The sequence below is a fragment of the Paramisgurnus dabryanus genome, chromosome 6 (genome assembly GCF_030506205.2).
Source record: "Paramisgurnus dabryanus chromosome 6, PD_genome_1.1, whole genome shotgun sequence".
In the NCBI taxonomy this organism is placed as follows: Eukaryota; Metazoa; Chordata; class Actinopteri; order Cypriniformes; family Cobitidae; genus Paramisgurnus; species Paramisgurnus dabryanus.
Genome location: NC_133342.1, coordinates 43,020,096 through 43,092,184, shown reverse-complemented (window position 1 = coordinate 43,092,184; position 72,089 = coordinate 43,020,096). Strand labels below are relative to the sequence as shown.

General features: G+C 38.5%; 1 protein-coding gene and 1 long non-coding RNA gene across 2 annotated transcripts; both read right to left on the bottom strand.

Moving 5' to 3' along the window:
• Window positions 1-18,006: 18,006 nt before the first annotated feature.
• LOC135767186 (uncharacterized) lies at window positions 18,007-33,387 on the bottom strand. Its single transcript, XM_065276841.2, has 9 exons — window positions 33,314-33,387; window positions 32,997-33,051; window positions 32,531-32,634; window positions 31,210-31,271; window positions 28,001-29,852; window positions 25,040-25,132; window positions 20,585-20,644; window positions 20,396-20,467; window positions 18,007-18,401 (listed from the first exon to the last, which is right to left on the bottom strand). The coding sequence occupies exons 3-9, from the start codon at window positions 32,583-32,585 to the stop codon at window positions 18,166-18,168; spliced, it is 2,430 nt and encodes an 809-aa protein (XP_065132913.1). The 5' UTR covers window positions 32,586-32,634; window positions 32,997-33,051; window positions 33,314-33,387; the 3' UTR covers window positions 18,007-18,165.
• A 37,020-nt stretch (window positions 33,388-70,407) lies between these two features.
• On the bottom strand, window positions 70,408-71,889 carry LOC135767193 (uncharacterized). Its single transcript, XR_010541951.2, has 3 exons — window positions 71,777-71,889; window positions 71,621-71,703; window positions 70,408-70,603 (listed from the first exon to the last, which is right to left on the bottom strand). It is a non-coding gene; the product is annotated as an uncharacterized lncRNA (long non-coding RNA).
• Window positions 71,890-72,089: the final 200 nt, after the last annotated feature.

The window sequence follows — 72,089 nt, the reverse complement described above, 5'->3', positions numbered from 1 at the left end:
AAGCACAGGTGTTTCCAATTGACTGCCAATTTAAGTAATCAGTGGCAAGGATTCCAAACAGCAAAGAGGCCCAGCAGCAATTCCCAAACCCAACAGCAGAGGTTGTCACATCCCTCCCCATAAGACAGGGATTCCCACAAGATCCCTGTAACAAAGCAAAACTCAGTTAACGATCACCATATAGTACATACATGCTCAGGACCAAGGACAGCTCCTAAGAACACAAAAAAAGAATACATAGGATTCTATATATTAACATGCATCGGGAGCGCGTGACAACGCATCAGCTACCACATTTTCTGATCCTCGAATGTGTCGAATATCCAGGCAGAAAGATTGTTGAAACAAAGACCACCGAACCAACCTCTGATTTGGACACTGCAAAGAATTCAGAAAAGTTAATGGATTATGATCCGTATATATAACAATTGGTGCACTGGAATTCAAATAAACAGCAAAATGCTGTAAAGCCCAAATAAGGGCTAACGCTTCCTTTTCGACCACAGAATAGTTAAGCTGATAGGAGTTAAATTTTCTTGAAAAAAAACTAACTGGATGGTCTACTCGGTCCACATCAGACTGCTGAAGGACAGCTCCAGCCCCCACGTTACTAGCATCCACGTACAACGTAAAACGATCCTCAAAACACGGAGCCTTAAGCACGGGCCCTGTGCACAACAAAGACTTCACATTCCCAAAAGCCAATTCACAGCTGTGAGACCAGACAAACTTTGCCTTGCCCTTTAACAAATCTGTAAGCGGTGCTACGACGGTAGAAAAATTCCGACAAAAAGATTGATAATATCCAACCAATCCTAGAAACCTCATAAGCTCTTTCTTTGTTGATGGGGAAGGAAAATAAGTAACAAAAGTGAAATGATAAAATTTTAATAAGGGAATCCAAAAGAAACCCCAAAGCAAACAAACAAAAACAAAAGTCTCTCCAATCCAAAATCCAGGCCTCTCTGGTTCAGTGGTTGATCTTTTAAAAGAGTGTAAGCACAAGCACAGGTGTTTCCAATTGACTGCCAATTTAAGTAATCAGTGGCAAGAAGGATTCCAAACAGCAAAGAGGCCCAGCAGCAATTCCCAATCCCAACAGCAGAGGTTGTCACATGAGTTTCAGCGATTTTGATCCTTTTGGCTTTCCATAATCGCAACAACCTGTGAGGGACGCGTCTGTTGTCAGCGTCACACATCGACAATGCGCACCCAACACAGGACCTTGGGACAGAAGCCATGGCTTTCTTCCTGTTACCAGAGCACGCAAACAACGGTGCGTGACTTTGATCATGCGAGACGGGTTTCCCCTCTGGGAAAACCCTCCCGTGTTGAATGGAGACATAAGCTCGATGTAAGGAATCAGTCCTCGGATCCGATTGCATCACAATCGGTTTCAGTAACAGCATAGAACTGAGCCGCATCACTGAACGATTCCCCTCCTTTTGGAACAATAAAGTAAAGGCTGTAAGCTGTCATTTCTCTCATGTGGAGGTTCTACAGCCTCTTGCACAAGAATGTAGCCATGCTCTACTACTAGAGCCAGCTGTATGCAGGTGAAGGTTAATGGCGGCTGCCTGTCGTACTACGCACCAAAGGGAAGCAGGCACCATAAATGAGGTGTTAGCTGCTTTGCTTCAATAAGAAAGTGAGTGCCACGAACGAAGACGTCACCCGCCTCAGCAGATGAGGGTCTCGAATTGTAACACACAAAATCATTATCTGAATTTATTTATTTATGTTAATGCTGCTATGATGATCAAAAACATACCATTAATAAATAAGACAACAGTCTGATGGGTAGTCATCTCCTTTTGTAAGCTACTTGTAGTAGACCATTATTATGGCTACAACATTACGTAATGTATTCTGTGTTGTTATTTATCTCTAATTATTAATTAGAATGATGTCAAATTCAAAAAAAAAAAAAACAATACTAGTGACATCTGCTAGGGAAATACTACTAGAGCCAGCTGTATGCAGGTGAAGGTTAATGGCGGCTGCCTGTCGTACTACGCACCAAAGGGAAGCAGGCACCATAAATGAGGTGTTAGCTGCTTTGCTTCAATAAGAAAGTGAGTGCCACGAACGAAGACGTCACCCGCCTCAGCAGATGAGGGTCTCGAATTGTAACACACAAAATCATTATCTGAATTTATTTATTTATGTTAATGCTGCTATGATGATCAAAAACATACCATTAATAAATAAGACAACAGTCTGATGGGTAGTCATCTCCTTTTGTAAGCTACTTGTAGTAGACCATTATTATGGCTACAACATTACGTAATGTATTCTGTGTTGTTATTTATCTCTAATTATTAATTAGAATGATGTCAAATTCAAAAAAAAAAAAAAAACAATACTAGTGACATCTGCTAGGGAAAATAATTCAATAGACCTAATATTAGAATACCAAATTCAGTAAACCTTATAAATTATTTATACTATGTGTAGGCAAGCATACGAACACACGCAGTGTGTTAAATTACACGCTAACATTAAGTGTTTTCGTTTTATAAAGCCATTATAAAGAAAACGTTTTTTTGATTGGTTAAACTATATATATATATATATATATATATATATATATATATATATATATATATAAACTATATTAAGCATTTTATAATGTCCCTTCAGAACATAACAAGAGTATGCTTAGCATTTAGTTTTACAAACATGTTCAACGTATGGTTCAAGGAACAATATTTGAGCGTATATATTTGTGCTGTGTGATGATAACAGTGGCCAATCAGGAAAAGTGAATATGTTAACATAAAAGCTAAAGCCTCATTTGCATGAAAGAAAGTTTTAAAATTTGTTTTGAATTAATTTACTCCTGAGGCCAAGGTAGGTGTATTGCAAATATTGACCTCAATCAGAAAACCACGTCCCACTGTGGGTGCAGTGATTCAAGTACATCTACACTAGTCAACATTTGAAGTGGATCAAAACAATTCATAAAAGTTGCCTTAAAACCAATACACAATACCCATTATTGTTTAAGGGCAACTTGATGAACTTTTTTGATTCACTTCAAACGTTGACTAGAATACTTTGGTAATCATTTCAAAACAGTATTTACTAAAAAAAATTGTTTAACATCAGGTATTAAATGTGTTTTCCAATTTTCCTTATTTTGATACTTAAAATAAGTTATACATTTTTGGCAGAACAGTTGCTTTAATTAACCTAATGAAAGATGATGTTCAGTGACTCTGTGTTGTTAACAGTGCCACCTGCAGGCTGGAACAGGTATTGTACTGATATCAGTTTTAAAGAGGTAATTTACCAAAACATTTTAAATTCTGTCATAATTTTCTCATCCCCTTGTTGTCATAAACTTGTATGAATATCTTTTTTTCTGATGAACACAAAAGAAGATATTTTGATAAATGGTGGTAAGCACACAGCTGGTCGCATATGCGACCTTTTGAAATGCCATTGCGACCCTAATTTTTAATAGGTCACAAATGCATCCCTGATCATTTTTGTACCTATATGTTTTAGGCAATATGCTATGATTTACTTTAAGCATTTATTAAAACAGAAATGTGTATTTTAAGAATACGTTTTATAACATGCTCTGAGCCTTCAACACGGTGAGCTTTCACATGCTTTCTGTTTCTCAATGAGGTCTGTGTCTGAACTTGAGCAGAGGTCTTCACGGAATACCCGAGACCCGTGCGGTTCCGGGTTTATATTTTGAATGGTCAGTCGCATCGGGGTCGGTCCTAGTTTAATTACTTCGGGTTCCAAGTAATTCATATTTTGTGTAAAACCCGAGTCGATCGGAAAACGGCCGCGAGCGCTATCGCGTTAAAGCTCGAGGGCAGTTTCAGCGTGCCTCCGGTTTCTATGACGATCACCTCTGGCTCTTGTTACGACCACACGCAGCATTTTCTTTCATTTTTTAAATCTGAAATAATGAGTGAATTAAGCTTTTTTAATCGGTAAGAGAGAAATAGAAAGACAGAGCAGAAACAGTTAAAGTGCCTATCTGATAGAAATTATACCATCATAACACCAGTTACATTTATAATCTATAGACCTGCACTGTCTATTAATATACTATACATAGTAGAGCTGTAATCGGGCCTTAAAAGTTAGACAGAATTCAACAGAATTCGTCCGGAACCCGAAAGTACATTTTGATTGACAGCTTTTTTAAAGCCCGAACCCGTTTACAGCCCGACATTATTTAAATGTGCGCACATACACAGCTTTCGTCAAGAATGAGTAATTTACACAGGTTTTAACATTATTTATTTATGACTAACTAGGCTGCACGCCACTTGGAAGTTAAAACAAAGAAATAAAATAAGTCATCTGTAACATCGTAACATCTCACTCTAAATAGGCCTATGCAATACACTATAAATAGGCCAACATGCAAATACAAATAATTATTTCTTAACGAATTAAATTAAGATAATACATTCTGAATTAAGATGGGTATTTGGCAATAACAAAATTAAGATAAAGGCTCCGCGGGATTTGCTTCGGCACTTCTCTCCATTAATATCCTCTGTCTAAATTATGTATTTAAGACTCAATTAATATTTAGTTATAAATTGAAAAACCTTTACTCACCAAGATTAGGCTACATGTTTTTGTTGAGGAAAATTATTAAATCCACTGCGCTGAGGCGCGCGGTCCTGCGCTTACTGATAGTACATCAAGCAGCATTGAACTTGACCGCTCATTTACTACGCAAAGCCAGAGCGCAAGCCCGGCCCGAGTCCATGTAAAATGTTAGAAATGAAGCTCGAACCCGACCGAACCCAAATAAAGTTTGGGGTGGTTAGATTAACAAACTATAATGTGAAATTAATATTAATGTTCAATAAATCAAAGTGTCACACCCAGGGGCTGGCTATGGTTTGGCTAGAGCCATGCCCCTTTTCAACTTCCACCTTGAGGAGGTCCCCAAAGCCAACCCAATGACCAGACAACAACGAGGATAGGTAAGTATAAAAATAATCTTTATTTATTTAACCCCCTGGGGTCCAAAAATGCGGGGCCGCGTTTTGACGCATTTTTTCCTGTTTCCTGTGACATCCACTTAAAATACTCCGTCATTCATAATCATACACATACATGTAATACATCATTAGAAACTGTGAAGTGTCTACTTTAATGTGAGTGCCTTCAAAATAACAACAAAACCGTGTGCTTTTGGCAAATAAAGAAAATAAACAGGGAGTGCATTTCGACATCTCTGTCTCCTTGACCATCTTCCTCAAACACGTTACAAAAATGAACTGATAACTCCGCCAATACTTGTCACACAAACATGATACATGTGTCTAAAGAAAGCCTGAAATGTCTTCTTTTACATGATGTAATTAAAATCTGAAGAACTCATTGTCTGTTTGTGTAATCGACATGTAAGTAAAGAGAGGTACAGTTTTTCTTGCTCGACCTCATTAGCACTAATGTGATCCCACCTACCCGCGTGCGCGCCATTCATATGGAAATTACCTGATGCAGGCTATGCAAACAAGATCAACGCCCCCAAACAATGCTTTGAGAAGCAGCAAGTTTTGACAGTTTCATTCACTTATCGATGCGCTGGGAAAATGACACGCTTTGCAGGTGAGGAAGCTCTACAGATGCTCCTGGACAGCGAGGAAGAGTTCACAGTTTCTTCAGACGAAGAGCAGGACTCCGACGATGAACGTTTGTATTTTGAAGAGCGACTTGATCCAGCTGAGGATATAATTTCTGAAGAGTAAGTTTTACCTACATTTGTTGAAATGTGATGTGTGATGTAAACTTTTATATACTGTATACTGACTATTTGCAAGCAGATATTCATAATGACTTTATATAAATGTCTCGTAACTTGTATTTACATTAAAATGATAGTTCTTACATTAAACCGTATGCTGATTAGTGTAATGGGAATATGTAAAGCAATATCACTACTATAACTATAGTGTTCATGCCGACTTATCAATAAGGCTTCTTTACGTGATTATTTGCTCAGGTGTAATGATGTGCTGTAAATGCGCCCGGAGATATGTCATGCGTTAAACAGTATGATTGTATAGTGTAATGTAAATATACAATATGTCATAAAACAATCACTATTTAGAATATATTTTGACTAGCGTTTATGCCTCAACAAGTCTTGTTTACGCGACTATCTGTTCGGGTGTAAATGTATCGATGCAGTATCGATGTGCTGTAAATGTGTCCTGAGATATGTTATGTGTTAATGTTTAGCCATAAATATGTCCGGTAATGGCCCGTTAACAAAGATATACAGCGCATCTATGTACCCAATTATCTTATCTCAACTATGCTTTACCGCCTTAGTATTGCTTTATAAGTTTGGTACTGTGGAGAATACATTATATTAATTATTAAAAACTTGTAGGAATGTGGCAGCATCACTCTCCTCTTCAGCGGGCATTTGCAGAAATGCGACGGACATTCATACAGGGTAAGTCACATTTGCGGGATTTTCTGTTTTATTAGTAGACTATTACTGATATTTTGCTTAGTAATTTGGAAAATACAAGACGCACGGGGGCATGCAGAAACGAACCCGAAATTCTTAAAGTGTAAGTTACATTTCGCCCCCTTGGAATTAAAAGGTTCTATTAGGGCTGCACGATTACAGGAAAAATGATGATCACGATTCTTTTGCTCAAACTTTTGATCACGATTAAAAATACGATCATTCTTTTAGTGAAAAACTTCTATTTACTTCAGTTTTTTATTACACTTTACAGCCATTTATATAATATTATTAACATATTTTATAGGCCTATATTATAAAATATTTTATTGTTTTGTAATATCCACAGCTCCCATTCTCTTAGATCTTTTTAAAACATTTAAAATAATTCTGCAAAATTCCGCATAGATTTTGCAAAAGAAATCCGCAGAAAAAAACAAAATAACTCCTTACACAGATTCCTAACAGCTGTATGACTATTGCAGCAATTATAGCAGTTCAGTTTTAACTGTCAAAATTATAAAATATCTTTTATTTATTTTAGAGCCTTTTTTGTTTGTTAAATTAAGGTTTTTGATAATGACCAAGCGGATAGCGGCCGACAGCTAACGTCGATGACTTGTTTGATCAAATGAGCCTCTCAAATCAACAATCCACTTGCCTACAATAACGTCTATATAATATATATATTTTCAGCATATAACAATGTTAGTTTAAATGTTTATTATCAACACACTAATTTTTAAAAAGCGGAGGGGGGCTGCTCTGTTGCTCGCAGTCACGGCGGGGTGCAGAAAAATAATAAATCAAAACGAAATAAACATGCAGGTTGCCTTACCTTGCACATATTCGCTATGCATCCATTAAAATTCAAGGCTTTACACCGCATTTTTTACATGACTACCAAAAGAAGTCTTTTATAGATTATGCACAGTATTTAAGGTTTTTATTCAGTTCTCCATATTCCCCGATGCGCTGGTCCTGCTGCTGGCGGAGACGCTAAACACCGTTGCAACAGGTGCATTGTAAATGTGCGTGGTGGACTCGTGCGATAGGTTAAACGTCTTTCTTTTATAATTTATCAATGTCTCAACGTTTCTTTTAATTAAATTATTATATATAAAGGTGGAGAAGCCTAAAAAATCCAGAGACCTGGCCGCATATCAACTGTGATGTTAATTGGTCCAAAACCATTTATTTACCGAAACTATTTATTTATTTATTAACAGATTTACCACTGACAGTGATAAGGCACCTGTTGCAAAAAGAGTCAAGACCAACATCCAGGCAAGCAGCAGCAGGTCCATTCTGTCATGGAAACCCGTTCTGTGGTTCCACACACTTTGCGTTTCTTTCCTGCAAGGGAACCTGGACATCAGCTGAGTCATGCAGACGCACACACACCCGAGTCTCTTCAAAATGTTTTTTTCCGGAGGATGCAGTTTCAAATCTAAGCCATAACACCAAGGCTCAGGCTGCCAGGGTAACAGCAAATGGTTGCAAGTATAAATGGAAAGATCTCTTTAAGTCTCCCCGCATTCATTCTTTTGTCCCAACATTCCTCACTGAGCCATTAGGGGGTTGGGTCTCTGGTGTGAAACACATCAATATTCATGACCATTGACCCGCCCTTGCATATTGCCTTTACACAGCAAAAGGTGTCTTACAAAAGTTAAATCAATGTATTGTTTCATGTGAGTGAGTGGGTTAAATGGTTTTTACATCTTTTTGTAGCAAATTCTCTACTCTACAAGAGTAGATAACTTTTTTGCTTGTTTACAAATGTTTAGGATGTGTTCCTTGGCCTTATTTCAGCAACTTTTTTTTTTCTTTTTTTTTACTAACCACGCATAAACATCATTTACTTAAAAATACAAACATGTACATACATTAATCTTACATATTATTATAGCACAGTTTGTGCTGAATACAGTGTTATGTGATATTAGCCATTAATGTGTTTTAGAGCAACTGAAAAAAGACCAAACGTGAGAGCATGTCAGAACCTCTGACAGTGTCCCAAAAGGGTCGGACCCCAGAGGGTTAAATATTTAAAATGACTTGGGGAAATGGGGAAAGGGTAATTAAAACTAAGATCTCCGGCTCTGCCCTCCAGGTAGGCTGCGGCCAAGGGAGTGACAGAAAGAGGGGGGGGGCAACGGGGGTCCAGGGCACTTTAGACCAAGGGGGGGGTAGAAATCAGGCTCCTGCCTGTCCCTTCTATCCGTGGCGCCCTCCTTTTCTTTCCTGGAGGCAGAGTTAAAAGCAGTATGAGTGTCGAAGTTATTTTCCTGTCTGCGTACCTGGATTTCTCCTCGCGGGGACTTCACCGCACGTGCTTTTACAGTTCCCTATCGTGTCGTTCACTCTTCTTTTCTCTTTCTCCACAGGCAGCGGCTGGGACACAAAGACACAGTTATCTGACTGGGATGGCTCTCACCTCTTCGCTGGCTACAGCTCCCGGTAAGTACAGGTTTCACACAGTTCGTTCTCTTGGTGCTTACTCTCTTCTTCCACAGGCAGCGGCTGGGACACAAAGACACAGTTAATCTGACTTGGATGGCTCTCACCTCTTCGCTGGCTACAGCTCCCGGTAAGTACAGGTTTCACACAATTTGTACTCTTGGTGCTTACTCTCTTTCTCTTTCTCCACAGGCAGCGGCTGGGACACAAAGACACAGTTAATCTGACTTGGATGGCTCTCACCTCTCTGCTAGGTGCAACGTACAGTAAGTACGGAATTAGCAATAGTGGTTCCTCTCGTGGTGCTCCTCACGTGCCAGTCGTGTACAGCGCGTTCTCTGTCTCTGTCAATCAACGGCTTAAAGGGGTTAGTATACGAATTTTCAAGGTGGCGGACTTATAACAATTGGTCTTTATGATGTGTCAGATGGGGCAGCAGTTCCTTTGTTGCGCCGGGGCGATCTCTCTCGGCGAGCTCGATGGTTGCAGAGGGGCGGACGTCACAACGTCTCACCGGGTCGAGTGCTGCCCTCTCCTCGCTACCCGTTGGGTGATCGAACACTGGACAGGGGCGCCCCTTTGTAGAGACCTCGGGACGGCGGAGTTCCTACACCTCTCTCTCTGCAACAGTAAATACGACACAGATAAAGCATCAACAATAGTGGCCCCTGCTCGTACTCACACAACTGCCAATTTTCCTGTTCTTCACCGCCACTCTCCAATCTGCCCAATGTTCTGACGGGAAGTCGTTCCGGGGCACCACACCGTTACTTTAGGGCCTGAAGCACGTTCACAACATATATGTACTGGTTTCTCTAGGACAGATAGCCTCTTCGTCCTTCCTCGACGAAGTGAGTGAAGGCGGGGGTTCGTCTGACAAGACACACAGCAATCCACAGCAATACACAGCACCACGTCAAAGTGAAAGTTACTACAGCACAAGAACTCACCCACCACACTCAGGTGTACACAAAGGACGCCCGTCTTCCTCCACTTCGCTCGGATGGATCTGGCGATGAATAATACGGCCCAGTTGATCGTTTCGTCACCGTGACTGCTTCAGTAAATGCTCCTTCGGCTCACCCACCACACTATCTTAGGGGTAGGGCCGCCCTCCCTCTCCTGGAGGTATCCGGTATAAATGCAAGTTAGTATACAATACGTTTTCAATAGAATATTGGTACTCACGACTTATTTCAATTTCTTCGTCCCACTATTCTCTGCTTCAGTTCACGCTGTAACACGCCAACCACACTGACAGGGCGACTCTTTCCCCGACCGTGTTATACTGCAACTTCCGGTAACTCACAATCTTTCCACAGGTATGTACTCACATCGACGCCGTTTTCTTCTCCTTTGTTTTGTCTCAGTGTACAACGTGTTCCGATCGTTCCTCAACCTTTAAGGTTCACGATGTCCTCACCAACATGCAACTTCAGCCTGAGAGAGAGTTAGACAGCCACCAGCAGCGCACCAGACGAGCACAACACAGCGCTTCAACACACCAAAAACTGAACTCCAAACTGTGATTTAAACTGGTCTTAAGTACTGCCCTGTATAGCGTGTCCTCCAATCGCCAGCCGCTCCTCCTAACTGCACACAGCTGTGCTCGATTTGTTGATTTTTTCCCTCGTGGCACTACCGGAAGTCCGGTGTCTATCTTTCCCGGTCCGGGTGGAAACTTCCGGGCAGAACCAAACTTCCCCAATTTTTGGTTCCGCCCCTGAAAAGATCGTCACCTTGTGACAAAAGTATTGTGTTGTGTCACACATTTTTAGTTCTTTGTCACATGTATAGTAGACCATTTTTTGTCGGTGGGTAATGATTGCCCTTTTCACCAGCTACCACCACAAGTACATTTTTGATCTGTGGGAAACACTGCAACGTTAAAAAAACAATACGACATGTGGTTTAAAAGATGGCGAGTAAAATAAAATTAAAAGCACATCTGTATGCAATACAGTTTCATTATTGTTCATTATTATTCATAATATAATATAACTAATTTGTGCGACCAAATCATGTTTTGCGCCAGTAACTGAAAAAGTTAGTAGCGCAAGTGCCACCAGTGGAAAAGGTTAGTGTAGTTCCCTGCATAGACCAACCCAATGTCCACACTGATCCACTGTAGGGGAGATTGGGTATTGGCCCTGTCCCAAACGCACTTCATGTGGACTTTCGGTCTCGTGGTCTTAAATTGCACATGCTCGCTTAGTCTACGAGTCCGTAGGGTGTCCTATCTGTCATTTTTATGCTTTGAAGTGAGCTCATTAGCGCCACCTTTGCCCCGTAGATGTGGTCTTCAGGGAAGCCTCCACTGCAGCAGGCTTTGCGCACTTTACCAACCAAGAAGTCCTTGCGAAAGAGCATACAGAGCAATCAGACCAATCATACGACAGAAGGGAGGAGTTCACACTCACGGGCAACTTCTCTACTTATTACAAGTCTGTCCCAAAATACGACTCCGGTGCACCCACGTGGACTCGGAACAAGGGTCCCTAAAGTCTGCACTACATGATGTCATCAAAGTATGGACTCTGAGGAGGACCGCAAGTCCGGAGTGTGCCATTTGGGACAGGGCCATAGTTGTAACACGGTGAGAGTTGCAACACTACCATTTCCATGAATCAGGGATGAGATAGGAGTCATGTGACAGTTTCAGTTTTTTCAGACTTCCTTTATGATCCCACATGGAGGTGTTGCTGTCTGTGTTGCTGTCTGTGTTGCCATCTCTCCTGAAGTTAAAGCCAAAAATCAAATTTTGAGATAAGAAAGTAAAAAATATAACAAGATAATATTTTTATTAATACTTCTACTGTTGTAGATAATGTTGTATAGTTATATCTGGTCAAACTTTAGTTTCTCAGGTAAAAATTGCTGTATCAACCTCCTGCTAATTTCAAAGCACCATGCTAATACAGCTAGCTAAACAAAGGGTGACAGTGGTGGGGTAGGATGTAACGCGTGTTTGGAAAGTTTTACAACCATCCCCTTACATATAAATAAGAACATTTGTGTGATTTTAATAATTCTACAGAATGCCTATAACTTGGGTGAGAAAAACAGATCGTGGAGTCGATTCCACTCTTTTAAAAAGAGCAGAATAGGAAGTTATGAAAGGAAAGTCTGGCAGGGCAGTGGCAAAATTCCACGGAATCTGCAATGTCACCTTGAACAGATATTGGCTGAAATATAAAAAACTGAAACACCAGGGATTGAGAGGCCTTCCTAGTGTAGGATACTACAGTCCTCACCAGGTCTTCACCAGGGTGCAGGAGGAGACTTTGTCTCAGTATATAAGCCACGTGAGGTGAGCATGATGGATAAGCGTCCTGAGAACTGGGTAGAAAAGGCAAGATTTAAGACCTCTTAATTTGTATTGGACCTTTCATGCAAACTCATTTTATTCATCATTCACAAATATTAAATTATTTAAAATCTGGTAAAAGTTAAATAAATACCAACACACACATTTAGAAAAATAATGAGTCTCTACTCATACATCATGTTATGATGTCTTTAAGGTCAGAAAGTTTGCTTGTCAACTCGTGGTGTATTCAACATACAGAATCCACAAACCTGCAGTGAGAAGAAAATGGCAGGGCCTGATTGGTTTAGCTCATTTATGAAACGGAACCTTAGACTTTCAGTGAGGAGTCCGCAGGCAACTAGCCTTTCAAGAGCCACCAGTTTCAATCATGCTAATGTGGAACTCTCCTTCAATCGACTTTGTTTGTTCTTGTCACCATTGTGACATATAGACGGTTTCATCGGACGCACGTGATACACGTCTGGATCCGAACTTTACTTCCGGTTTCGTTTTTTTAATGGTCTGACTAGTTGCTAAACGGATCTCTTGAACAAATGCCTCGTCAAAAATAAAAAATGTTTTGGTTTCCTAGGTAATCTATGTGTTTTTTTTTTTGCTTGTTATATAAATAAACTACGTTTAAAGTACTTTGTGGTTATTTATTATTAGCAGAGTTTATTGGAAGTTATGTGCGGACCGCGACAGCCGCTTGTTTATGTTGTTACTGCTGAAACCGTCTATAAAGAATGCATTTCATGTTTGTTACTAATGTGACTGATAAAGAAATCATATGTTTGTTAATTTGCAGCTATTCATTTAAAATAAAACTGTTGTTGTGGCATAACACTTGGAGTACCCTTAGTTTTTGTGCATTTTGTCTACCTGTTACAACTTACCCCAGTAGTGGGGTAGGTTGTAATAAGGGACCACCTTGTATTTGTCCTCATCTTAAAAAGTCTGTGATATAGTTGGAGAAATTTAAATTGTTGCCAATTGTAGTAGACAAGTGTGGGTACTTTGCCTAAAAGTTACAGACCTGTAGCTAAAAAAAGTTAGTTTTATGTGCTGAAGAAAAAAGTGTTGCAACCATACCCGGTCTCCCCTTCCCATCATTTAAAGGCAGGGTAGGCAGGAATTATCTAAAAAAACTTTTTTACAAATTTGTTTAAACTGTCTTTATATACAAATGCATAATTAAAATGTAAGTACTCTGAAAAAGAGAATATAAAAGTCGAGTGTCTGTAGACCTCTCACGACTGTTTTAAACACAGTTAATTATTTCCATTCGGGACGAAACAAATTATTAGCTTGCGTGAATATCACTCTCTCTCGCGACCAGGTCACCACCCGTTGGTATGGGATCTGCCCAGACATGCACACACCCGATTGATTTGAACGTGCACGAGGCACTCTAGAAAGAGCATTCACAACTCACAGAAAGTGCATTCAGAAGTCACAGTACCTGCATATCCAGTCAGCGAAGGCAAAAAGGGAATAAACGAAGCAATCAAACGCGAGTAAATATCACGTGGCTTTTCCTCGAGTCGATGATGCGGTAACTTAGATGTATTGTCTGCGGAGTGTAGTCCTCATCAGAGTCAACAATGCTTTCATCACGGAAACTCTTCCATGCAAAACACTGGCTTAATAGTGAGTACTCAAAGCCATCCTATCTGTTTATATTCCTAGTGATAAAGTTAGGTGTATTATTACATGTGATTGTGACATGATGTTATTACATGCACCGCGCTCCTTCCTCTCCGCTTGTCTGAGGTAAATCCTTCTCCCAGCAGAGCTGTCAGTGTCCCGCGTTCATGTGTTTTGGGGACGTGGTTTTAGAAGAAACCCAGAAGGGAGGGGGTGGAGTGAATGGAAAATGAGCTGTGTTTAAAACAGTGGTGAGAGGTCTACAGACACTCAATTTTTATACTCTCTTTTTCAGAGTACTTACATTTTACTTATGTATTGATATATAAAGACAGTTTAAACAAATTTGTAAAGAAGTTTTTTTAGATCATTCCTGCCTATCCTGCCTTTAATGTAATTACCATCAGGTATGGGCAGTATTTTTGAAACATGTATTTCAAATATGTATTTCAAATACAAAATAGTATTTTGTAATTTGTATTTGATAGGGTTTATGAAAATGCCTTCATATTTTGTATCAAATACTTTAGTGTTTTGTATTTTTAAAATACTGTAAAATACTTTGTAGTCTACATAATGATATCATAGACATGCGGCCTCTGATTGGTGCCTACTGAGAATTTTGCCAAGCCCCAGAGCAGAAAATTGATCCATATGAAAGGTGGAGGTCAATACTTCTTAGGCCTGGCAAACTCGATTCCTTTTAAGGATCCGGGTTATTGTGAGTCACTCACTAAAGTGATCCGGGTTGTGTGATTCACTTGAGTCATTTGAGTCAGTATTGCTAAATTGCCAAGGAAACTCAGTACAGACCCACTTGTAACCGGCTGATCCACGCGACTCGAGATTCTCAGAGACGGAAACATTGCAGACTCGCAGACCATGGACATGAGACTCGCTCTACAGATCCCACTAACCGGCTGATTCGCGTGGATCAGCCGGAGCCGGTTAGTGGATCTATAGAGCGACTGAAGTCTCCTCAAAAGCAAATCCATAACAAAAGCCTTTCACTTCTGAAATAACATGCTTATAGGTTTTAGGTTTGGTGTGTATGGTCGACCATTTAAAGTGCCCATCTTATGACTGCTTTTCCACAAGTTAAATAGGTGTTATGAGTTCCATGAAGCATGTTTCAAAAGTTGTTTGCTCGAAATAGCTTGTAGGAAAAGATTGTTACCCATCTCTAGTAGCCTCTGTTTCAGGGCATTTCAGATTGTGCCGTTTTGAGCTAGTCTTACATATTTATGAGCTACTGCTCCTTTGATCACGCCCCACTACTAACGTCATGTGCCCGTGCGCATGCTCAGTGGTCTCGTGAGCAGTACAGACCATACTGTGTTATTATTTTATATATTATTATTATTATTATTATTAACGGTTTATGTTGCCAACAGACAAATCATACAGAAAAGTATCACTAATAAGTACACTACAGGAGAAGAAACTCATGACACACAATGATTCCTGAGTAAATTGTGATGTTACGTTAGCAGTCACAACAACAAACTCGTTTTCCCTGGACAATGCTAACATATTCCCATTATAAAACATTTTCAAACACATTATTTTCGCAAATTACATAAATTAAGACCCGGCGGGGGATGTATACTGCTTGTGGACCGCGTGCTAATTGCTAGAAGCTAGCGGGAGGTCCGGACCGTTCGGGGGTTAGCATCGTCAGAAAAGCCGGGGCTGTAAGGCCCGGTCTCGGTGTGTCAAACTCATCATGACACACAAAGATTCCAGCGTAAATTGTGATGTAGCAGTCTGAACAATACACTCGTTTTCCCTGGACAATACTAACATATTCCCGTTATAAACATTTTCAAACGCATTATTTTCGCAAATTACAGAAATTAAGACCTGGCGGGGGATGTATACTGCTTGTGGACCGCATGCTAATTGCTAGAAGCTAGCGGGAGGTCCGGACCGTGTATATATCTATGCGGACCGTAAAGTTATTAGAGGCTCACCTCGTCAGAAAAGCCGGGGCGTACGGTCTCGGTTAATTTGGCAAAAAGCTTTTAGCTCTAGCATCATAAATGTAGTATTTTGTGACAGAAGATGACAACATGCAAAATATAACGTGACTTCTTACCTTTTTTTGTTGATATACAAAGATCGCGAATCGAATCCAGTCTGTTTCAGATGTGTGAATGATCCATGAAAGTCCAATAAAATACATCCAATTACCATTTTGTCCACAAATGCTTATAATCCGTGAAATATAGATACATAGTCTGTTGTTTACATCAGATTTCGCATGAAGGTCTTATCGCCTACAATCTGAGGACTGTTTGCGTCGTAACACACTGTATATAAGATTACTCCGGGTTCCAATAACCACGCGTTAAAACTTTGTTTTTAAAAGTAGGTGGGAGTATAATCCATAATATCCAAATAGCACTGTTATTTCCGTGAGAAATGATAACAGCACAGAGGGTCTCATTCAAGTGACTGCTCTATGCTCTCTAGCTACCTGGTGGGTGGAGACCTGCGAGTGGGGTGGTGGGCGGGAAAATTCAAACTGAATGTGACGAAACTTTTTGTTACGTCACAACGGAGCTGAGTTTGAACTCCCGCAATCTGAGACTCAAGGCAGAGGACATTCAGAAACCTGTATCTCACTCAAAACAGCATGGATGGATTTTTTTCCAAGTTTGTATGTGTGTGGGAGCATCAGAGACACAAAATAACACCCCAAAACCCAGAAAAAGTGAGTTTTTCATAATACGGGCACTTTAAAAAAGAAGCCTAATAACAATAGCATAATAATATAGAGAAAATATAGAAAAGAACTGTCCTGCTTATGTAGCCCCCAGAGTCGGAGAGACAGTTCGCGCAGATCAGCCGGTTACGGATCAGCCGGTTACGGATCAGCTGAATCGATTTCTGTACCTAAATACTAATGTTAGACCTTAGTTTATTTGTAACTTTGTTTTTTTCTATTTTATATGCTTATAATTTCTTAATTTGTTCTTATTTTATCATTATCACTTCCTTCCTTCTTTTTTGTCCTTGGCCAATCACATGCCTTTACCTAAACACAAGCCCCTTACACACACACACACACACGCACAAACCTAAAACTCAATGCATTAAGGCTATGTCCACACGAAGCCGGTGCATTCCCTAGCCAAACATTTTTTTCCTTGCTCTAAAAAAATAATCCGTAAACACGAAACCACTGAAACCGACTGAAAGCGGTGTAGTATATATGCCGGACCAGTATGGGGCGCTGTAATTCTGCCACATATATACACTATACACGGAGAAGAAGACTTTGAGCATGCGCATAACCAACGTATGGTGTTGTCCATTATCGCTTGTTGGTCACCACAATTGCATAGAAGCAATAGATTTTGCTGTAATAAAGCTAGAAGGCTTAGTAGATTTTGTAGCACGAACACAATCACGTAGTCAGCCGTTATTGTTGTTGCTGTTACGTGTGACGCTTCCGACACGTGATGTGATGACGTTTTTGCTTCACAAAATATACGGATTGGCTGTACACACGAAACCGCAAGGGTGTCGATTTCAGATTTATCCACTTTAGGCCCCGGTTTCAAAAAATAGCGGTTTCAGTCTCCCAAAACGCCGGATCCGTGTGGATGAAACGCCAATACGATAAAAAATGTGTACGAAAACAGTGAGACACGTCTCCGTGTGGACAGCCCCTTAGACTTGAATCTGTCTGGACTAAGAGATTATGCAAGAAAAATAAAATCACAGGTAAAAGAACATGACATCATGTTTGATTTATTTCTGTGATGTTGTGAGGTACCAGTTAGTTCAGTCCATCATGTTTAATAAAATTTTTGATCATTTTAATAGAATTAACATTTAAAAATTGAAATTTAATAGAAAGTACATAACTTTTAAGAATGATAAAAAACTTTAAAAAACTTTTTAAAAGGAAAACGCCCAGATTTGGGGAATTTAGCTTATTCACCGTATCCCCCAGAGTTAGATAAGTCCATACATAACTTTCTTATCTCTGTGCATGCTGTATCTCTGTCTGACGGAGCCCCCGTTACCTGTAACTCTGTCTTGCTGCATCAGACAGAGTTACAGCACGCACGGAGATGAGAAAGGTATGTATGGACTTATCTAACGGGGATACGGTGAATAAGCTAAATTCCTAAAATCTGGGCATGTTCCTTTAAAACAGATCCTCTCAATATGACAACATTCCCTCTCTGAACTATAAGCTTTTCATTTAAACTTAATATCAACATATAAATGAATAAAGTTAAAGATCTTGAAAAAAAAGTTAAGTGTTAGTCATTTTGCGCTTCAGGGTTACCCCTCTGTTACGGACAAAATCTCTGATGTTGTGTAATGTTCTATTTTGTAGAACTGGCTCGCACTTCTTGCACAGCTCACACTCTCTTAAAGACGCCAGATGACCTTTGGCAATGTGTGGTTTGAAATGCTTTAATACGGCATTGACCTCTGCATTCGACCACGGTCGCCTTGCACCTTTGTCTGGCTTCTGTTTACCACCAACTAAGAACAAACAAGACAAAACAAATGTTTGTTAAAATCACTAACTAGTTTTTGTATTGTGCCTTGCAGGACACCTTTGAATAGAGAGTATCCCAAATTGAATAACAAAATGCCATGTTTCTATCAAAAAGCCAATCTGTAGCTTTCGTTCTTTCTGCTTTGTCTTTTAATTATTTTATGAAGTCATTCAATCTGATCCATATTAGCACTAGAAATTGAGATTCAATTTTGTGAAATATAGGGGTGTAACGATTCAGGTATCGTGTGTCATACAATTTATGGTAACTGTGACCATTCACGGAAAGTAGGGACACAAGTCGGTTCTGGGGAATTAAATAAATGAAATAAGTTGTCTGGGCACACTTTGCACAGTTTGCACTGTGCGTCTGTTTGCCTCTAAATGTCCAATAATTTGCATGTCCTGCCACTCTTTTTCTGCAGCTAAAGAATCCAGCCGTATGTTGTACATAATGTCTGGAGAAAGCTTCTGGCTACAGGACTGTTTCCCATGTAGAGAGTTCTCTTTTCTCCTCGTGTAGTTTACAGTCAAAGTTACAGATTTTCTCTATTTCTCTGTCTTCATCCCTTTCAAATGTTACTACCGATATAGCCTCTGATATCTTACGGTCCAACTCATCTGACGCCAGCCCAATACATTCTTCCTCGTCTTTATCTTCGCTCAGGATATAATTCAGTCTTATGTCGGTTTCATCGTCGCTCAGATCGTCTTCAGAATCAGGGAGCGCTTCTCAAAGTGATCATCCCTATCCCCTTGTAAAAGGAGACTTGAGTGAGTTGAGCAGGTGTGTGTCATTATTTAGTCGTTTGGAATGGACTTGTCAAAGGGAGCGATGTCATTTCCTCATCTTCAGCTGGGATGTTCCCGTGATCAGTGATGGGAATAACAGTGTTATAAGTAATTGGCATTACTAACGGCGTTATTTTTTTACTGACATTAAAATGCTGCGTGTTACTAAAATTGATCTCACTGAAGTGATTTTCACCCGTGTAAGTTCGCTCTCTCAGCCAGACACTGTTTTGCTCTTGTTTGTGTGTTGGGAGATTCATAATTGATGATGATTGGTGTGTGTGTTAGAGGGGGTGGGACAACCACATAGATGATGATGATTGGCTTAATTTCCATCGTTAGCCAACCAGAGGCAGAGTTCACACACAAGCACAGTCCGAAAAAAAAGTCTGAGCAACTTGGTCACTTTGTCGCTAAATTTAGCAACTTTCTATCACTTTAGCGACTTTATTTCAAAAAAGCCATAGGACATATCTAGCTATCTTTTCTGGCGTGGTTGGAGACTTTTGTAGACTGACATGAAAACACACGTCGTTCTCCGGTCGGTCTTCTCGACGAGGAGTGGGTGCTGCTGCTGTGCCCCATCTCAAAGCACTGACAGGCAGCCCAGTCCTCGCGCAGCAATCCCTCCAAATCTCACACAACGGCAACAGGGCAATGGCAAGTACAACGAGTTCAAAGGTAGCGGTTGCAAACACAAAGTATAATAAGCATACTTTTCCATTGTTGAGGTGAAAGGCAAGTTAGGCCTAGGAACAAAAAGTCTCTCCACGTCTGTGGCAGGTAATTCTGATCTAATGAAGCACCTCACATCGTGGTTTCTCTTTAGTGTCCATTTTAGTAATTTAACATAGTTAATATTTGGGGCATCCAAGTTATTTGAAATATTAGATTTTTTTAAGTAACGCAATAATTATTTTCCCTGGTAATTATTTACTTATAATGTAACCCAGTTACTAACTTAGTTACTATTTGTGGGAAGTACTTAGTAACTATAACTAATTCCTTTAAAGTAATATTCCCAACACTGCCCATTACGAACGTGTGTGCATCAGCAGATGTCACTGTTTTAACATCATAAATGTCTTTTTATTTATGTGACCATGAAACGTACGATACGCAGATCATTACACCCCTAGTAAAATATTTTATATTAAATACAAATTAAATTCCAGCTTGACCATACCAATGCATCCAGGAATTGGTCTGTCAGCTGAACTGCATGTAGGTTGTTCGGTGTGCACGTGTGAGTTACTGCCTGAAAAATATGTAAAAACAGAACAGATGCAATTTATTGACATTGTACAGAGAAATAGAAACCTGGTAAAACTTTTTTGATATATTCTATTAGCAAAAAAAAAAACAATCTACATACCATTTTGTCCACATATATTTGTGTCAGTCTCCTCTCTGGCAGATGTGTCCATGTGTTCCTCTGACAATCATGTAACATAAAAGTGTAGGTGATGCATTTTATTAAATTCAGTGCACCCCACTGATGATTAGTGCTGCTGCAATTTAATTTTCTGCAGAGTTGTAGTGAAATTCTCTAGGTAACGACACTAGGGTTGCTCTTGGGAGCCCAAACACCTTTGAGATCTTTGAGAAAAGGCCAATGAAATTGGGGTGTGCAGAATTTGCATGGCTAGCCACATCCCGATATCAGAGTATAAATAGCCTAGCTTAGCATCTGCTCACTCATTCCATTTTGGGGTGCAGCATGGCACAACCAAATGGCCCCTTCTTCTTCGCGACCTTCCAACGTCCAAAATTTTAGGCTGCACTCTCCGTTACCGTTGTCTTTTCTCTATACTTACCAATAATTAACTTGCGTGATTGGGCCTGAGTGATGATTTTCACTGCTGGTAAAAGCTCTCTTAAATCCTCCTGGTATAGGAACCAACATGGAGGATTCAGAGATCCGGGCACGGATGCCAGATCGTGCCTTTCCGTTAAGAAAAAAGATCATTCCTCAAGGTAATCCGCCAGGGAGGAGCTAACACCAGGAGTGTGAATTCTGAGAACCAGGATCTTTTGGGCCAAAAAGGGACCACATGCAAAAGCTGTTCTTTGTCCTCCCTGACTTTGCACAGTGTCTGTGCGATGAGTCTCACTGGGGAAAAAGCATATTTGCTAGGGCATCTGTGCCGAGGGGAGCCTCAGTCAGGGAGTACCAAAGCTGACAGTGGGTCGTTTCCAACGAGGCAAACAGGTTCACCCGTGCCTGGCGGAAGTGACTCCAAATCAGCTGGACCATCAGGGGATGAAGCACAGAAAACTGAATCTTCTTTAGCCTCCTTTAGCACCCTTTAAAATCTCACTTAGATTTAAAAATGAACCCCAAAATTGAAAAAGCTGTCATGAAAATAAAACTTCATAAAAAACCTTTTATTAAGACTGTTTGCCGTGATCTCTAAGGAATTGTTCCATATGTGTGACAAGAGCCTTTGCATCTTCTCTGAGCAAAACCTGTCATGAGAGGACCTGGGTACGAAGCCAGTGCTAAAATCTCATATGTCTAAGTCTCAACCACGTGACCACGGCTGAGGATGCCATATGCTCCAGGAGCCTCTGAAAATATTTGAAATATAGTCATTGTAACAGAGTCCAGATCTACACCAAGAAAAGAGATGCTCTGCACCGGAGAAAGCTTGCCTTTTCCCAATTGACCAGAAAACTTAATCAGTCTAGGTGGCCTAGGACCACATCGCCAGGGCACAGGGAGAGCCCTAAGGAGAGGACCTTGAACTGATATATGCCTGACCCTCAAAGGTGAACTGTAGGAACGGTCTGTGCTTTGGCAGGATTAAGACATGGAAATACACGTCCTTCAGGTCTGAAGCAACAAACGAATCTTGTGCTCTGACACGTCAGTATGTGTTTCAGGGTTAGCATTTTGAATAAAATCTTGTGAAGGGGCCGGTTTAGAATCCTCAACTCCAAGATTGGTTAAGATTTGTCTGCCATCTTCTTGGGTACAATGAAGTATGGGGTGAAGAAGCCCTTCTTCATTTTGGCTTGGGGGACAGACTCAACTGCTCCCTTCCTCAGAAGAGTCGCAACCTCCGCCCGGAGAACAGCAGCATTCTTGCCTCACACCGAGGTAAAGAGAATGCCCCTGAACTTGGGCGGTTGCCTGGAGAACTGAATCACATAGCTGAGCTAAATGGTTCTGAGGAGCCATCAGGAGGAACTGGAGAGGGCTTGACCAAGCATCCAGATACTAGGGGTGGCACGGTTCACAAAACCCTAGGTTCGGTTCGTATCACGGTAGTGATAAAAAAAAGTTATATCATGTAATCATGCACAAACTGAATTTGACTTTAAAGCTCACGTAAAACACGCTGTTTCTGCATTTCTGATGTTAATCTGGAGTACCTATAGAGTGGTATGACATCCTTTATATCTCCGAAGAGTCTTTAGTTTAATCAGATTTATAAAAGAAAGATTAGCTTTACAGAATCTTTCCGATAACGTACGAAAAAATGAAGAAGGAGGAGTTATACCGCGGGAGGAGCGAGTGCGAGTCATGCAACACTATACAACACTGTTTAAACTTATGATTCACTACATGTTTGTGTCATTTTTATAATATGTACGCGACTATTTTCAACATAACACAGAAGTCTTACTTGCCGTGTGCAACTCGTCATGACCCGGTTGGTAAAATCCACCGCATCAAACACACACGCAAAACTCTGTTGCTACCCCGGATAATAAACTATATCCATTGTTTTTATAAGGCTGGATTTCTTTTCCCTACATCCAAAAACATACTTCATCTTTTGTGCAATTTCTGAGTTTTGAAATTAAACAAAGCTGAGTGGCATGATAAGATGTTTGCAAGCTCAAACGTGTCCCGCTGATTGACGGGTGGGCGGGGTTTTCCGGGGGAAGTGCCCATGTAAAGAAGTGATACGTATAGAAAACCCCTGAAACGTCAGTTGGACCTGTAATCGAAAAAAACTTTCCGAAACTTGTACGAACCCTGGCGAAGTGCATTTGGCACAGAAATACTTTGTAACATGCCCAACTGCTGTTTTGACACCTTGCCTACGTTTAGCATGAGGAAACAACTCTATAACTGTGTTAATAAGTCAGAATTCTTGAAATACCATTGAACCCCCCCCTTTAAGCACATTATTTGGACCATCTCTGAGCCATCTCTGAGGAAAGCCAGGTGAGATTTTGATACAGCAAGAGGGAAGACATTGATGATTTCAACATGCTTTTCATTTATTTGGCAAAAAAGGAGAATGTGTATATCCATCTACATGAACTTATGTGCCTTTTTAGCACACAAAGATAACTTGCATTTATCAAACTGTCAACTTCAGTGTAGCTCAAAGATTTATCACTGAGAGGCTGCTTAAATACTGCAGAGAGTATATATGGATGAGAGAGAAACATAACGTTTACACCTGTAATATTTAAATCTGTCTCTTTTGTCCACTTCTGTCCTGAATACTTTGAGGGGCAATTTATTAAATAAGATCGCGCAACTTTCACACGCTAGCAAAATGAAACTACGCGGAAATCAGCCGCTTTAGTTTTATCAATGAAAGGCTAAAAATAAGGTACGTTCATCGTGTTTTCGCAGCAGAAGTCAGAAAAGACGTTCAGTACCTCAGATTAGATAAATGGACGGAGAGAATGCGGTCTCCTGTGGCTGTTCGAACACATTCAACCCGTAGACTGCAGTTCTATATATAGTTTTATTTCCACTGTCATCATAGATAACATGAATTAAAAAAATGTTTCCACACACCAAACTTATACGACGCTGGCGCATCCTCCAACTCCGGGCAGACTTCCTTTTCTCTCCCACTTGCCATTTCTACACGTAAAATAACCTGCAGCAATCACTCTCCACACCAGTCACCTCTTCTTTCGCACGAAAGGGAAACACGCTATCTAAGGTCACATACAGGGCACGAGGCTATTGCGCATGCCATGAACCGTCGAACCGTGCGGCGCACACACGCTCCGAACCGAACGGTTCAGATTTTTTTCATGAACCGTGCCACCCCTACCAGATACCCAGCCAATGGTGCCAGAGGACTGGGCAGACTGGCAGGCATTGTGGTAGGAAGTGAAATATCCTGCAACCCAATCCATGCCTTGTCTACGAGGGCTGCTCTCTGCATCAGTGGTGTATGTGGGAGACTGTGCTCACCAACATGCACTAACTGCACAGAGAGTGCACCCTCTCTCACCTGAATATGAGGAGCCAAACATACCTTAAATCCAACAACGAGGTTCAAAGAGGTGAGTGAAATACTGCTTCTCATGAAGAGACGCTGCATTCGGCTCAGAAGAATAGAACGAGTGAGCAGATGCTAAGCTAAGCTATTTACACCCCAGTTTGATTGGCCTTTTCTCAAAGATCTCAGAGGTGTTTGGGCTGCCAAACAAGCAACAAAAGCAACAAAAGATCATCATCACCATGACTCTAAGCATGTGAGATTAATACAGCCTCGTTACATTGATGCACTGCTTATTTTCAACTGTGGAAATAAGCAAAAGATTTTAAAAGTTGATTGTGCCACGTGGTCCCAATGAAATGGATGTGGGCTTACAATGCGTGAAACTATAGCAGGACACTGATTTTTTTAACCACAAATAAAATAAAAAACACATCTAACCATGGGTGTGTGCACAGGTTGTTGATATAGGGAAAGAGAGGTGCTCCCATACCCGACTAAAAAATAGTTTTAAAAATAATAAAAAAAACCCTAACCTATTGCAGACCATGTTAGTAAGGAAAAGAAATAAGGAAATCTTTACTCTAGTATGCTAAAACGTTTTTGTTAGCATTTAAAATACATACCATTAATTTCATCTGCAGTTTCTGTGTCCAGGGTTGTATCTTCATCACTCTCACTCTCATCGTCGTCCTCATCATCATCATCATCTGTGAAATCTGGACAATCAATGGGAAAGTACCAATTCAATCTTCAGTCAAAACAAAATTCCAACTTTCGTATACTTCATTGTGGCTGGGTTCTTATGCTTACAATGTGATATTGGGTAAAACTAGGCTTTATCATTCAGTGGGGTAGTTGCAAATAATGTACTTGGCATTTCCTTTCATTTTGTATTTCCTCCCCCTCACTGTTTTTGATGTGCGAAATAGAGGTTCAAAATATAAACAAAATATAAATAAACAAGGCAGACAGCGCCTCTTGTTTGTTTTCTTCATTTTCTAAATGCACAAAATTGTGTTGGTATTGTGTGTACAAATAAAAGTAGACCCTTCACAGATTCGATTGCTGTATTGCTATTGTCTATAGGATCATCTATTAGGGATGTATGGATGAGGAAATTAAGCATAAACAAAATTTTCAGTTGAGCTTTTCCTCCTTCATTGTCCGGTCAATGATTGTGCTGTAACAATACACAGCAACATCAGACAAGGGTAAAAGTCTGAATGGTTTAACAACATGTGCAGGTAAAACACAATGCTAAACAGTAAAGCAGTGGGAGGTAAGTATAATCCAAAGGAAAACGGTCTATACACAGGTAAGTATATCAGGGCCTGAAACAATTTTTGACACATTAGGGGTAAACTGTTCATCTTCATTTTTCTATGTCTGCAGATTTTAATGTGTGGTGGTTTTTAAAACAGATTAACAAAAGAGAAAATGTTAAGTACATGCCCAGGTAAGTATATTCCAAAGGAAAATTGGCAACAGTTAAGTACATGCACAGGTATATTCCAATGGGAAAACAGGTACCAGGTAAGTATATTCTTAAAAGAAGAGAGTACCAAGTAAGTATATTCCAAAGGAAATGGGTAACAGGTAAGTAATTCCAAATTGAAAAAGGTAACAGGTAAGTATATTCCAAAGAGAAAAGAGTACCAGGTAAGTATATTCCAAAGGGGTAAAGGTACCAGGTAAGTATATTCCAAAGAGAAAATGGTACCAGGTAAGTATATTCCAAAGGGAAATGGATAACAGAGTATGTTCCAAAGAGAAAATGGTACCAGGTAAGTATATTCCAAAGGGAAATGGATAACAGGTAAATCTATTTCTAAGGAAACGGGTAAATATATTCCAAAGGTAAAGGGGTACCAGTTAAGTAATTCCAAATTGAAACAGGTAACAGGTAAGTATATTCCAAAGAGAAAAGGGTACCAGTTAAGTATGTTCCAAAGGAAATGGGTAACAGGTAAGTACATGCACATGTAAGCATGTTCCAAAGGGAAATGGATAACAGGTAAATATATTTCTAAGGGAAACAGGTAACAGGTAAATATATTCCAAAGATAAAGGGGTACCAGTTAAGTTTTTTCCAAAGGGAAACAGGTAAGTGTCATTGAGCGCACCTTTTTGTGGTTTTGTGTGTTCTGGACTGCGTCTCCCATACTACTGTGCACCCTAATTGTTTGATCACCACCAGCTGTTTGTTATCTATTCATTAGTGTTTCCCTTTAAGTTAACCCTATTTGTTTGTAGATTGTTGCTGTAGTGTTCCTGTTATCTGGTGTCCTGTTGCTGACTGTGGCTCTGGCTGTGTTCTGTGGATTTTTGTTTTGAACTTCATTAAATCTTGCTGCACTTTGATCTTTTGTTTTGAGGTTCATGACAGAAGACTACAGCATTTTTACATCCAGCTGTCCGTTTTTTGTGTTTTCCTCCCTGGAACGATGGAACTCCAGAGTTCTCCCCAACGACTGTGAAGGGCAGGGCGGCCCGACTGTAACAGTTGTGAGCTCCATGCCAGCAGGGAAAGGGGATAACAGACTTTGCCCAAAGTGTTAGGACTGCAGCACTGGGGCTGGGTTGTGAGGAAGCAGCGCTAAAGGAATTTTTTAAATCTTGGCCTGGATGATCCTTTGCCCCAGAGGGAGATGGAGGGACTTAGACTATGTTGGTTAATGCAGTCTGGTAAAGTCATGTCTGTCTGAATCCAATATAGTGTTCCCAGAGATGCCCCATGACGACTCAATGTCCTCAGAGGAGGAGGAAGCCAGTTTGGGAACCCTTGGCCTCTTGCACTTCCGGCTCCGCCCTGGCTCTTTACTCTGTCAAACCCTGTGTTCTGTGGATTTTTGTTTTGAACTTTTCATTAAATCTTGCTGCACTTGGATCTTTTCTTCTGTGGTTTGTAACAGCAAGTATATTCCAAAGGGAAACGGGAAAGGGAAACTTGCAATAGGTAAGTATGTTCCAAAAAGAAAAAGGTTACCAGGTAAGAACACTAAACTAAATCACAAACTCAACATTTTGTTTTTGCCCTCATTTTTCATGCGCTCAACTGAAAAATGTGGAGAGTGGAGTGGCCTTTTACTGTGGCCAGCCTAAGGCACACCTGTGCAATAATCATGCTGACTTATCAGCATCTTGATATGAAACACCTGTGAGGTGGATGGATTATCTCAGCAAAGGAGAAGTGCTCACTTACACAGATTTAGACAGATTTGTGAGCAATATGAGACAAATAAGCCTTTTGTGTACATAGAAAAAGTCTTAGATCTTTGAATCCAGCTCATGAAAAATGGGGGCAAAAACAAAAGTGTTGCGTTTATAATTTTGGTCAGAGTATATTACAAAGGGAAGGGGGTAACAGGCAAGTATGTTCCAAAGGGAAATGTGTAACAGGTAAGTACATGCACAGGCAAGTATATTCCAAAGGGAAAGGGGCAATGGGTAAGTATATTCCAAAGGCAAACGGGTACCATGTAAGTATATTCCAAAGGGAAGGAGGCAATAGGTAAGTATATTCCAAGTATATTCAATTGTGTATTAACTTACTGTAAAATCTTTTCAAACTTATATGAACTTACCTCCAATTTCATCAAGCGTTTTTCCTCTTAGCTCATGCAGCTTTCCTTTCTCAAGGGCAAAAGGCAGCTTGGAAATTTTTCCACTCTGTATTGTGGCATCAGAAAGACGGTAAAAATGTCTGTGCACTGTTATGTCGTGACCCAAAAAGTCCGCCAGCTGATCCATTTCATTGTTCTTTAAATCTAATATCTGAGAAGTAGTTGCCATTTCTTTCCTCAGCGGAGTAGATCGTAAAAAATCTGGTTTTTGGGCACCACATTCATCTGCAAACTTCCTAAGACATTGATGTCCCCTGTAGCATGTGAGGCAGTGAGGAACAGCGAATAAATACTCATTCTTATTGGGCACACCACACTGCTCTCTCTTCATAATCATCAGATTTAAGGACTTCGTCATTTCAGGAGTCAGCAACACTGCCACTTTTCTTCCCTTTTTTCCCTTGAGCTCGACCCGCTCAAAGTACTTGCACAATTTCTGTTCATACTCCGATAAATTCATTTCATTTTGTGTAATTGAACAATCTCGGTCCAGGAAATTTTTAAGCTTCATTTTTGAAACTTCGCCTACTCGTCTCCTATTGAAAAGCACAATCTTGGTCAGCGTTGTTCTTGCAACAGTGGAATAATTCTGCGGTGTTGCTGCCTTCTCCAGTGCTGCAGTTGCTGACTTTGCCTTTTTATCAAGATGCTTGTTAAGCCTCATGATGTCTTTGGTGAGTGGAAGTTTCGTCGGCTTGTTGTATTTTAATTCACTTATAGTGTTTAAAGCACCGTGCGAAATGTATTCAGGCCACTTGGCCCGATAAAGCTTTTGGAAACCATCTAAGGACTTCACTAGGTTTTCATCTTCAGCCATGAGGGCATGGCAGTGAATTATGTCATTTACTTTCACCAGGGAGTGGCCGATTTTTAATGCCAGACTTGGAGTCTTATAGGTGTTATTGTTCTTATCAAACCCTGCAGTTTCTTTCACAGCCTCAATCACATTCAGGAAATTTGATGATTTAACCGCATCCTCTAAAGTTAGGACTGGAGAACTCTTGCGCATTGTCTGTAGAAATCGGCCCAGCTGGCGGATTTTTTGCCGAATATAGTCGTGTTTTGAGGGATCATGTCCATGTTTACTGTAAAGGGACTCTGCAAATCTTAAAAGGCAAAAGTCATTGCGAACAAGTGCAGCAATTTCATCATTGTGCATGCGGCTTAACATCTTAAGCACCCCTTCTTCAACAGCGCTTGAACATGCTGATTTGACTACTGATGCTAAGCCAAGTATTCTCTTCCTGCCTTGGTGGTCATGGTCTGTTGGTCTTGAAGGGCACCTTCTCATGTGTCTCCATAGCTCTGCTCTCAAAAACATGCGCCTACAATGGAGACAATATTCATATTTTTTAAAGCCACCCTGGGCTCTTCTTTTGACTTTAAGCGAACCAGCTCCATCTTTCAGCACCTCACAGTTATGTATGAAGTTCCCTTTGTTTCTAAGTTTCTCTAGCCACTCCTTTCTACTTTTTGAGCGTGCAGGGAAACTTAAAGCTTTGGCGATCTCTGCATTTTCCTTAACATGAACTTTAAAATGTCTAGCTATTTTAAAATGAGCTTTTTTGCAAACAAAGCAAAAATTCAATCCCTTCATTGCAATAGATGTTGAGTCTGTTATGTTTGCAGATGTTTCCTTTGCAGTTATTCCACTCATGTGACTTATATCCATCATTGATGATTCTTTCTCTGTCAGAACTGTAGATTTTTCCAATCTGCTTGGTGGTTCATCATCTTCTGAATCGGTTTCTGAAGCTGGAACATATTCTGGATCATTATCTGATATGTCCTCTTCACTTGTTTCAGTTTCATTCTAATTCAAAGATAACAAAACAAAAAGTAAGGCATACATAACACACACATAAAACATTACAATGACACCATATTGAAGCATTGCAATGTACAACATTTTCCGTTGGAAACTCCTGAGTTAGCAATTTATATCACTGATAATCCATAATGGCTTGATAAACAAGCATTTTGGATAGGTTTTGGCGATGTGTACCAAACTGGCATCAGGCAATGTCTACAGTGAAACATTTCAATGGACAATGATATTGGGTAGTGCGCGCAGTTATACAAGTCAGACACATCACTTTTGTGTGCTGTGCAGAAATTAAGTCACAAGCATCTTCACACAAATAGTTCATCCAAAAATGAAAATTACACCATAATCTCAACCATAAGACTCCACATAATTCATATGATGTAAGCTGCATCGATTTGCTTCAGAGGACTTATTCCTTTAAAATATAGGAAATTATTCCTTTAAATATTCAGATAATTTTGGTCATTTAAATATAACTAATACATTATTCAAACTGTAAAGGTATACTTTTGTGTAAACTCGTAACAGCAGCACTTTGTGCATTTGTAATAAATAAATAAATAAATAAATGAATAGGGTACGCTTAGTCTGTCACTGTCTCACCAAATACCTCCCTGAAACCAGTCACTAAAATGAACAAACTCACAAGAGATATGTATTAAGAAAGCTTGAAGTGTCTACTAAATTATCAAAATGTTAGAAAAATATACATATTTCGTAATTGTTATGGGACAAAACTGAGGCAGATGGTGAGTGAAACTAGTCTTTACAACGTTCGACCAGGCCGTTGGTCTTGGGATTGTAGACAGTGGTCCTCAACTGCTTTACCCTGAGGAGAGCAGGAAGAGACCCTGGGCGATGGCCTTGGTGGTGGCCTTCCTGAGAGGCTCTGCTTCGGGGTGCCACAGTAAACAATAGGGCTGTTACGATATTAGCTTTTCCACACCTCGGTTATTGTGGCCAAAATTATTCGCAATACTGATATGCCGTGATATCTATAGAAACCTTTTAATGGCAGCATTTTAATATAAAATTGTTTGCGTTCAGCTAAAGGAAGGAAGTTATACATTTGGCATGTATGACATGAAGTTGAGTAAACTATAAAATAATTTTTCATATTTGGATGAACTATTCAGATGATTTTAAAGTTCAGAGTTTATCAGGGTTGCCTATTAGACTTTACCATGTTACTTTGATGCTAAAATATATTATTTAGTTATTAATTTAACATTAAATTCAACTAAACTAAAAGGTAATGTTATAAATGGTGGTCTGTTTGTCTCACTTCTCTGTATTTGAGAGTGTCAAATGCTTTGAAATGTCACAAAAATAGAGTACTTACCCAACTGTTTTGTATTTCTTCTTTTTTATGGTAACAGTACACATGCCATGTAGTAGTGCACACTGTTTAAAAAAATAGAATGTTTAATTGGAAAATTCATAAATAAAACAAAGCACTTATTAGTAAACCTAAAATAACACCTATTTGGATATTACAATAAACATTTCCACAGGAAGCTGTCCATGCAAATGAACTGGATGGATAGATGGATGGACAATTGATGCTGTCTCTCAATGAATTTTATGTGTATTAGTTTTTATATATTATCATGTTAAAAACATTTAAAAATTGCCTATTGCCTACAGATTAATGTTTTTTTATCCAACTGGTGAAGAACAGGCTATTAGCATTTAATTTGCGCAGTAGGTAAAATGATGTATGAAAACAGCTCAAGAGCAAAACATGTTTGTGATAGGCCTACACTAAAACTTGTGTAACAATTAGGGGTTTTTTAAGGACGATGTCATAACGCACAACATTTTATTTCACAGTTTTGAAAAAAAAATTCTAAAATGTTATTTCAATTATTTTTCTAATAATTTTTTAATGAGTTATATCATAATGTTATTGTTGTTTTATTTGGTTATTTTATCTCTATTTAACAAAACAAAATTGTAGTCAGTTTGAAAACCTTGCGCCACCTGGCGGTAGTTTCGTATACGACTTTAACACGCAACTGAATTAAACTTAACTACGTGGCCCTGCAGCGGCGGTACATGCGGCGGTAGTAGGCGTTTTGGTTGGCCACCTACTGTACAACAATAGATATGTAGATTCCCTATTAAATTGCGGACTCATCTGCATGCTTGGAACGACTGAATGAGGAATCCACCAACACATATCTATGGGTTCAACAATGCGCATGAGAATGTGGGCATCTATCGTTTTTCCTCCGTTTACACTGAAACACAACTGCAGCATTTTCAAAAGTCTCAATTTTTAAAGTTGGAAAACGACAGAGTAGTGTAAACAATAAGCGTAACGGTTTTAAAACTAAAATCCACTAGTGTAAACGGGGCCCAAGTCGAATTCCATTAAGTTGGCTTTCTCATGCCTACTTAATAACATGCCTTTTAAGTTGCATAGTAACCGGACCATGATTATGAGCCCTAATGCTAGAAAATATTCCCATTACTTGCCCTGTGCTCCCCTTTATGTGGAAATAGTATGTCATCACAATTCGTACCTTTAAGCCAGATAGCCAAACATGGTTTTATCATTTCTAAACATATGTAATATGTTGTTCATTTGCCATTTATGTATTTGTTACCAATACACCTTTCAATATGAAAAAAAGTCCCATGTGAATTTTAATACTAACCTTGACATTTCAGCCCCCACCACTTCAGCGGGGAAAATGGTCCATAACTGAGCATTTTTCTAAAGATGACATCTCCTCTTTGACAAGCTGATGTGTCTTACAACCTAGACAAAACAATTTCGGAAATTAATCATTTAATTTGTGTTCATTATGCAAATGTAATATTACATTTCAGAAATCTGTGAATGTTTAGATAAATCAGTTGTGCATAGGTTGAGTGTAGGTAGAAGTTCCAATACCAGTATTTTGAGTTCATTAGCTGGCAGTGAGTTAACTTTTGTATATAAAATATTGATTGATTTAAAGCAAAGACAGATAAAACATACCATGAACATACAATTTGTTTTATTTAATTGTAAATAATATCTTGTAATTAGGCACCTTAAAATCTTCATTTATAAGTAATATTGAATGCTTCAACAATATTCCAGAGTGCCATGTAATATATTGTGATAAACCATCTTACCCTGACAGGCACTTGCTGGCTTCTTGACTTGCTTCTGGGAATCAGGTATTATTTCCTGCAGATGAATGAAACCTTCATTAAACAGAACAATATACTGATGACTGAAAGACATACCATAGCCAGAATCATAGGCAAAAACACCAACTGAGAGACAGGAAAAGAGACAGGCAGGAAAAGAGACAAGAAGAAATACAGGCAGGCAGACAGACAGAGACAAGAAGAAATACAGGCAGGCAGACAGACAGGAATAAATACAGGCAGACAGACAGGAAGAGAGACAGGCAGACAAGATTCAGGAAACAAATATATTGACAAACCTCTGTAGAAGGTACGCGAGTAGACACAAGCTGACTCTGATCTGTAGTGAAAGTTAAGGGCTGATGAAGACTCTGAGAAACAGAAACAAAACACCGAACAAACTTATAACAATGTAATGTTTTAATTTAATAGATTATTGCTAGAGTGCAATTAATTACAGACATACAGGAAGAGAGACAGAGAGACAAGATTCAGGAGACAAATATATTGACAAACCTCTGTAGAAGGTACGCGAGTAGAAACAAGCTGACTCTGATCTGTAGTCAAAGTTAAGGGCTGATGAAGACTCTGAGAAACAGAAACAAAACACAGAATAATGTAATGTTTAATAGATTATTGCTAGAGATCAATAAATTACCGACAGACAGGCAGGAAGAGAGACAGACAGACAGACAGACAGGAAGAGAGACAGGCAGACATACAGGAAGAGAGACTGGCGGACAGGAAGAGAAACAGGAAGAAAGACAGTCAGACAGGATGAGAGACAGACAGGAAGAGAGACAGGAAGAGAGACAGACAGACAAAATTCAAGAGACAAATATATTGACAAACCTCTGTAGAAGGTACGTGAGTAGACACAAGCTGACTCTGATCTGTAGTGAAAGTTAAGGGCTGATGAAGACTCTGAGAAACAGAAACAAAACACAGAATAATGTAATGTTTAATAGATTATTGATATAGATTAATAAATTACAGACAGACAGGCAGGAAGAGAGACAGACAGGAAGAGAGACTGGCGGACAGGAAGAGAAACAGGAAGAAAGACAGTCAGACAGGATGAGAGACAGACAGGAAGAGAGACAGAGAGACAGGAAGAGAGACAGACAGACAAGATTCAGGAGAAATATATTGACAAACCTCTGTAGAAGGTACGCGAGTAGACACAAGCTGACTCTGATCTTTAGTGAAAGTTAAGGGCTGATGAAGACTCTGAGAAACAGAAACAAAACACAGAACAAACTTATAACAATGTAATGTTTAATAGATTATTGCTAGAGTTCAATAAATTACAGACAGACAGGAAGAGAGACAGACAGACAAGATTCAAGAGACAAATATATTGACAAACCTCTGTAGAAGGTACGTGAGTAGACACAAGCTGACTCTGATCTGTAGTGAAAGTTAAGGGCTGAAGAAGACTCTGAGAAACAGAAACAAAACACAGAACAAACTTATAACAATGTAATGTTTAATAGATTATTGCTAGAGTTCAATAAATTACAGACAGACAGGAAGAGAGACAGACAGACAAGATTAAGGAGAAATATATTGACAAACCTCTGTAGAAGGTACGTGAGTAGACACAAGCTGACTCTGATCTGTAGTGAAAGTTAAGGGCTGATGAAAACCCTGAGAAACAGAAACAAAACACAGAACAAACTTATAACAATGTAATGTTTAATAGATTATTGCTAGAGTTCAATAAATTACAGACAGACAGGAAGAGAGACAGACAGACAAGATTCAGGGACAAATATATTGACAAACCTCTGTAGAAGGTACGCGAGTAGACACAAGCTGACTCTGATCTGAAGTCACAGTTAAGGGCTGATGAAAACAAAACACAGAACAAACTTATAACAATACAAGTCTGTGCTACACAACCACAGTTTATTACACAAGCAGAAGTTAACAATTTTCCCCAAAGAGTACAATACAGTATATTGTATCAAATCATTTTAGATTATATTTTTCACTGGTTATTGAGTTTGTCAGCAGCAGTTTGACACTTCTGTATTTAACACTACATATAGTTAAAAATATATTATTTTTTTCAATAAAAATACATTATACCCTACCTTCTTTATACTGCGTTTAGAACGCCATGGCAAGTCATCCCCTCCGTAGTCGTAAGTAATTTCTTGACCTTCATTTATGTCAGTAATAGCGAATAAACAAAGATGAGGTACACCATCCAGCACAATTTTCTTCATCTTGGAATTTGGCTTTGTATCATCATTAAGTAGCCTTCCAAGCGATCCATCCTCTGCTGATGCATCAATGCTACAGGGGTCATAAAAACCAACCATTATAAATATCAACAAATATTACACTTAAGAAGATAAACCATAATTGGTAAGCATTTCAACTTGCCGCAGAGCTTTGGTTTCAGGGTTAAGAAGGTGCAGATATATTTTAAGATGGGATAGCTGGCATAGTACCAAATTTAAATGTATTCAATTTTTGCTCAACTGTTGTTTTTATTTGTTTTGTGTGATACGGCTACTCACCAGTATTCATTTCCATTGTGCTTAAAAATATATGTGTATTGAGTTGTTGGTTCAAAAGAGTGCGTTATCTTGCTTAAAACACCACGGTATTCAACAATGAACGACCCTTTTGTAATAGGGTCTTTTGCAAACACACCTCGTCCTGTTAAAAAAATGTAAAAGTATGGTAAACAGTTGTTTTATTATGCAAAACAAAGTTTAAAAATTAATCACAGAGCAGGTGTTTTCCCTTACAAGTTTCAAAGGGTAACACTGCAGTGTATCCCAGACTTATTTGGGAATAATCATCACTCAATCATCACTCAATTAATCACCTAATTATCTCATTAACTTTAACTGTGCTTCAGGGTTACTTTAAGGCCTAGTCCACACGAACACAGGTATTTTTATAACCATGAGTTTTTTCACGCGGTTCGGCCGTTCGTCCACATGAAACCGCAGTATCAGGGCACTGAAACCGAGCATGTTTGAAAACCCCGGCCAGGGTGAGCTTTTTAAGAAACCCCGGTTACAGTGGTGTCGTGTAGAAAGTAAAACCGGGGGTTTTGCCTTGCGATGTCAGAATGTGCGCCGTTATCCACTAGGGGTGGAACGGTACATGTATTAGTTTCGAACCGAATCGGTACGGGGGTCACGGTTTGGTGCATGAATTTAAACGGAGAATACACGGTATGGAAATAAAAAAACTTGCGTGCAAAAAAAATTATGTAATGCGGAACTACTGTTAAGATACGCAGGTTCTTTAGGGACAGCTAATCTGTAGCCCCGCTTTAGCTCTGAAGCTATAATTGGCGCCGATGCAGCAGAGCTCCACCTATGTATGCGCTTTATGAGAGCCCGTCTACATTCTGGCACTCTGCAGTTTTTTGTCAGGTTGACGGTCTAGTGAGGGAGTGAGTGAGATAGCAGCGACAGCAAGTATGGCATCGCAACTTTGGCAAAACTTCACTTTTCCAGTCAGTTACAGTAGTACAGGCGAGAGAGTGGTGGAAAAGACGAGGACTGTGTGTCAGCGTTTTCAGCAGTTGTTGGGTATGCGAGTGGAAGTACATCTAATCAGGGCTCTAAAGTCTCAAGCATTCACCACGAGACACACGCATTTCAGTCAGTTCACATGCCACACCTTGTATTTCTCACTCTGAGAAGTAGGAGATAAATTGTCCCGCTAATATACAATTAATGGACGAAGCGCAGGCATACACAGGGCAGTTCTGTCGAGTTCAACTGCTTTCAGTTTTTTAAGCGTGGTCAACTTTACGCAGCGCCATTAGTGTCAGAGTACCGCGAGAAATCTTGCGGAGGAGGCTGATTTCAAATCGCTCTTGCGTTACTCTGACGTCATTCACTTGTCGTTTCTTGCAGCGCCTCATGAAGTCGTACACACCTATTAATGCATCCTACAAGCCTACATTTTTTTTATCTTTAGTACATTAATATGAAATAAATGTGCTAAAATGTAATTTAAAAATGTATTCAGGTAACTTGTAATACATCTGAAACCCATCTTTGTATGAAAGATGAGTACAAGTTTATACATTTTTGTTATACGAGATATCATGTTAAATGCATTTCAGTTCATATTCATGAGATCTCACAATAACACAGATTATTGTTTTTAAGATTATTTTAAGTACAGAAAAAATTTGCCTTCTGCATTTTTGTTTTGCTTTCCCTCCATTGTACCGAAATTAAACCGAACCGTGACGTCTGAACCGAGGTACGAACCGAACTGTGACTTCTGTGTACCGTTCCACCCCTATTATCCACTGTGTTTGACGTCAAGATTGTGCGCCGCTGACTGCTTTGTTGATGATTCTGTGCAATGGCAGACGTATCTTGCTAATAATAACGGTGCTAACAGGGCTTCTAACATGTATACAGATAGATGCTCAGTTATCTCACTATATTGCTGGTGTGGCATGCTCTTGACAGCGCTTGATAGCGTGCTTTTGCTTTATAGTGTGGATGGATATATTAATTTAAACCGAGCATGTGTGAACGGGATTATTTTTTAGGGAAAATCTGGTTATAAATATACCCGTGTCCGTGTGGACTAGGCCTAACACACTTATTTTAACACTTTCACACACTTGAGTGTGGTCCCACATGTACTCCCAGGAGAGTTAAATTCACTCTGGATTTTTAGCTATGTATAACTGTGGTTAACTTGCAAAGAGACACAAAGTTCACAAAACAAATATTACCTTTAGTTTGACTGATATATTTCCAAGTGATGCTTTCCTTGTCTTTAGCCAGCCTCACGTAATATTCAGCCTCTTTGAGAGGATTTAATCCTCTCAATCGACTCCTCACCAAATTCACTATAAAAACATTATATCAGTTTATAACATTAACAACACATAATATGCAGTGCAATAATAATACAAGATATGTACTGTAATATTTCTCTACGAAAGTGACCAAAACAGAACAGAGTAACAACAGTTAGTTAGTAGGGTTGCCGCGGTGACGTAATTTTCCCACCGGTTAATCGGCGCGTCACAAACTCGGTGATCCCGGTATCACCGAGTGGGAGGGGCTTATAAATGCGCATGCAGACGTGCACATTTTACTTTCACTTTTGAATTACGCAACTATTTAAATGCAGCGCTTGCGTAAGCTGCGTTAAATCGCCTATGAATTTGCGTGCAATGCGAGGGCAACAGCTGGTTTACTTAAGTGCTTGAGTCAATGTGCGCAGGTAATTCTCACAGAACCCTCCAGTCCCAAGCAGAGCAACCAGCTACTTCTCCATAAAAGCGCTGCTTAAATGATGGGTTTAATATTTTTCTTCATGAAAAACAACAAAATGATCTCGCTTATATTAAACATCATATATGTATATTATAACAAAAACAAGCAAAGCACGCGGCTTCTGTCATCATCTGGTCAGTCAGCTTGCCTTGCAAACTCTGACAGAAATAAATGAAATCTGACACCTGCTGCTCTGTGACGTGACGTGCGTTCAGCCCCGCTGAATTCAGACCACAGACACATTCAGTTGTAAGTGTTTGCTCTCTCTAACGAAACTTAATGATTTAATTACACGAAAATATCAAAACGACGGTGAAAGACGGTGTAGCGGTGGGCAAGTGATATAACAGGTGACAGGCTGAAGCACCGGTTATTACCGTTTCACCGACTATCGCGGCAAGCCTATTAGTAGTTAGGCTACCTAATTTAAAACCATTTGACAAAATATAGGCTAGTACTATAGACCTTTTGCGTGTTTGCAAACAGAGATGACATTTTGTGTGGGCGGAGCCCAACTGGTGGGACAAAGTGAATGCTTCTCAATAGCTGTGTGAAGTGTTTTAGCATTAAACTGTCTGTTTTCCCTATATTTCTCTTAAGTGTAATGTTTCTTATAACGTTTTCACCAAGTTACGTTTATTTTTTAAATAAATTAAAAGTTTAAATGGCTTGGCTACTGATATGTGTGCATGTATGTAGTGTATATGTATTGTTCTTTATTGGTAAATCAATTATTTTTACAGTATGAATCGCTGAAGTACTTATACTATCATGTTTTCTGTATAATATAATTTATTAATTATTTCATAATTTCCTGTTTTCAAAGAAGATAGACATAGGCTAAGATATAAGGTAAAAAGAAGTAATAGAAAACGAAAAAAATACGAAAACTTTAAATGGTAATATTATTGATATTATGAACCAATTCAAATCTTTAATCTTTCTAAATAAATTATAAACGTAACGTGATGAAAACGCTATAAGAGACACATAGAGGGAACAGACTTCGACAGAACACCGGATATCTTCTCTAATTATTTTCTATTCAAATTAATAAAAGATTTTCAGATGAGTTCATCACTCCAGTCTGTCCGGTTGAGGGCTTTTATTGCAACCATAAACACCTATGTTTATCTTCAAATGGTGTCTTCAACGACGATATACTCTAAAAATGAAGGTCATCAATTTTGGCATTCCTATTCTGACACTCAACAGCACAACAAAACATTTTCTAGTGAGTTATATTGTTCGTTTCACTCGTGTCTCATTCATTTCCACTGTTTTTCTGCCACCACATGCGTGTGTGACGTAACTATGGCGTTGACTCGCAAAAGGCAACCCAGTCTCACCCCATGGCGTCAATATTTGACGACACTTGACCATGCGTCAATATGTTGACGCGGAGGGTATACCTTTCGCGTCATTTTTTGACGAACTGGGGACTTCAATACTATTAAGTCCGTTGCATTCTCTTTCCTATTTTCTTACCATTTTCGCGTCGGTTTAGGGTTAGATTTACATAATGACATCCCTACCCAAACCTAACTCTAACCCCAATGCCAGGTGACAACTGTTTAATTCGCGTACCTAACTCTAACCCCAACGCCAGGTGACAACTGTTTAATTTCGCGTACACTGTTTAATTTTGCGTAATCTAACCCTAAACCGACGCGAAAATGGTAAGAAAATAGGAAAGAGAATGCAACGGACGTAATAGTATTGAAGTCCCCAGTTCGTCAAAAAATGACGCGAAAGGTATACCCTCCGCGTCAACATTTGATGCATGGTCAAGTGTCGTCAAATATTGACGCCATGGGGTGAGACTGTGTTACAAAAGGTCTATTAATGGAGTGCTTTCTGAACTCTGTTTACCTCCTTCTGTTTAAGACAACGTAAATGTTTATGTACATACAAATAAAAAATGAATAATTTTATATTGATTGACTACTGGTTTATATTCAAGCTTTGATTTTAAGTTCAACTCCCTGCATCAACACTTTTAAGGGTAAATTTATCCACATGTACAGTTTAATTGAACAAGGTTATCAGACACAAGACTTTTGGGAAAATATAGCGACAAATTCATATTAATTCATAAGTTTAGTTCAATCGTGCTTAATTCACGTTTGGTTAAATTGTGTCCACGTAATACTAATGTGTACAAGACTTAAACACAGATCACAGTTTGATCACATACAGTCACTATACTGAGTCCTCATATACCAAATCATGACCTTATAACCCATGACTATAACACACACACAATAAACACACACAAGACTTAAACACAGATCACAGTTTGATCACATACAGTCACTATACAGAGTCCTCATATACCAAATCAAGACCTTATAACCCATGACTATAACACACACACACAATAAACACACACAAGACTTAAACACAGATCACGGCTGGATACAGTCACTGTACTGAGTCCTCATATACCAAATCAAGACCTTATAACCCATGACTATACCACACACACAATAAATACACACAAGACTTAAACACAGATCACAGTTTGATCACATACAGTCACTATACTGAGTCCTCATATACCAAATCATGACCTTATAACCCATGACTATAACACACACACACACACACACAATAAACACACACAAGACTTAAACACAGATCACAGTTTGATCACATACAGTCACTATACAGAGTCCTCATATACCAAATCAAGACCTTATAACCCATGACTATAACACACACACAATAAACACACACAAGACTTATACACAGATCACGGCTGGATACAGTCACTGTACTGAGTCCTCATATACCAAATCAAGACCTTATAACCCATGACTATAACACACACACAATAAACACACACAAGACTTAAACACAGATCACAGTATGATCACATACAGTCACTATACAGAGTCCTCATATACCAAATCAAGACCTTATAACCCATGACTATAACACACACACACACAATAAACACACACAAGACTTAAACACAGATCACCGTATAATCACATACAGTTACTATACTGAGTCCTCATATACCAAATCAAGACCTTATAACCCATGACTATAACACACACACACAATAAACACACACAAGACTTAAACACAGATCACAGTATGATCACATACAGTTACTATACGGAGTCCTCATATACCAAATCAAGACCTTATAACCCATGACTATAACACACACACACAATAAACACACACAAGACTTAAACACAGATCACAGTATGATCACATACAGTTACTATACTGAGTCCTCATATACCAAATCAAGACCTTATAACCCATGACTATAACACACACACACAATAAACACACACAAGACTTAAACACAGATCACAGTTTGATCACATACCGTCACTATACTGAGTCCTCATATACCAAATCAAGACCTTATAACCCATGACTATAACACACACACACAATAAACACACACAAGACTTAAATACAGATCACAGTTTGATCACATACCGTCACTATACTGAGTCCTCATATACCAAATCAAGACCTTATAATAACACACACACAATAAACACACACAAGACTTAAATACAGATCACAGTTTGATCACATACAGTCACTATACTGAGTCCTCATATACCAAATCAAGACCTCATAACCCATGACTATAACACACACACAAGACTAATTAAAAAACAGTGCACTGCTCACTCTCAAACAGGAACAATAACATTTTCTCTAGAAAACAAGATTCAGGAGACAAATATATTGACAAACCTCTGTAGAAGGTACGTGAGCAGACACAAGCTGACTGCTCATAATACTAATGTGTACTAAATACCTCGTGTAGATAGATCTTAAACACCTTAGAAGTTACTAATTCCATTGCTTGTTTAATTTACGTAGCATAAGCCCAATTCGGACGTATGTAAAAAAAAAAAGTACATATCTAAAACTCATGGATTCTAATGGGGATTTAACGTTATTCACAGCGGAGGAGCGAATTCTTAACGTTGTTTGTGAGTGCTCAAAAAGGTTTTAACGCTGACTTTTGAATCGATTTCTTCTAGTAAACGTAGAGATGTAAATGTGGACGGTAGTTAAATTATCACACGCCCTCATAGTTTGTCTAAAAACAGAAGCCTAATGTAAGGTAACGTTAACTCGGCCGGGGATTTTTACGAGGGTGGTGAGAGATCAACACCGACAAAATGCGGATTGGTCTGAATCCATGATTCATCTCAGTTTTATCGCGGAGATCATAAAAAATATTTTTACAGACGTCCATGTGAGATACCATGACTCTACCGTCCGAAACGAGATAAGCAATTAGTATTTATCTATATGAGGTAATTAGGTGTCCACTTCCTGCTTTGCTACTGTTCGGACTTGCTTACTGCACATTTTAAACAGCGCTCTGTGTAATTGTAATACATGTACAGAATATAAAATAAGAAGCACTTACTTTTTTTCCAGCTCCACAAGCGCGACGAATCATCTCCACGCTCTTGGTTGGTACTGACGTTTACCCGCGATTGTATGAAACAGCGCGAAAGTGTGTGTAGTTTTGGCGCGAATGTGTTTTGTTTTGCAATACCAATTCCCGCCTACAGAGGCGCTATTCGAAGTTCACACATACACATCATGGTTTAAAAGGACCTTATTTGTTAAGGTCATATAAAGCATGCCAACTGTTATAATGGCCAAATAACAATATGATCCAATAAAAGAAGCCATATAATGCTCATTTAGGTAATCATATTAAATAATCATAATTTAAATCATATTTTTTTATCAACTTAAATTCTCTGAATTATGAGGACATCAAAAATGGGCTCATAAACCAAATGGTCTCATAATGGTGGTGTGTAAACCTGAAAATTGGTTTCATAAACCACATATGCCAACACACACACACACACACACACACACACAGAGGTTGCGATCAGAGCCGGATTAACGCAAAGGCAATTACATTATTACAATTTATTAACAAATCTAAAGTCCTGAAAAAGCTTGAGTGCAAATCCTTAGCTCCATTGGACATTTCAACTGTCTGAGAAACCTCATAACTCAACGTCTTCTTAACTCCGCGGGAGAGCTTCGCTGCATATTTCTCTTCAAGATGGAGAATCGCAACGAAATCATTGTCGAGCAACATGTCCACTGAGGTAAATGTCCTCAAAACACTGGTTATTTATGTTTCAGTTATATGAATTATATAATAACAGTTTTTATATTATGTATAACAGTTTTATCTCGAATGTTAGTGATAAAGTCTAATGTATCGTTTTCGTTTCTGAGGCTGCTAGATTTTTCTTTACGCTATTCACCTTTGTGAGGTGATTTTAAAGCACAGATTGCTTGCAGTTGACTTAGTTAGCCACTATGCATTGGTTTTGTTATCATGTTTGATGAGATATCTAACGTGATTTTCGTGGGGCTTAAAGAAAAAAAATCTTGACCCCGCTAGTTCTGCCGTTGCAGTCATGAATTATTATGCAAGCTAACTGTTTTTTTTGCCTCATTATTATATGTAAACATGCCTTATATAACGTAGGGAAATGATCGTTTGTCCGTTTTTTTTTTTTTTTTTTGCAGCAACCATGTCTGTGTCCTTAAAGGAGCTCTGTCAGGTACAAAGTGATGATCTTGAAAATCAACCATTCTGATGACTGGCATCCCCATCCGAGTCACCACCTCAGACAACAACAGTCACAAACTCACAAACACAAATACACTCAGTAATGGGCTTAATAAAGTCTGTGTTAACCTATGATATCAGTTATTGATATATTTTAAATATTTACGTTTTACTAGGCTTATCATACATGCAAGGAAGTTTTAAAATATATCTTATATAATACTTGAATTAAAGCGTAACTAAACCCCTGGTCAGAGCCTGACTCCACCCACTGGCAATATTTGAAAAATGCAAGAAAAGTGGGCAGATCCCTAGGAGATAGAGGGGACGAACTTAAGTGTGTGGTGAGATCGTAATAAGGGCGTGGTGATCTTGAACCTGCTTACGTCACGAGTCATTTTTTGGACCCACCATCCAATAGAAAAATTCAACTGCAGTAGCCACCGTTCAACCTGAAGAGGGCAGCACTCAGACGTTTTTACACCATATATTGTAGTATTGAAACACTTTACATCCAAATGTCCAAAAACTTACTAAAATCAACGAACAGCACTAATAAAGGCCCATTCTTACAGATCATTAACTAAAAAAAGTTGATTTAGGGTTTAGTTACTCTTATTGAATGTTTTGGATACCACTTTTAAATTATTTTGTGCATGTAAAACACAAGTAAAGGTTTTGTTTATTGGAGATAAAAGGGCTGTTTAATTAATATAATAATTCTGCTTGTTAGGCACTAACAAGTGAAAATAGTTAGGTTTGAGTACATTTATTAAAACTCGATAGCTGTAATGCTTCTGTGCAGATAGCCCGTGAGCCACGAAGGTAAGTTTGCGAGCAGATTAATTTCCACTTATTAGACAGCATAGTCTGCTCATCGTGTTTTGTATTGCATCACTTATAGATAGTAAACCTTTAAAATAGAGCTCTTCCAGTTCAAAGCAATGGCTCTTCTGTAACAATCCAATAATTTGTTTTTGCGACTTTAAAAATGCTTCAGTTCATTCAAATTCCTCTATTTCTTCTTGAATGTCTTTCCTCCATGCGTTTAATTTGTCTACAGCAGACTCTTTAAATTATAATATTTTGACAATTGGCCCTTTTCACCTCTTTTTCCAATTATTTCCTCAATTAATGACAGTTTGGGAATGTACATAATATCTGTAGACCTGGAAGACATAAAACTTTTAAGCTGTGAATATTTAAAAAAAAAAAATTGTTTTGAGGGAATCTGGTGTTTATCACACAAATCTTGAAATGTAAGAAGTATCCCATCCATATATAAGTATTTAATAGTCTTAATACCTTTAGTTTTCCATAGTTTAAATCCCCCATCCTTATATTTATTATTTATTGTTAGACAGTTTCTAAATGGTCTTGATGAATGTGAAGGGGTCATATTTGCCTTCTTATTCCTAATTACAACATTTATAAATGTTGTGTCACCGTGTGACTTTTTGTATAGGCGGAACAAAAAGTTGGAAGTTTGGTTCTGCTTTAAGACGATTTCCGCCCGGACGACTTACCTGAAACACCGGAACTTCCTGTAGTTTTCTAGGGACAAATGCAGCCTGATGAGACACAGGTGTGGAAAATTAACACAGCGTTAACCGATTGGTTGAAAAGGAGGAAGAGAGGAGGATAAAAGGGACTTTAGAAACACAGTTGGGGAGAAGTTTTGTCCGCGTTGTGTTCTGTGCTGTGCTGTGGCTACTACGGAGGAATTGGAGTTGGATGGACGGAGTGAAGGAAGATCGCTAAGTGAATCACCAAGACGGCTAGGTTGAAGACGGTTGCGGTTTTCAACGCGGATAGCCGGGAGCCACATTAAGTGTGAGTAAAACGAACTCTGCCATTTGGGAAAGACTAAGCAAAAGTATTACCTGATCTTGTGCTGTGAAGCGTTGCGGCCCCACTGAAGAGGGAAAAGTGGGCGAGCCGGGAATCCATACTGGAAGCAGAAGATATACGTGAGTAGCATTTCAGCCTGTGATATGTATTGTGGATATTAAAGTATTACCTGATCTTGTGCTGTGAGTGTCACGAAGCGTTGCGGCCCCATTGAAGAGAGAAATGTGGGTGAGCCGGGAAGCCACACTAGAAGTAGAGATATACGTGAGTAGCATTTTAGCCTGTGATGTGTATTGTGGATATTAAAGTATTACCTGATTTTGTGCTGTGAGTGTCACGAAGCGTTGCGGCCCCACTGAAGAGAGAAGCGTGTGTGAGCCGGGGAGCTACCCTGGAAGTAGAGATATACGTGAGTAACCTTTCAGTCTGTGGTGTGTATTGTGAATGCAAAAGGTATCACCTGACCCTGTGTTGTGAGTTGCTACGTAGCATTGCGGCCCCATTGGAGAGAGAAGCGTGGGCGAGCCGGGGAGCATCGGAATCGCCACCGGAGGGTCCCGTGTTCCTCTTCTCTTCATCTCATCCCCTCCACCAAGAAAGATCACCCAACCAGCCGCACGGCGGGCCCGGGTCAAGTTTGGCTTTGTCCGTAATTCACGAAGTCTGTGTGTGGTGCCGTGGGTGAGTCTTTGTCTTCATTTGTGTGTGTACACTTAACAGCTTGCAGTGCCGTGCAGTGTCCATATCGATAGAAGCCATTTCGTGACCAGAGGAGTCGTGAGGTAAACCTAGCTGTTGAGATCGGTGGATTGTGGATCGAAGAAACTTGTAAAGTGGGATTTCCTTGAGCGCGTGTTATCGAAACCTTTCCCGTGACGAGTGGATGGGCAGTGGTGAAGCATCTGGATGGTTGAATTGAGTAGACCGATTTACGACCAATACTTGTGCCAAGGGGCTATTGGGCTGACGACTGTGGGAAACAATTACCCTTGTGGGAAGCCTCTTCAAAGGTTCGCCCCTGTTCTGTAAGTCCGACGCCATGAGTGGAGGAGGAATCAGGGAAGCGTTCGGCTCTACACTGCTGTTCTCGACGTCTTTCCCCCCCTGCCCTTGGAGGCCGTAAGTTGAAGCACATTGTGTAAACCTCCTTGTTAAGTCCACTGCCCCCGAGAAAAAAGAAAGATAAAGGTTCAGTCTTGTGTAATACTTACCTTTGCTTGCAGCACGAACCTAGAAGAGGAGAAACGTCCAGTCTTGTGTAACACTTACCTTTGCTTGTAGCACGAACCTAGAAGAGGAGAAAAGTCCAGTCTTGTGTAACACTTTACCTTTGCTTGCAGCACGAACCTAGAAGAGGAGAAAAGTCCAGTCTTGTGTAACACTTACCTTTACCGGCAGCACGAACCTAGACAAGGAAGGAAAGGTCCAGTCTTGTATAACACTTACCTTTACCGGCAGCACGAACCTAGAAGAAAGAGAAAGGTTCATCTTGTGTAACACTTACCTTTGCTTACAGCACGTACCTAGAAGAGGAAGGAAAAGTCCAGTCTTGTGTAACACTTACCTTTACCGGCAGCACAAACCTAGACAAGGAAGGAAAGGTCCAGTCTTGTGTAACACTTACCCTTGCTTGTAGCACGAACCTAGAAGAGGAGAAAAGTCCAGTCTTGTGTGACACTTGCCTTTACTGGCAGCACAAACCTAGACAAGGAAGGAAAAGTCCAGTCTTGTGTAACACTTACCCTTGCTTACAGCACGTACCTAGAAGAGGAAGGAAAAGTCCAGTCTTGTGTAACACTTACCTTTACCGGCAGCACGAACCTAGACAAGAAAGGAAAGGTCCAGTCTTGTGTAACACTTACCCTTGCTTGTAGCACGAACCTAGAAGAGGAGAAAAGTCCAGTCTTGTGTGACACTTACCTTTACTGGCAGCACGAACCTAGACAAGGAAGGAAAGGTCCAGTCTTGTGTGACACTTACCTTTACTGGCAGCACGAACCTAGACAAGGAAGGAAAAGTCCAGTTTTGTGTAACACTTACCTTTGCCTGCAACACGACCCTAGGAGAGGAAGAACAAGTCCAGTCTCGAGTACGCGCCTCTGCTCACAATACGGGCCTGGGGAAGAAAGAAGAAGGCCGGCATTAGTATTAGTATATAGCATAGTAATCACTTTTTCTGATTTGCCTCCAGGAGAAGGGGAGCGCGCCACGGGTTCAAGAGAGCAAACCTCAAGGGCTCGGTCCCCCTGCCCCGTGGAAGCCCCGCCTGGAGGCGTGAAGAAACTACTGTTTTAAATTGTCCTTTCCCCTTTCCCCATTATTTTAAGTAACTTAATAAAGATTATTTTAAGTATAACTCCTCTCTTGTGTGTCTGGTCATTGGGGTGGCTTTGGGACCTCCTCGAGGTGGGAACTAGGAAGGGGTTCGCCCCGACCTGTGACAGTTGCAAGCTACTGCATTTTGCAGAAAATCTTAATTAAATGTGTTGATTAAAAAGATAAACTTATTTGCTCTGTTTACATAGTTTACTGACACCTATTGGTTATTTACTGGTACTACTGCCTTAACAATGACAGCTAGCCAACTCCGTTTGCCATGAGAAGTGGTGGAGCACACAGACTGCCATCATTTGTTGGTTGATCTGGTCCAAGCTTCTTAATCCTTTATTTATTCATCAATTAAATGCCTTGTATAGGGTGATTTTGTAAGGATAAAATCATATTTTCCTTCATCTCAAGATATTTCACTTGCTTTCACTGATCTGTACTGTAGCTATCAGTTAACACAGCAATCTCCAATGCGTTTATGAGATTCTGAGAACGATCCAGTCACAGGAGGTAAAAAACATTAAAAGCAATATTGGTTTCGCTTACAACATAAGTGGGAGTGTTTGGGGCGCACAGTCCTGCGCCCCAGGGCGGATACGAAACCAGCCACTTAGAGCTCAGCCTCAGGTCACATGTTTTTACCCATTTTCCTGACCTACATAGACACTCATTAGGGGTGCGCCCCAGACACACAAACATGACACACACAACGAACTCAGTTTTGATTTTTAATTGTTTTAAATAAATTATAACATGACTAACAGTGAAATAGTACAACTAAATGATTTTATTTTTTATTAATTTGCATTATATATTTAACTTTTTGGTAACATGTTAAAGTAGCTTTCCTCTCTGGCCAGCTTTAAGGGGTCGGCGCCCAAGCGCCCCCTAGTGACCAGCAGCCACTGAGTGAAATAAGATTTATTAGATAAACAGAAAATGTTTAATATGCATCAAAACAAAATTAGACAGGTGCATACATTTTGGCACCCTTATCTTTTTGTTGATATAAATACATGTAACTACTTAGCACTGAATAATTGGAACACACAATTGGTTTTGTGAGCTTATTAAGCCTTTAACTTCATAGACAGGTGCAACCAATCATGAATAAGGTATTTAAAGAGCCAGTAAGATGACAATTGTAAGCATCCTATCACTGTTTATAAGTCCCGGACAACAGGTTTAAATGCATGCAAGGTCAAAAAACACTGTAATTTTCTCAAAATATAAATTTAAAATTACTCCATTTCTCAGAGATCCCCAAACGATTTGTGTGAAGCCGTTCAACGACTCAGTCTGCCTAAACCCCACCTTTCAGTAGCCTACTCTCCTCTGATTGGTCAACTGACAAGGTCTCCACAGAGACCACAGATCAGTGGCATAGACCAACAATAGTGCAACATGTATTGACCTAATGCTAACATGATTTACTGAGAAGACATTATCGACATCAATACATATCATTCATCATTAATCCAAGCAATAAAAACAACGATAAAACCTAACAATTTTACACTCATTTAAGCATTTATGTAAACTAACCGGGTCATAGCAAACCAGTAAGTGCAGCAAAAGACACTTGCTATCGTGACTCTGACAGTATATAGAGTTTTAACAACGACATCATTCATCATTAATCCAAGCAGTAAAAACGACCATAGAAACTAACAATTTACACTCATTTAAGCATTTACGTAAGCTAACTGGGTCATAGCAAAACCCTAAGTGAGCATGCATTACGTTAACCACTTGCTAACGTGACTCTCTGACAGTATTTTAAGAGTTTAAACAACGATATCATTCATCATTAATCCAAGCAATTAATGCATACAGATGTGGCCTTTAAAAATGCGTGTCTCTGAGAGCAGAATGCCACGGAGACTTCCAAAATTCTGCGAGATCCCGCAGAAGGGGGGTTCGGTGGGGAAGCAGGAAATATAAAAACCTGTAGAGGGCAGGCGTGTTTCATGTAGGCCATACTGACGACAATGTGTGTGCTCGACTTCATGCTGAGCGTATACTGTATGATATTGAAGTAACATGACACGGATTATCGATGTTTAGGCGATAGACTTTGATGTCATACAAATGCATGCTTTTTGGCAAACATTTTGTTGACGAAGTTTTCTTTTGCCAGTTACATAAACAGTCACATATTCTTCATAAAAATTCGACTCAAACGCGCATAATTTGTCTTATTTTTTCCGTGTACTTACAGTAGAAGAGACGTGATGTATAATAATCGAGTCTTATAACAAAATAATTCGCGAAGATCTTTGAAGAGACCGAGCGCATTTACGCAATATCATTAACTAGTTTATCTAATTTTACAGTTAGTTCATTTTTGCATCTGAACGTTTTAATAGCTTTAACATGGTTGTGGTGCGCTTTTCTGCATTACTGAACAGTAGGCTACTTTTTATATTATTATGTTTCCCTTTACATGGTATGAAACACGATAAAAAGTATGCATTGGTGTTTAATACATTTCACTGAGAATTTGTATAATATGTTATACTTTTGTACTAAGGAAATAAAATCATATTGTGAGTGTAAATATTCATAAATTCGAGGAGTTTCTGAGGTGTTTGTCATCGGCAAAATGCGCAGTTTCTTTGTTGCTGATTAAAAACCGTTGGCTATGTGATTGTTTAAAATTGACATTTTTTCTACTTATTATTAATTAATTTTTTGCCTACATTTACTCAAATAATATCAATGTGAAAATATAAGTAAATCATACTTCAAGTTAGGCGTAAAACGTACAAATTTTTGATGTCAAATAGAAATAATAATAATTTGAAATATGCAATTATTACAGTTTTAAAAACTAAAAAAAAATATTACTCTGACCTTTTTAAATATATTGACTAAAATAATCTGTAAATGTAATACTTATATTATTAAGGCGTATACATCAAATAATATATGTACATTTTACACAAAATATCTGTTCTATTTTTAACTGCATTAAGAGATTTTATTAAGTTACTTTAATCATTTATTTTAGAGATATTTACAAAGCCACTGAATCATTTTTAACAGTGTGTACATTATGACCTTACGGTAGACTATTATTAAATGCATATAAATAAAAATATGTAAAACTAAATAAAAAAGATATCATACACGGACTGTGTTTAAGCATACGTTTTCTTGTTCGGTGCACGTTAGGGATGGGCATTCGATTAAATTTTTTTAGTCGATCGTCGGGAGAATTAACAATCGACTATCGATTAATCATTAATATTTTTATCATAAAAATAATTATTTAACTTTTATAATTCAAAAATGTTGAATACAAAAATACAGCGCGTTTTCCTCCATGAGACCTTTATTACAAGATCAACTTGTGGCAAACACTTAAACTACATTTAGTTAGACAAATGGAACATATATGCGCTTGAATATGCGGTGCTCTAAAGCAGCGGAACCTGCAGCTGCGAGCCGCATTCTTAAACAGAGACTTCATTTGTTCCAAAAAATCATGACCTCTTCATGATTATTTTTTTAAAATCAAAACAGAAGGTCACAGATAATGAAGTATGGTGTCAAATATTGCACCCTGGTGGTAAAATGTGGAATTGCTGCCACACAGTGAAATTCATTTAATTGCTTCAAGACATATGCTACGCTAGGCAACGCAACCTGCATTAGATAAAAAAAGTATTCGATTAATCAATAACAAATTAAAGTCATCGACTAAATTCTTAACGATCAATTATCGATCGTCGATTAATCATGCCCATCCCTAGTGCACGTGGGTTTAAATGCCGTTTTTCTAAAGAAGAATTTTAAAACTTAATTGGTGGTAGTTGAGAAGAATTACTTTTTCCATTTCTAAATCATTTTGAGCGCAATATAAATATATCATATTGTTATTCTTATTATATAAGAATACGCAATTTTTACAACATTTTTAACATATAGAAAATACACGTTAAGCATGTTGTGTGTATTTCCTAATTACAAGCTTTTGATGAAATTGCACCAAAACTAAACGTGCATAAAAACATAAAAAAGTCATTTAAATAAGCAAAAAATCTTTTTTATGAGCTCAAAAATTTGAATATAATGTGCTATTGCTGAAAATTGCCCATCTCTAAAGGAGAATATTCATCTTTAAAGTTTAAGAAACAAAAAAGTACTGATAAGCATTCTCAAACATATATATTCTGCAAGCACTCATTTATCCATAATGATGTAATTTATTTTTTAATAACATATTGTCGCTGTCGGGCAAAGATACTCTCTGGACACCAAGACCATGTCTATGGGTTCAAGAATAACAAAATATTGGCCATTTGAAACTCGAAAGTCATCACTTTATTTTGTCCCATTGTTTTCCATTTTGCGTGTGGTAAAACTCCTGTGCCCGTCGTTTAAATTCATTGAAATTTCGTTCACTTGTAGTTTAGCAAGTATGTATAATACAATTTCAATAATGTTTTTACACTGCACATCGTCTGAGGAAATCCGAAGTTGCGTCGAGGGGAACCAAGCTGACAGCCGCGACAGCAGAGATTGTCACGTACCTACAGAAGGGTATTGGAAAAAGCTTGCATCTGACCTGCAGCTATCATTCTGGCTTGGTGGGATGCCAGCCAGCGAGAGTCCTCTGATTCTGACCTTGTTCTTTTACTCCTCAGAGTCTAAAACCAGGAGGGCATATTAAGTATTCATTGTATTTTCATTTTAACAGAGCAGCTATGGTTGCGCGTTTCACACACCTCTCCAAACCACGTTGTTAACACTATGCTTGTTCGACTTCATGCGGCGCCGCAAGAACCGACAGCCGGATGACGTCAGAGTACCGCGAGAATGATTCAAGAAATCATATTTCGCCTCGCTCTCGCGATACTGTGACGTCTTCTGGCTGTCGATTCTCGGGGCGCCGCATGAAGTCGAACAAGCCTATTGACAGCAGCAAAAGCTACGCATGCGCTTTTAACATGTAAAACTCAAAGGTGTATGGGTAATAGTATCTGCTCTCGGTGGGACGAATTAGGTAGCTTGCATTGTGAAGGGCGCTTTGAAAAGCGGCAGCGCAGCCAAATAATTAAATTAAGCCTCTGATTTAAACAGATGTGCAAATGAGCGTTCTGGTACGCTAGAAGTACGTTCTGGGCGCAGGGAGAGGCGGTGGTACGCTCAAGAGCTATATTTGGAAGTGGCGGTACTGTGTACTGGCGCCTACCGGCCCACATTAAAGCACTGGCGGTAGCAAAGGTAGACGGCCCTTTGAAAAGCAAAAGAAAGCTGATAAAAATGAGAAACCTACACTTAAATAAATTGGAGTAGGATTTAGGCTACTTAACAAAATCTAAAAAGATTTCACTCAGAAAATGCTAGTAAATATAAACAAAATTATCAGCAGCTTTAACTTAATTACTTTTTTAATTTTAATTCACTCTTTGTTTCAGCGATGTTTATAAATATACTATATTTTTGCATTTTGATTACAAACTGTTCTACACTGAAAAGAAACTAATGTAATCTTCCTGATTTAATCACGTAAAACACAAGTCTAAACACAAGCACCACTTTTCTGAATGATGATAATCACAAACATCCCAGAGTTTGTAAACCAATTGTTTGTAAAACATATTTAATGCTAACTTTACTTAAAAATTCAGAAAATATTTTTTACAGTGTATAAATAAAAACACATGAAGGAAGTAAATTCCAAAATGTAATTAATTGTATATGGTTTAGCTGCTTGTTTTAGCAGCTACCAGTGACACAGAGTCAAGAAATTAAAAACCACCCACCCCTAGGTCTGCCAATTCTTTGCCAACCCCCAATGTTAATCGATCACCTCATCAAAGAAAACCGGTTTATCCAGTTTTCACCAGCGTGTTGGGTTTTAATATCAACCCTTGCAGTTTCTTTGTTAAAATGTAATTTAAGCAAATAGGCCTAATACATACGCTGTATGTTATTTTAAATGAATGTTTATAACTTATAAAATTAAGTGGATATCAGGTAACTTAATTTGACATATGTTGATATAACCTAGGCTCTTAAGTCTGTATCAGATGAAAATACAGATTTTGAGGAACAACTTATTGTTTGGAGATTGTCAATGGACGTATCTGAGTGGTATGTTTGTTTTTTCAGTGTAGACCTGCAAAACGCCAAATGCACAAAAATTAATTAATATTGTAATGTCTTAGCATGATATGTTTTCTAAAATGTTTAAAAATGAACAAATCAGTTGTGCGAAACTACACAGAATTTTTTTTTTAATGAAACATATTCAATGGTTACAGTGCCTCATGGTGGGGTTGAACCCCTGGTTCAGTTTACCCCATCTGGTTCACTTTGCCCCACAGCCACCGTTCTGGGAAACTGCCTAGCTTAGTAATTCAGGCTAATCTTTAGCTAAATCATTCACATGGTTTTATACATTAGCCTATCACAAATATTTATGGTATGAATATTTAGACCTGGATAAATCTACTTTAACATAACAGCCTTTATACCTGGTATGTATAAATTTTACTTTAAAAAGGATAAAAACTGTTTTTTTGTTAAAAAACTTTAATCATAACTCTTTCATTTGTCCTTCTCTTTAACATATAAATTATGGTTGCTACCTGTATTTGCGGTCACACTGCTACAAATCTGTATGGTTGCCTAGATAAAGGGGGTGGGTCAACTTACCCACTGGCTCACTTTGCCCCACTCTCCCCTACTTGGTATTGAGAAACGGGCATTGTTTATCGAAGCCGAAGCGCAAGCTACAAACTACAGAGCGGGTGCACAATGGTGAAAGAGCAACACACGATGTAAATAATTATACCAGTGCTCGCAGTACAGACGCTTTATATTTTAGCGTACTGCGTACCTTCACTTTCTTTTGCGTGCCACCACTTCTCATGTTGCTGGTACTTTGCCTTAAAGAGTCAAAGGGCGTTTCTATGTGGCGCTGCCCAGACAGATCGGCAACGAAGACATCAAAGTACCGCGAGAGCAAGTCGAAATGTTACAAATGGTCCGACTTTACCTTTGCTCTCGCGGTACTCTGATGTCATACGCTGACCAGTCAGCGCCGCACCATTTAAAGTCGAACACACAAAGCGTCAAGGCAGGGCCGCTGGAAGTCATTTTGAACAGGGGGTGCTGTGAATTTTTTAACCAAAAAACCCATGAGCCTATAGGCCTATTTAAAATACATTTTAAAAATAAATACATTGAGATTTACTACTTTATTGTCATATACACTTCAGGGCACACAGCCAGGGACTGAAACACACAGACATCATCAGTTCTCAGATGAATATGCGCTATTAATCAGAAGCAAAAATACTTATCCCAGGGGGAATTACTTTCGTTACTATTTACATACAACATATAATATTATAAGTAAGGGATAATGTAGAGGCAGCCGGTAGTTATCGGGAAATAAGCCCCGACAGTGTGATCAGGACCCGACGCGAAGCGGAGGGTCTTGTATCACACTGAAGGGGCTTATTTCCCGATAACTACCGGCTGACTCTACATTATCCCGCTTATTACACGGCTACTTGTCACATAAAAAAAAAACTGGACATGAATATGAATTTGAAACATTTTATTGGCATATTTGTTTTAAATTAACATTTTTATCCTTCCGCGAAACTTTGCACAGATGCATAAAATGATCGTAATACCTTATTAAGATCCTCTGCTTCATACTTGTCTATCTTCATTTTTTTCTCTTTTAGCCAGTCTTTGAGAAGTTTTAATGCCCATTCTGTATTTTTTTGTGTGTTGGCTTCGTAGCTGTCATGCTCTATTTTGTCAAGTTCAGTCTCAGTAAGCTCTCTGTGTCTTGTCGTGGTTGTCCAGTGTTTGTCACAAGATGGCGCCAAACAGACAGTAATCTTTATTGATCTTTATTGGCGCGGAGCGATCTTACTCGTAAAAGTAGTACCGGCTATGCGTTATTATTTTGGAGCGGTTATTATTCGAAAAGAACGAACCTGCAAATGTCTCAACTGACCAATCAGAATCAAGCATTCCAGAGAGCCGTGTAATAACAACATATAATATTAATTAAACTTCACAATTTTCAATGTCCATGCGGACGAACATATTTTACTTTCGTTTTTAAGTTAGAATCACACGACAGATGTAAAATATTCTCACATTACCATACCTAGAATATTTTTATATAGATCTTTTTTTTACTAAATAGTACTATTACTGTCTTTTTTAAACTTATAAATAATTCATAATTTGAACAAAAATAATGATGGGTTTAGTTCTGATATTGTATACTTTTATAAAGAAATACATGGTGTATAATTACATTTTTAGAATAGGCTTTATATAAGGTTTGTACTGTAAAAATACTCTATTTGTTACAAACAAAAGATAAAGAATTTACAAACGTGTGGAGAGCCATTTCAGCACTTCGACAGCGAAATGTTTTTTTTTAAAGCATTACTTAAAATGTTTTCTCATCTCACCATATCTACAGGTGCAGAGTCATTATATACAATAAATCCGTTGGGTAGCATTTAAAAAAAACATTTAAAAGTAGATGCATTTGTTTAAAGCAAAGCATTTATTTACTTAGCTACAGATGAAGCAGCTATTTAAGCCTTCTAACGTCTCATAATTGGTCATCATTTATGTCCAAGAGACTCAATAATAATCTGTTACATTTTAATCCTTTAATTTTTCATATTAAAAAGCGTTTTTGTGCTGCTGCGCATCCATGTATGTAATAAACAAACCCGCATTGTCATTCCGTTAATACGCATATTATCAATGCGCTCTTTACTCGCGCAGAAAAAACTCGCGTCGCGCATTGCGCCGGTTGTATAATAGAAATTCCAAAGTCTCTCATGAGCTAGGGGACGAATGTCCAGGGAGTTCAGTATTTCTGTGTGGGCATGCATCAGGGAAAGGTGTGTGAGTCTTTTCTAGGTCATGGTGCTGCGTACCAATGTCTTCAAAAGACACAAGACAGAGAAAGTGCGCTCGGATGAGGCCACGGATAGGCACAGACAGTAATGAAATTAAAATCCAAAATACACGTAATAACCTACGTGTGTCAAAAATAATTTCCTAAAATATTCATAAGTAATATATCAATTGTGCAAAATATTTTTACTTAAAAAATATATATTTCTCGCTTTTCCGCGACCATGCGTCAAGGTCTGGAGGAAAAGGATACCTGCCCAGATCCCACGCACGCATCTGCAGTTATATACATTTTACAAAACCGGTATTCATTAGATTTTAAGAACTTTTTTGCCACTTTTAAAACTGTAAAACTAAATAAAAAAGATATCATATGCCGATTGAGCATGTAAGCATTATGTTTTCTTGTTCGCTCCACGCAACACGGGTTTAAACGCCGTTTTTTTTCTAAAGAATAATGTTTAAACTTTATTGGTGGTGGTTGAGAATAATTTATATTGCAGAATAATGTATATTGCATTTTAGCGCAATATAAATGTATCATATTGTTATTCTTAATATAAAAGAATACTAATATATTTTTCACAACATTTTTAACTTTAAAACATACATATAAAGATGCTTTGTACAATAGCTTTGCTTCTGACAACAATTTTCTGTAATAAATCAGTAAATCAATCACAAAATGTGTTGAAAGTGGCGAATAAAATGCTTGTCAATTCAAACAAAGGTGTATAAAACCGCTTTAATTAACAATAACTAAACTGTGCTCTTTTGCATATCTCTACTTTTCTCATGTCTTTCTTTATACCACCTTTATCTTTTTTAAATCTTGCCACTTTTAGAAATAATTTGTTTGCATTTTTTGTATACTGCACACTTTATTTGCATCAACTATACCCATTTTCTACGTTTTTCTTTCAATAAAAATAAACATATTTATTATTGTCTTAACTTAAAACTTTGTTTCTTAATTTATAAATTAGATTTTATATAAATAAGTTTTAAAAGTGTTGACTGCGAACGTCTGAGATAAGATATCTGGAAGGACCTATAATATACGCCTATAATATATGTACATTTTAAATTAAAATGTCTGTTCTATTTCTAGCCATTTATTTTGTTTTGACCAACTAAAAAATACATAAGTGACATTAAGAGATTTTATAAAGTTACTTTAATCCATTATTTTAGTAATATATTTACAAAGCCACTGAATATTTTTACTGTTATGAATAACTGCTGAAAGGATAAAAAAAAATCATAACACTGACTGCCTATATGCGCAAGAAAGGTATATTAAAGTTTTAAATATGTAAAACTAAATAAAGATATCATATGCCCACTGTACAGTATGTAAGCATAGGCCCATGTTTTCTTGTTCGCTCTGCGTAATATTTTTTAAACTTTATTGGTGGTGGTTGAGAAGAATTCCTCTTTCCATATGTAAAGCAATTTAGCGCAATATACATGTGTCATATTATTGTTCTTAATATATTAAGAACAATAATACTAATATATTTTTACAACATTTTTAACTTTAAAACATGTATTTTTATACCACATGAATCTCTTTAAAATATTAATACTTTTAGAAAAACTGACATAAATATTAATATTATGAACAAACAATGAAACGGTGTCAAAATTCGACAACACAAATAATTAAGATATTCATTGTAAATAGAGTTAAGTGTATTAGGCTCACACTAAATTCTTTGTTGCACTTAGTATAAATGCCCATTGCACGTACAGTCATCTTTATATATGTATGCGTTGTTATGCTGGCAAGAAGTGGTTGACGTCACTTTGCTGTTTTAATAGAAATGTTAAATATTCAGCAATGCCCTTATTAACTTCTAGAAACAACCGCAATGACAACGCATATAAAAATGTAGTTTTTTATGCGCCACCTGGTGGATTTTCTGTGAAGCGAAACACATTAAGGGAAAAGGGAAAGTAGCCCCCCCGAAAACACTTGCAGAATTCTGCGTGACTCCGCGAGACGATTTGGCGAATGCCGCGGGAGAAAACGCGCGTTTTTAAAGGCCACATCTGTACGTATAGAAAACCCCTGAAACGTTAGTTGGACCTGTAATCGAAACAAACTTTCCGAAACTTGTACGAACACTGGCGAAGTACATTCGGCACAGAAATACTCTGTAACACGTCCAATTGCTTTTTTGACACTTTACCTACGTTTAGCATGAGGAAACATCTCTGTGTCAATAAGTTAGAATGCTTGAAATACCATTGAACCCCCCTTTAAACTGTGTTCCGAAGATGAACGGAGGTCTTCCGAGTTTAGAGCGACATAAGGGTAAGTCATTAATTACATTATTAAAATTTTTGGGCAAACAATCCTTTAGTAGTCACGCTGTTCCCTTTGGGGGTTGGGGCGAAAACACAAGCCGCTTATTCAGTATGTAAATATACACAGACAATGACGCCCCCCGCTGCAGGCTAGAATCTCCGGAAAAACAAGCCAATTTCAACCACAAAATTTATGCTTTTAAATATACAAAAACTGCTATCTCAAACATGGAGAGGCTTCTTCGTGATCTCAATTAACAGATTCTGCAATAAAACGAAAATCACATATTTTGAAAAAAAAAACCTTTCTCATTTTCTCGAAAGTTGTGCTGCCGACTTTTGTCACTGGTTTCCGTGACGGGTCACATATTTGAGAGGTGATAAAAAGAGAACTAATGAAGATAGGATGAAACTGTTTTTTGTTGTTGTTTGAAAGCAGAGGGTCTGTTCTTTCATTTGATATATTGTATGTTTATATATTTAAAGAAGAACATTTTCTGGAAGGCATTAAACTTTTGTGAAAATCATGAAAAATGCTGTCGCTGGCTGGCAACTTTTTTTTAAACGCTGGTGGTGAAAGAGTTAATTGCATTCTAGGCAACATTTTACAATGAGGGTGTATTTGTTTACATTCGTTAATGCTTAACATGAGCCAACAATAAGCAATACTTCTACAGCATTAATTAATCTTAGTTTATGTTATTTTTCAGCCTTTGCAAATACATTTTTAAAATTAAAATCAAACTGTTAACATTAACAAAGATTAATAAATGATGAAAACTATATTAGCATTTGCAAATGCCAAAACTTTCAATACCCTTTCTTATAATTTGCATTATTACACTAAATACCATGTTTAAAACCACATAACAATTTAATACTGTCTACATAAACATTATATATGAACTGGTGTTTTAAGTAAAGAAGGTTGAGCAAACTCATATATTTGTGTAATACATCAAGTTTTTTCTTGTGATTTTGACTTATATCTTATCAGGTTCTTTAAATGCATGATGCAAAAGTGGTGCATAAATATTTCAAGTAAACACAACAAAATCTTTATATATTAGTTTAAAACTTCTTGTGACCAGTCTGTGAAACAACAATAGTATTTTTTGTGATTTACTGTTTTCTACATAAAACCATAATGTATAATGTAAAGAACATTATATGAAAGTATAACCCTTCTAGCTTTAATGCCGGTAATATCAAAAGGTCATATCAAAGATCGAAATTAAATTGAAATCAGTGAGTGATTTGATGGTTCAAATCTCGTTATGAAACTTTTTGCAGACAGTGTCTTGTATGTTCTTTCATTAACACTTATTTAAATACCCAATCAGTTCTTATTCTTTGACCAATCATAAAAAATTTAAATATCCAGGTAATAGTTTATGGCTATAGACCAGGACCCTGTTTCCCGAAACCTTCTTAGCTCTACGTCTTTTATAAGTTTTTTTTATTAATAAGCACAGTTAAAGAAAGAAAGAAAGAGTTTCTGAAATACTACAGTGCAAGGGGGGAAAATACAAATGTATTTTAAAAGGTAATGATGACAAAGAACAACGCGAGTGCGGGGAGGTGATTACAACATCAAAAGATTCCTTGTGTAATCTTAATAATAATAATTATAATAATAATTAGTTACATTTATATAGCGCTTTTCCAGTGCTCAAAGCGCTTTTCATATGAATGGGGGAATCTCCTCAACCACCACCAATGTGCAGCATCCACCTGGATGATGCGACGGCAGCCATATTGCGCCAGAACGCCCACCACACACCAGCTTATTAGTGGAGAGGAGACCGAGTGATATAGCCAATTAGTATGAGGGATGATTAGTAGGCCAATGGGCAAGTTTGGCCAGGATGCCGGGGCACACCCCTACTCTTTTTCGAAGGACATCCTGGGATTTTTAATGACCACAGAGAGTCAGGACCTCGGTTTAACGTCTCATCCGAAGGACGGTGCTTTTTTTTTGACAGTACAGTGTCCCCGTCACTATACTGGGGCATTAGGACCCACACAGACCACAGGGTGAGCACCCCCTGCTGGTCTCACTAACACCTCTACCAGCAGCAACCTGGTTTTCCCAGGTGGTCTCCCATCCAAGTACTAACCAGGCTCAGCCCTGCTTAGCTTCAGTGGGCAAGCTGTCTTAAAAGGCACGTGTCAGGAAAACACAAGTTTTCTGCTTACACTGGGAAAGAAAATCTAAAGGCTGGTATTAATACAGTTTTAACAACCTAAACCACCAACACAACACAGTCTGTAAAAAATGACGATCATTTTTTTAAGTTAAGGCTTGCACTCCATCCGCTTTAAATAAAGTAGTGCCATCATACTGCTTTTATTTAAATGAATTATCACATTTATTTATATTCATTATTAAAAGAGAGACAGAGAACTGAAAGAGAAGGACCCGAGAGAGACAGAGAATTTAATTGAAAAATCTCTTTAATTTACAAAACTGCTTACTCTACAGAGTACGTTCAAAAACCATATAAAATGATCAAAAAGTCATTTACAACTGATTTCCAAAGCACAAAGTGTCATCTACAACAGAACACAAAATATTTCCCAAACCCCATATAGCAATAAATTCCTCAACATTATTTGTAGCATTATAAAAAGCATTATCAATTTTTAGTCTAGCTTTAATCATTGTAACAAAAACTGTGTATGCTTCAAAATCAAGGGAACCTTCCATCTTATTTTTCCTACTAATGTAGATGGCCATTTTTGTTTGGCATAAGATAAAGTTAAATAGCTGGCTTTTCACTCTGCATGTCTGACTGTATTTAAAACCAAAAACAAACATTTCTTTTAAAAAAAATTCTCCAAACTTTAAAAACAATTGCTGTAACAACATGAAAAAGGAACACAGTCTGTTACAATCCATAAAACAGTGGACACAGTTTCTCTTTGTGAGCAAAAGGGACAGTTGTCACTGTGGGATTTGATTTTGTTTTACTAATCGTGCTGTTTATAATCTTAATTATGTGTATTGTTACAACAAAGATTTCTGTGCTGAATACAAGAAAGTTGTCTGTGTGGTTTCGGTTGGGGGAGAGACAGCATATGCTGAGGAATTTACGCCTGGCATTGATCAAGATAAGAGAGAGGTCTGAGGGGGAAAAGTATTTAATGATGTTATTAACTAATGCTTTAATATTCACAGGATAAAATATGCCATGTATTTCTTACTTAATCAGTATTAATCATTGAATAATTGATGTAATAAATATAAGATGTTGTCTTTGATAAATTTGTATTAACCAATGAAATTAAGGTTGCATACAGAATAACTTAATGGGGGCAGGGCAGCTCAACCTTGAAGAACAGAATCTCCTGTGTGTGTGTGTGTGTGTGTGTGTGTGTGTGTGTGTGTGTGTGTGTGTGTGTTTTCTTTCCTAACAGATGGTTTTTAATAATGATTAAAGTGTTTGCTTAGAAGTAGTATTGCAGTAAAAGATTTAATATGTGTTTATCTATCTAAAGAAGTTAATGTGTGCCCTATATAACCAATTTTACAAATAATGAAATGATGTCATGATATTGAAATATGTTTTACATAATAATCACTTTCATCTTACAGCTTATGTTTTTTATAAATGAATGTTTTATTAATGATTTGTTTTTAAGAAAGCATTATAACATGCTATGTGAATTGGAGGAGTACTAGGGAGGAACGGCAGGGCTCCCAGGGATGAGAGGAGAACAGTTTGTTTTTCTTTGTCTATGTGTGTCCATCTTTGCCTACAGGCTAAAATTGGGTGTGGTGATGGAGTCAGATGGACGAGGGGAACGGCCTTTGTGGGTGGAGATTTTCTGAAGAAAGATCGACGTCACATATTTTATAAATAAGCATGTTACTTCCTGAGCTGGTTGTTCGCTACTTGAGAGGACCCAGCGCTGTTAAACTTTTTCAATCTGATCAATAAATATTTGAACTTAGATATTTGTATCTTGTGCCTTTCCTCTAAATTATGAACATGCAAATGGACGCCTTAAAGTCCAACAATTGGTGACCGCCGACGTTTTGTGGAGGGAAAGGAGAGAGTGAGAGGAAGGAGGGTTTCACATTGAAGAAACCAGAGTAAGGGAGGGCTCCATTTCAACACAAAAGACCGGTCTTCTAAAATAAAGGTAAGCAGAAACCTGTTATATCAAATTCTGCTATTGGACATATACCAAATTGCTTGTGTTGAAAAGGAGATCCAAATTGAAAGTAATAATTGAATAAAAGATCAGATTGAAAAACTTAAAATATATATATATATAAGGTTAATAGAAAGAGAGAGACGGGTTGAATGGTCCCTCGGGTTTGAGTCCCGTAAAGGTAAATTGTGGTTGGAGTCCATTAATGTATTAGACATTATAAAGTACCAGCAGGGTTGAATGGTCCCTTGGGTGAAAACCCCATAAAGGTAAATTGTGGTTGGAGTCCATTAATGTATTAGACATTATAAAGTACCAGCAGGGTTGAATGGTCCCTTGGGTGAAAACCCCATAAAGGTAAATTGTGGTTGGAGTCCATTAATGTATTAGACATTATAAAGTACCAAGTGGGTTAAAGTCCCTCGGATGAAAATTCCGTAAATTCTAATTTTATTCTGGATATTATTTAATCGCTTTCAACTTTCGCTAAAAAGACGGGTCAGTAGTCGCGCGGGTGAAACCCCTGAAAACTACTGGTGTATATATTCTTTTGCTAGATTAGAGTGACGTTTTGTGGTTTTTTGAAATTCTGCATGCTTGTAAATTATGTGAAAATGGCTAAATTCCAGAAAGAATGTGATGAGTATGAGTGTCCACCAGTGTATGTGTATTTGCAAAAGATTGTGAGGCTTAGGATGGTCCGAACAGATCGAAATGCTTTTGTATATATAGAAAAAACAAAAAGAGGTTGCATTAGCGTGGAACACGTTGAGAGAAGAAAACTGTTGGGAGGCAGAGGAGAAAAAGAGAGTTCCTCTCACGCCTATTATTTTTGCCATGGAACATAGACTGGTAAACAAAATTGAGACTGTAAAAGCAGAAGGAAAAAGTGGTTTGGTAAAGGACCAAATGTGACAAGCTTAGAGAAAGAGTTGAGAATTCAGACGAGATTGGCTCTGGTTGCTGCTGTCATGCAGGCTATTAAATCTAATAGAAAAAGGGGAAGTTAGCAGTTGTGCAGCTGCAAAGCAAAAGGAAGTTAAACAAGGAAACAGTCAGCCAGACTCAAGTGTGACACCTACGGCTCCTCCTCCAGCTCCACCCCCAGTGAAATCGATCTACCCCTACTTGCACACACCTACTCCTTATGAGAAAGCCAAAGCCCCAATGCAACAGCCTGTTTTTCAAATCAATAGCGGTGAATTAAATGTAGATGTAGATTTTATTTGTATGAAAATGTAGTGTGTCTGTGATATAATGAGTCTGTTAAAACCATAAATGGGATTAAGCAAAACCTAGCAGAAAGACAGAAGCGAAGCTTTGAAAGAAAAAACAACAAATTAGAGAAAAAGAGTAGAAACCAAGTTATTAAAGGTGGATATAAAGATAAAAAATAAAAAAGGACAGAAAAATTATTAAAAGGTGAATGACATAGATAAATTATACAAAGATAAATTATTACAAAATGAAGAGGAGTCTTCATCTGATGATGGAAGGTGGTCACAAAATAAATTCTATTTTAAATTGAAAGGCAATATTTTGCAATGGGTTAAGTTAAACCTTGAAAGGCTGAAGGCTCTCATCCTTTGACATTCAAGAAAGTGACTAAAAAGCTGGCAAGAAACAGACAATGAAAAACTGTGTGTGACATCAGAGTGTTGGAGTTGCGAAGAGAGGAGTAACTCATAAACTGGACTGAGAACACATTCTATTTGAATGGGACTATATTTGAACTCAAGCGGTGAAGGGGGCACTGCATATGGTCAGAGACAATTACAAGGATGAAACACCAAAAAGACTGAGTGGAATCCAGAAAGAGACTCACAAAGACAATAATGTTCTTGGAGGCAAGAGAAACTGGACAATATTTCACTGGACACTGAACTTTTTCATCTTCATACGGGCCTTTGAGTGAAATAGGGGAAAGAGTAAACAGCCGTTCAATGTTTAGTAAAGATCTTGTTACTGTAGGGACACAGACAATCTTAATGAGAAAATCAGCTTGACAAATTTAAAAGCTGATCAAGAACTTTGTTGTTAGGTGTGACTACCTGTTCTAAAATCAAATCAGACTCCTATTAATCTGACAGGAAGAAATGCATAATTGAATTTGGTATCTACAGAGGAAGTTAGAACTCCACTGATGGTATTAAGCTAAAAAGCAAATATATATGGCATAGAACAGCTATGGCAGAAAGGAAATTAAAATAGATAAAAGAAATAAATTGAAAAAGAAAAAAAGAACACCATAAAACAATATAGAAGGTAAACAAGAAAAGCTGTGAGAATAGAAAAATAACTGATTATTGTGACAAACTTTGTATTTAAGGAAATTGCCAGCCCAGACATCATATATGTGCATGAAGGTGTTCACATGGCAGATCTCATCACTGAGGGTGAGCCACATGATTGCATACCATTGACTGATATAGAAATTGTTGTTATTGTAATTAATTATAATTGTTATACCATTGACTGAAAAAGCAAACAGATTGAGAGATGGTTTGTTCGCGGTACCACTGACAACTCCCCCACCGGTAATCAAACTGTTTACAGATGGTTGTTGTTTCAGAGCAGCAGATGACACATTGAAGGCAGGTTTTGCAGTTGTTGAACAGGTTGAGGGTGATTTTGTAACACGACTGAGTGGTAGATTGAAAGGTAAACGGTCAGCACAGAGAGCTGAAATGACAGCTGTTATCAAAGCCTTGCACTGCACTGGTGAAGAGAGGGTGATTGTTTATAGTGAATCTGCATATGTGATTGGTGCAGTATATATGGAACTGCCATATGGCAGATAGGTGGGTTTGAAACCAGGAAAGGCCGGCCTATAGTAAATGCTAGCAAAGCCTGACACATACTACAGGCTGTGAAGGTACCTAATGAAGTGGCTGTTGTCAACTGCCTAATAGACCACTTATATCCCCAACCATGGTTTCCCAAGACAAAGTTAGATCTGACAAAATTGACAAACACGCACTGGAATTGACATATAGTTTCGGGGCTGCTTATCACCCCAATGCTAGAGTAAAGCTGAAATACTGAACCTGACTTTGACATTAAAACTTGACTTGACAAACTATGTGCACAGACAAAAATAACATGGCTTGACGCATTACCAATTGCATTAATGTCTATTCAATTTTCTGTTAACAGGATCACTGGTTTGACACCATTTGAATTGCTTACAGGTCGTCAGTTTCCGGGTCCGAGGAACGCCTTGGTGTAGGATCCAATCCTGCCACTAACTAATGCTGTTTATTTCTACAAACTAACTGCTATGATTGAAAATTTTTCCTGCCAGGCTACCACACAACGAAATTGTGGGAACAACCCAGCAGTTATATATGATGATTGGGTTTCTAATAGACACAGGTGTGGACCTGAGGACTCAGGTCCAAGAGAGGGAGAGTGTTGAAAGTGAATCAGCTGGAATACAGAGAGGACAAACAGGAAGTGGTAACACATCAGTGGTAACACTCACACAACACTAACAACAAAGTCAACAAACACTGTAAAATTGTGCATAAAAAAGGTGACATTTTTTCCAGCCCAGTAACAGAACCCCTAGCACACTGTGTGAGCACAGATTGTGCCTACGGAGCAGGTATAGCCGTACAGTTCAAAGCGAAGTACGGTACACAAAAGGTTGTAAGACAGAACAAACACACAGGTGAATGTGCAGTTACCCATGAGGACGACGGCAGATTGATTTTTCATTTAATAACAAAACAAAATTGTACTGATTTACCAACATATGAGAATTTTACCCACAGCCTCAGACGTATGAGAGAGTGGTGTGAGAAAGAAAACATAACAAGTGTATCCACTCCCCGGCTGGGGTGTGGCCTGGATAAATTGGATTTCCACAAAGTGCTGGAAATCCTGACAGAAGTGTTTAGAGACCTGAATATCACAATTACCATATATTCATTATAACTTGGGTAACTACATACCATATTGACCTTTGAATTTTGACCTTTGAATTTCTTAAGTTTCTTATACAATTCTACAGTATTAATTTCATATTTCATTTTTCTTTTCCTTTTTGAATTTACGATTGTTATTTGAGTATTAGCCAATAGGCATAAGTGTATTTTTTCCACAGAGATGAAGCTATATGCAAATTGGAAGGTTCTGTGGGCCCTAGGAGTTATAACTGCAATTATAGTCACCATAATATTTGGCATAAACAATGGAGATCCTTGTGTAACAGACTGATAGTGTCTGCAATAGAGAAAAAAGAAAATCCACCCAAATACAGCATGCCGCTATTAGGCCTACAGAACCTGGAGGATGATGAGGAGAAAATGTGTGACCTCTTTCAGAGGTCAAGAGAGGGAATTGTGGGATTTGATTTTGTTTTACTAATCGTGCTGTTTATAATCTTAATTATGTGTATTGTTACAACAAAGATTTCTGTGCTGAATACAAGAAAGTTGTCTGTGTGGTTTCGGTTGGGGGAGAGACAGCATATGCTGAGGAATTTACGCCTGGCATTGATCAAGATAAGAGAGAGGTCTGAGGGGGAAAAGTATTTAATGATGTTATTAACTAATGCTTTAATATTCACAGGATAAAATATGCCATGTATTTCTTACTTAATCAGTATTAATCATTGAATAATTGATGTAATAAATATAAGATGTTGTCTTTGATAAATTTGTATTAACCAATGAAATTAAGGTTGCATACAGAATAACTTAATGGGGGCAGGGCAGCTCAACCTTGAAGAACAGAATCTCCTGTGTGTGTGTGTGTGTGTGTGTGTGTGTGTGTGTGTGTGTTTTCTTTCCTAACAGATGGTTTTTAATAATGATTAAAGTGTTTGCTTAGAAGTAGTATTGCAGTAAAAGATTTAATATGTGTTTATCTATCTAAAGAAGTTAATGTGTGCCCTATTCATATAACCAATTTTACAAATAATGAAATGATGTCATGATATTGAAATATGTTTTACATAATAATCACTTTCATCTTACAGCTTATGTTTTTTATAAATGAATGTTTTATTAATGATTTGTTTTTAAGAAAGCATTATAACATGCTATGTGAATTGGAGGAGTACTAGGGAGGAACGGCAGGGCTCCCAGGGATGAGAGGAGAACAGTTTGTTTTTCTTTGTCTATGTGTGTCCATCTTTGCCTACAGGCTAAAATTGGGTGTGGTGATGGAGTCAGATGGACGAGGGGAACGGCCTTTGTGGGTGGAGATTTTCTGAAGAAAGATCGACGTCACATATTTTATAAATAAGCATGTTACTTCCTGAGCTGGTTGTTCGCTACTTGAGAGGACCCAGCGCTGTTAAACTTTTTCAATCTGATCAATAAATATTTGAACTTAGATATTTGTATCTTGTGCCTTTCCTCTAAATTATGAACATGCAAATGGACGCCTTAAAGTCCAACATCACTTACATTGGGATTAATCACAGAAACAAAAGCATTAACAGCTATACTGCCATGTAAGACTCCCCACTGTAAATCACCAACCTTTTTTGTTAACGGTGGTTTATATAGTGCTCTCCACACAGGTTTGACCTCATTGTTAAGCCCTAAATGAGCCCTCCAAGGAGTGTTAGTCCGCCCATTCATTTTTTCCTTGTTTAAAACCTTGACAAACATTTTATACATGATTTTTCCTACCATACAGTGGTGTAGTCTACGTGATACGCAGGTATATGCCGTATACCCAATAGGAATTGTCAAGGATTTCCGTATACCCACTAAAAATAGCGTGAGGATGCGTAACAGCATGGTTTTGTGACATTTAAAACTTTTAGTCATAATTTAGATGTGAAGCACTGACCATAAGCATGCTACACTTGCTATTTTAGTGGGTTAAATTATTTGGTGTGTTTGACTTCCTGCCGAATTGCGCGATCCGATCGGCGTATGAAACCAAATTACCATAGCGGCGCGATAGTGACTGGGGAACAGACTGGTTTGGCGCTACAAGAACCTACAGGTGAGTGACAGCAAAGTACATCACCAAGAGGTCTGCTTAGTGCCAAATAAAGTCGAACCTGCAGTGTAGCTGCTCACGCGACACTGTAAACAAACAGTCCATGTGGAGAAGTGAACATGTGGAGCAGTGCTGCAACATAAAATCCGGAGAGTTAACAACGCACATGTGAGTAAACAACATTTAAATCCTCAGCCCAGTTTATTACTTTTATCTGGAGGTAAGGATCCAAATGCAATAGCCTAAAATAAGCCAATTTTTATGTCCTGATGGTTTTTAGCTGCCTTCAGTTCCTCTTTCAGCATGCTTGCTTGTGCTTCCCTTCTCTGTTTTCATTTATATATCTACGTTCAAGATGTATATGATCTTAAACTTCTGTGAGGAAATTCATGTCTGCTTTGATGTTCGGTCAGACTTGCAAATTAAAGATCATTTTCTTCACTTTGGTTTGGGTGTCTAATAGGCTACATCAAGGATTCCCAAAGTGTGCTGCCACCAGGGGGTGCGCGAGAGGAAAAATGTAATGGCGGTCTGATTCTTTAAGTGGGATTTTCCATACAATAAAAAAATGAACAGTAAACATTTCTTTTGGAATCGCTTTTATTTTAAATAAAAAACTATAATTAATTAGTTTTTGTTAGAAACGTAGAAGACAGCTGCTGTCTTTTTCTATGCACTGCTCTTCTGTTATGCACTGCAGCTGCTATATGCGTGCCAACTCGTTTCATTCATTCCCTATGTGGCATGAGGGATCCTTAGCGGGGTGCACAAAATGCACACAACTCAATTAAACGACTGTCGTAACAGTCAATATGAAATTTATTTCCGACTACGCCACTTAGGGATTTTAACCAAAGAACAAACAGTGCCCCCTAAAGGCACGCACAGGTTCGAATCGCCAGGAGTCAGAGACAGAAGTAAATGGTACAAAAATATTTTTATTGAGTTGTACAAATATTAAAAATATGGCCACTCATCATAAAACACTTCTGCTGTGGGCAAGGAGCTGGGGCTTACCAATTGGGGCAGTCTCATATGCCAAATTAATCACTACAATCGGGTGAACATAGCACACACACACAGACTGGTGTCAGTGAGAAGCACAACACACGGTGAAGGACACACCACCACCACAATAGAGCCACTCGTCTGCACCCAGCGCCCAGATCCTGCCAAAAACAAAGAGAGGTATTAAAATAAACAATAATCGCACTGAATGCAAGCGCTGTGTCTGCAATGAGCGCGGCAAGCAGAGAAAGTTTACGAAGAAAAATGGTAAAGAAATAACAAAACAATAAACTTGTAGTGCAGCTCAAAAGACCAAATTGCACAAAATAGAGATTTTTGTTTACTAGACTAAATTAAGTAAGTCACAAAACATTACACCGCTTCCAATATATGTATGTGTATGAAATAATGCAATGCCCAGTCTATGAGTCTGCACAAATCAAATAGACAAAACCCAAAACTTTAAACAAAATGCCCTTGGCTTCACAACCAAATAATATGAATAATAGTAAAAGTAAAAAGAAAGAAAAGAAATTAAATAAACAATTGGATTCAGATCAAATGAGTTATAGCACCAAAATACAAATAAAGTTAAATGATTAATATATTAACCAAAGAAAAGAAAGGTTACATAACAGGGAAACCCTGCTGAAAACAAAATTAGACAGAAAGAACTTTCAAACACTCAATACAGAGCCGCTTCAGCCTTGTTTAAAGACAACGCGCAGTTGCATCTCAGCACACACACAGGAAACTAAACAGTAGGGAAACAAAATAATAGAAACAAAACAGCAGCGCCCGCTGAGGCACAGAGCATGAGATATGCAGCATGAAGCATGCAGCCCAAAGCAGGAAGTATGCAGCATGAAATATGCAGCCTGCAACGCAGCACTTAGTACGCAGCCATTGCCTTCACCTCGCGCCTATAACACAAAGCAAGATGTTACGCTGCTCGTTCTCCCTTTGCTTAATGCTCAAGCAGCCAGTGATACTCACAATCGGAAACGCTGAGACGCAGGAGGTTAATCAGTTAGTGATCCCACCCCCAAAAGAGCGCAGCACCAGCTAAGCAGTGACTAAATTGCCCCTTAAATATATAAAGCAGACACGTAAGAGCACTAGCGATACAAAACATGTTATAAACACACTTCATTGTGCACCTGGTACGCTCTCCTTACCGTCTCAATTGTCCACATTTGGTTCCTCACGCAGCAAAATAGACTTTTGTACAGTGGTTAGCAGCTTCGGCAGTCTCTACCAACTAGAAAATAATCAGTATTAGCTCCCCAATATAGCTCGTTTTAAAGTGTTGCGAGGCCAAACAATACACTTACCACGGATGTAAACAGTCCACTCGAGCAAACAAGCGGCGGCGCGTTGATGACGTAACGGCCCCCTCAATGACGCACACCTACGACTGACGCGCTGCGCTTTTATACCTTCAAAAATCACTACCCATTGGCTAAACCCTCACATTACAAAAATAGGAGGGGCACAAACCCATTCTGCCACACATATATATTATAAATATGCTTAACTGGCTGAGATCAGGGAAACTGTCAAGTGTGGGACGTCTTATGATAAAGTTGTTAGTCACGAAGGAGGAGAGGGACCAAGAGAGAGATACTTTATTTATGGCTAAAATAG

Excerpts from the sequence above, each read along its gene's own strand:
- LOC135767186 (XM_065276841.2), bottom strand. The coding sequence starts at position 32,585 with ATGCTCAGTTATGGACCATTTTCCCCGCTGAAGTGGTGGGGGCTGAAA. Across the intron at positions 25,133-28,000 it reads AACGCTTGATGAAATTGGAG|ATTTCACAGATGATGATGAT; the intron begins GTAAGTTCATAT and ends TTGATTGTCCAG. Across the intron at positions 18,402-20,395 it reads ACCAATTCCTGGATGCATTG|TTGGTGGTAAACAGAAGCCA; the intron begins GTATGGTCAAGC and ends GTTTGTTCTTAG.